The sequence below is a fragment of the Coptis chinensis genome, chromosome 7 (assembly GCF_015680905.1).
Source record: "Coptis chinensis isolate HL-2020 chromosome 7, ASM1568090v1, whole genome shotgun sequence".
In the NCBI taxonomy this organism is placed as follows: Eukaryota; Viridiplantae; Streptophyta; class Magnoliopsida; order Ranunculales; family Ranunculaceae; genus Coptis; species Coptis chinensis.
In genome coordinates this window covers 76,940,945-77,003,950 of record NC_141462.1, presented here as the reverse complement: position 1 = coordinate 77,003,950, position 63,006 = coordinate 76,940,945, and the positions used below count along the sequence as shown (strand labels likewise).

General features: G+C 35.8%; 3 protein-coding genes and 2 long non-coding RNA genes across 7 annotated transcripts; 1 reads left to right on the top strand and 4 right to left on the bottom strand.

Annotated features, from left to right (window-relative positions):
• Positions 1 to 7,765: 7,765 nt before the first annotated feature.
• LOC147489010 (uncharacterized) lies at positions 7,766 to 11,502 on the bottom strand. The gene is made up of 3 exons (XM_086571421.1): positions 10,359 to 11,502; positions 8,825 to 8,996; positions 7,766 to 8,517 (listed from the first exon to the last, which is right to left on the bottom strand). The coding sequence occupies exons 1-3, from the start codon at positions 11,193 to 11,195 to the stop codon at positions 7,997 to 7,999; spliced, it is 1,530 nt and encodes a 509-aa protein (XP_086427547.1). The 5' UTR covers positions 11,196 to 11,502; the 3' UTR covers positions 7,766 to 7,996.
• Positions 11,503 to 28,940: 17,438 nt separating this feature from the next.
• LOC147489009 (uncharacterized) lies at positions 28,941 to 29,521 on the top strand. The gene is made up of 2 exons (XR_015201590.1): positions 28,941 to 29,231; positions 29,299 to 29,521. It is a non-coding gene; the product is annotated as an uncharacterized LOC147489009 (long non-coding RNA).
• A 3,559-nt stretch (positions 29,522 to 33,080) lies between these two features.
• LOC147489008 (uncharacterized) lies at positions 33,081 to 43,548 on the bottom strand. 3 transcript variants are annotated; one of them, XM_086570897.1, is made up of 14 exons: positions 43,234 to 43,548; positions 42,996 to 43,088; positions 38,822 to 38,964; positions 38,591 to 38,725; positions 38,427 to 38,489; positions 38,233 to 38,353; positions 36,445 to 36,779; positions 36,151 to 36,351; positions 35,979 to 36,071; positions 35,776 to 35,884; positions 35,362 to 35,688; positions 35,235 to 35,276; positions 34,860 to 35,115; positions 33,081 to 33,452 (listed from the first exon to the last, which is right to left on the bottom strand). In XM_086570897.1, the coding sequence occupies exons 3-10, from the start codon at positions 38,957 to 38,959 to the stop codon at positions 35,819 to 35,821; spliced, it is 1,152 nt and encodes a 383-aa protein (XP_086427023.1). In that variant the 5' UTR covers positions 38,960 to 38,964; positions 42,996 to 43,088; positions 43,234 to 43,548; the 3' UTR covers positions 33,081 to 33,452; positions 34,860 to 35,115; positions 35,235 to 35,276; positions 35,362 to 35,688; positions 35,776 to 35,818. The 3 variants fall into 3 exon arrangements, with proteins under 3 accessions (XP_086427023.1, XP_086427025.1, XP_086427024.1); XM_086570899.1 differs by having other exon boundaries at positions 34,860 to 35,102; XM_086570898.1 differs by lacking the exons at positions 42,996 to 43,088; positions 43,234 to 43,548 and adding an exon at positions 40,472 to 40,649.
• Positions 43,549 to 56,994: 13,446 nt separating this feature from the next.
• On the bottom strand, positions 56,995 to 58,077 carry LOC147489007 (uncharacterized). The gene has a single exon (XM_086574545.1). The coding sequence runs from the start codon at positions 58,075 to 58,077 to the stop codon at positions 56,995 to 56,997; it is 1,083 nt and encodes a 360-aa protein (XP_086430671.1).
• Positions 58,078 to 60,889: 2,812 nt separating this feature from the next.
• Positions 60,890 to 61,437, bottom strand: LOC147489006 (uncharacterized). Its single transcript, XR_015200747.1, has 2 exons — positions 61,332 to 61,437; positions 60,890 to 61,127 (listed from the first exon to the last, which is right to left on the bottom strand). It is a non-coding gene; the product is annotated as an uncharacterized LOC147489006 (long non-coding RNA).
• Between the last annotated feature and the right edge of the window lie 1,569 nt (positions 61,438 to 63,006).

Sequence of the window (63,006 nt, the reverse complement as noted above, 5' to 3'; positions counted from 1 at the left end):
TGATGTTTTGAAAGTTGAATTTGTTTGTGTTTAGGATATGAATTTGATGTTTTGAAAGTGGAATTTGTTTGTGTTTTGGATATGAAAGTGTTGCAAAAACAAAATGAAATTCTAAACTTTTTTGTCCAAACGACCTAGCCATGTCGTCCCCTTAAGTTCCCAAACGACCCAGCTATGTCGTCCCATTGAAAGCCCAAATGACCTACTTAGACCGTTCCATGGAGAAATCAGAGAGCTCTATCTTAAACAACACCCCCACACTGTTTGGTTTAAAGTTCAAACGACTTGTTCAGATCGTTTGGGATCTCAAACGACTTATTCAGACTACTTAATTAGTTTGAAGCCTAAATGACTTAACCATGTTGTTTGGGGTAAAATCAAATCAAATCAAATCAAATCAAATTATATTTGTTCCAAATTACATCAAAATATCATATTGACAACATTGAACAACTTAATTGATCACTTGATTGTCGCCCGAATCAACTTAGTCGATCACTTAATTTCCAAATAACATCTAAATCAAATCAAATCAAATCAAATTACACTTATTCCAAATACATCAAAATATCATATCGACAACATTGAACAACTTAGTCGATCACTTGATTGTCGCCCGAATCAACTTAGTCGATCACTCGATTTCCAAATAACATCAAAATCAAATCAAATCAAATCAAATCAAATTACACTTGTTCCAAATTACATCAAAATGAAATCAAATTACACTTGTTCCAAATTACATCAAAATAACATGTAAAATATTACTTACAAATAACATCAAAATCAAATCAAATTACACTTGTTCCAAATTACATCAAAATATCATATCAACAATATTGAACAACTTAGTCGATAACATGTATTGTTAGGTCTTCAATGGGATCATTTTCCCATATTAGATTGGGAATGTTCAATGTCATAAACTGCAATTGCCTTGCTGTGAATGTCAAATTCCAACTTTCAGCAATATCATATCGAGCTCTAAGCCATTGGCGCATTACTGGAGGAACCGGACAATCTTCAACAAGTTCAAGATTGACAAAATGATTTCCACCAATATGTGCGCTACCCAACACTTTTTTCACTCTCTCAGGATTTGCTTGGGTTCTTAGCGGCATTATAAAGAAGCACTGATAAGGTACTAAATGCAGGAGGACAATATTAAATCTTGAAGCAAATAGGTATCCAGCAAAGGGCATGCTCATCTACTTATCTAAGGGTACGTAACTTTCTTCATATGGGATTGTTTTCTTCACATAAACAACCTCATTTTGACTGTACAAAGTACAATAAAGGGGAGGTGGTCAATAAGCTCTTGGTACAACTCCTTGCTCATCTGCGGCCAATCTTCTTGACTTTTTCCTAATGCAATACAGAAAACTATATAACAGCAGTTGTCATTGCCAACAAGGTCATTGACTCTAACAATGTATTTGTGCATTTCTTTAGGAATATCCAACCTGTAATCCTTAGGACCCCTCGTCTTTCCAAAGTCTACCCCATCTTTCACATTTCATGGTGTGGTTGTTTTTGGAGAAGCCTTATTTCTTGGTGTGCTTGTTTTTTGTGTTTTTGGATAAGTCTTTTTTCTTGGTGTAGTGTGGGTGCTTTGTGTTGGTGTTTTTGGAGAAGGCTTCTTTCTTGGTGTGGTGTGGGTGTTTTGTGTGGGCATAGTGTTTTGTTGTGATGAGACCCACGTACTCTTCATGGTCATGTTGAGAATGTTCAAAACGAGATGGATCTCACTTTTAAGAGTTCTCATCTCCAGTTGGTAGCTTTCTCTCGCAGCTACCTTTCGGCCGACCTTTAGTTTTTGCTTCCTCACGATGTGGTACTAGCCATGTACTTTCTGGTACGACAATCTCCATAAGCTTCCTAATCATAACCCTCTGCTCTTTTTCAGAAACCATTGAAAACCTTTTCATGAACAAGTCTATCGAAGGTCTATCATCAGGACCAACACCCACTGACATATTGGGAGAAGCAGACTATTTTCCAAAAAAGGTCGATAGCAACCAAAGGAATGGACCGCTCTTCCTTTTCAAACTCAATTAATTCATGAGCACATGGAAGTCCATGGCTCGTGCGCAAATAGCACCAACACCTGATCTCTCCATCTTTAACCTGTTTTATGCGGGTATTTATTTCTTCAAATAGCAAGTCCAAACATTTGCGTGAGACAAGGCCTCTGAGTTCACGAAACAAAGGAATCTGGTGGTGGTGCTGAGTTACAATCATACTATTCTCGAAGGTAGCTCTAATCTCGGACATCTGGATCTCTAGAATTGGGTGGATTAAGCTAACCATACTCAAAAAATCAAGACAGTTTGCATTTCCTAGTACACGCTTCACCTGAGCATGAGACCCTTCAACTCTATTGGTCGTTGTACTCCCAAAGTGAATGTGTTGGTCAATCCAACACCATACGAATCGATCCCTGTGAGGAAACCAAGTACGTCTCTCACAAATAACTAACAAAATTGGAGTACTCAACCCTATAATATTTTTCCATAGCATCTCATCTACACTAGAAAATAACATTTGTCTTCGATTTGACTACAGTGTTCCAAGAGAACTGGGCCTTCTCTATAAGTTCTGTGCTTGGAAAAATATTGTAACATTTTGAAAGGACGCACATAGCGATATGTCATCTACATAGATGTTTGTGTGCGTTAGGGAAAACTTTATCAGCGGCACTCATCAGGGCTAAGTCCCTATCAAACACGATCACGGATGGGCTTTTGTCACCAAGCAAGCCACTAAATTGACGCAGGGGCCACTCATAGTCGACTGTTATTTCAGACTGAAGCAGCACCTAACACACGGTGAAAGACTTCCACATTGAACTCATCCCAATTAACAAACTGTACAAAAGGCCACGGATACCTGTTAGTTTTGTAGGTAGCATCTAACATGAAAATTGTTGAAAACTCCAAGCCAACTTAACACCTTCTGGATGGGCCTATAACAACCCTGTTATCTCCTCGGTGTTCTCATCCTCTCTCAACTCCTCAAAATAATATTCTTTTACTAACAACTCACGCAATCTCTGCAATTGTGTGAGACCATTCATATCCAATCTCATCACCTTCTGCCTTGTAGTATAGACTTGGGATATACTAGATATGTTTTCTTGATACCTATTCTTGATGGAATCCAAAATTTGTTTAGGCTTTATTCTACATTTACTCATCTCTACCAAGTACTTGAACTCTGGAACGGTCAAACGAGTAGCAAATGTATGTCCTTCAAGGGTCTTTGCCAATACATGGTTGTGAATACCATTTCTAACTTCTATTTTCCAACTATTGACAATGCCGTGTTGGAAAATACCTTTTAACTTAAATGGACATCTCGATTTCTTGCTTCCCGACTTTCTCTTATTAGCCCTCCCTTCGCCTTTCTTCTTGTGTAACCGATACACACCCGAGCACTTCCAAGCCAAATTCAATCTTGCTACTCGGTTTCCCTTAGCATACTCAGACTTTTCAATTACTACAACCACATTAATTTGTTTTCCTCTAGCAATTGCCCAACCAATTGCCTCACTACGTGTATGAAAGAGCTAAACACATAAAAAACAACTATTAATTATGAATACACAAATAAAATTACATTTAGAAAATTTTAAAAAAAAATGAAATCAATGCTTACTCCATCATACCTCTTCCGTAGTAAATATTTATGTTGTCATTTAAAATCCGTTAACAATACACGTCATTCAAGTTTGCAGAGAATCGGTTCTCGGATCGAGGCAAAAGATCCTACATATATAATAAAACAAGAGTCTAAAACAATTTGTGTAATGAGGGATTTCAAAGTCACCAAAAAAAATGAACTTCTCACTAATTTAGTCCAAACAACCAAGCCACATCGGCCAATAGGGTCCCTAAACGACCTAGCCATGTCTTTCCATATAAGGTCCAAACGACCCAGCAATGTCGTCTACTAGAGTCCCTAAACGACCCAGCTATGTTGTTTGGGCTCAAGTTCTAAATGTTGTTGATTGATTCATCAATTCATTCATTCAAGTGTTTTGCATTCATTCATTCAATCAAGTGTTTTGCATTCATTCTAATCAATACTCTCTTGTAAATTCATTCATTCATTCAATCAATCAATCAAGTATTTTGTATTCATTCTAATCAAGTGTTACCTCATTATTTAGGTTTGGTTATCTTTGTCGTCGACGATTTCTCAGCATCTCATTTGCTCGACTAGTCGCATCTTCTATTTTTCAACTTCTTCACCTTCAACATTTTTTGCCACTTCTTCACTTTCTATTGGTTGTTCTTCGCCTTCAACATTTCTTCTATTTTCTCCTTTTCTAATTTGTTGTTGCACCTCAAGCATTACCTCAAATGCTTCTTCTTCATCTTCGTGTTCCATTTAGGATTTTGATTGAGTATGAAAATAATAAGGAGTAAATGAGAAACTTGAGTATTTGATTAAGTATGAAAAAAGGAGTAAAGAGTAAATGAGAAACTTGAGTATTATATGTAAAGATATTTGAAATTTTGGTATATTTCGAATAATTGAGTGAAATATGTTTGTAAACCCTAAACCCCAAGCTAATATATTATTCACAATTGAAAAAAAAATGGAAAATAGCAAGTTTAGATATAAAACAAATTATTATTTTAGATTTGGATAATTGAGTGAAATATACTTGAAATTAAATTTTTTTTATGTCAGTACGAAATTTGTAAACCCTAAACCTCCAAACTAATTTATAATCCACAATTGAAAAAAGAAAATGGAAAATAACAAGTTTAGATATAAAACAAATTATTATGTCGAATAATTTAGTAAAATATGTTGGTACGAAATTTGTAAACCCCAAACCCTAAACTAGTTTATGATTTACAATTTGAAAAAATAAAATAAAAATAATAAGTTTAGATATAAAACAAATTATTATTTCGAATAATTTAGTGAGATATGTTGGTACGAAATTTGTAAACCCTAAACCCTAAACCCCAAACTAGTTTATGATTCACAATTGAAAAAAAAAATGAAAAATAACAAGCTAGTTTAGATATAAAACAAATTATTATTTTAGATTTTGACATGTTTGATTACATTATTTTAGATTTTGGCATATTTGATTACATGTTTTAACTTGGTTATATAAATACTATGTCATAACAGATAAAGAGTATATGTAATTATGTTGGTGCAACTAATTGTGTTGTTTCTAACCCAATTTTTTAAATCGGATTTCAATTTTGTTAATTCAATTGGGATGTGTTGATCATTGATCATTACTAATTCAATTTTGCAGATCATTGTTTAAATAAATTATTGTACAATTATGATAAATTAATGATTTGTATTATAAGAAAAGTGTTCGGTGTTTATGTATAAGAAAAGTGCAATTGGTGTTTATGTAATCAATTTTCATTGGTTAATCGAGCTAATCATTGGTTAAGCAGGAATTTTCTTGGTTTAGAACTTCTCAATTATTTTAGTCCAAACGACTCCCCCATGTCGCCCTATAGAAGCCCCAAACGACCTAGCAATTGTGCTTGCATCTAATACCAAACGACATGATCAAACCGTTCCATAGAAGAACCCAAGAGCTCTGTCTCAAACGACATGAACATGCCGTTACACTCAAACGATATGGGGGTACCGTTTGAGTGTACACTCAAACGATATGGGGCTACCATTTGGGTGTACACTCAAATGGCACCATCAGACCGTTCCATGGAGAAACAGAGAGCCAATTCTTAAACGACTTGGGAGGATCACGTGCATGTACAATGGAACAACATGGTGGTATCGTTTGAGTGTACACTCAAACAATATGGGAGACCGTTTGAGTGTTCACTCAAATGACCCGCAGTTTCGTTATGGTGAGACCGATTGAATTGGTCGTTGGGCATGAACTTTGATGGTAAATTTGTAATATGATAAATTTGTAATACTTTTTTTTTTTGGGGTTGCCCAATCCAATTTGATGAGTGCCCAATTAAACTACCTTATCTAAGCGCGGTCACGTGGCTTATGTGTTCAGCGTGACTAAAAAAGTTTCAATGTCACATTGGTGGAATAGAAGAGACAAATGGTGATTAGGTACGAAACTCACATTGGTGGAATAGAAGAGACAAATGGTGATTAGGTACGAAACTCACTATATTTAACTGAGTTTTTATTGTGTCGTTTAGGTAACAGAGTTTTGGTAGTTTGATTGTTCGTCGTGATAGTCTGATGCAACTATGCAAGTACTGAACCGTCTTGTATTGAGTTTGTGGGAGTAGTCCAGCCTGTCCAACGCTCAATGGGCCTGACATGTCAAATTGGATTTACATCCAAAAGTTTTGGACACTTCCTTCATTTCTAATTTTCTACTGTACTTAAAAGTTAAGAAATGTTCTGGGATTTCCTGAGTGAAATACGGAATGAATTCATTTGTTTTTCAAGTTAAGATGTATTCAAGAAAAGCGGGAATATTGTGTAACATTTCTTAATTATTGCTTCAGAGTTCAGATGGCTTTGCTCTGGTTTCCTGCTTCCTATGTTTTTTTTGTCGCTGAACATTTGTGTTCGAACTAACACTATTCCATTACAGTTATCATTTGATATGTTGATCTTACAAACGATAAGATAATGGAAAATATGGAATCCTCATGTTCTTTGACTTCTTTCCCTGATCCTGAGCACATTGACTGATTGACACTTATGTTCTAAGTACTAGGGGTGTCTCTTTTTGCCGAATTTCCGATTTTTCCGAAATCCGACCCGAAATTGGTCTGGCTTTGGGTGTAGTTTTCATGGGCCGATTTTCCGATTTTCCGATTTCCGAAAATTCGAAAAAAATTGGATCGGATTTTGATATAATTCTAAAATCCGATCCGATCCAAAAATTCGAAAATTCCTATTATTGCCAATTTATTCGGAAAATATATACTTATCTCACTATCCACTAAATCTCGACCGCTCATTCATTTTCTAGTTTTTACTTCCAAAACAAAACAAAACATAATTTGTGTTTTGAATTGAAAATTACACCGTCTTTATGATATGAAAAAATGTCATTGAAGTCATACAATGATTTGATATATTATGTAAAGTCTTTCTTGAGTTGGTTATTTATACGCAGACACTTCAGATTTCCACATAATGGAAAATATGGAACATTACAAATCTCAACATAATGTTTGCTTTGGTGGTCAGAGTTCTTTTTTTTTCGCTTTTCCTTGTTTGAATGAAAAAATGGGTTTTCAAGAAACAAGCATTGTTGTTGGTACATTGGTGTTGTGGACATGATTTTCTCTCCTACAATGAACATTTCTATATTCCAAAAAATAATTGAAAGAAATAGATCTTTGAAAATTTACCAAGTATTCCGAAATTTCGAAGTTATTCAAAATTCCGGAATTGAAATATATTTTGAATCCGAAAAAAAAAATTGGATCGGATTTGGCTATTATTATGTTCAGTTTTCTGGTTAATCCGATCCGATCCGATCCGAAGTCACCCCTAGTTCTAACACTAGAAGAAGGGCTTGCAAATAATGTACGTGCAAAATGGGAATAGAAAAAAATTTAAGTATTAATAGTTTTCTGTTATTGGTCCACTTTTAAGACTAACTCGAGTTTCTGATTCAGTTGTCCATCTACTACGCGTCCACACTCCACAGTCTCCACATATAATTCAACTAAAAAATTCTGTTAACACAGTTGGATAGTAGAAATAAACTCTTGAATGCTTGGTAGAGTCCAATGCCAGCTAAATTTTCATTGTAAAGTATTGCAGGTTGTAAGAAGCAGCATGGGTTTCCTTTCATTAATGAAGTGATAAGATATGTTTTTCTCCAAGTTCAATGACAAGAGAATTACATATATGATACATATACATCGTATGCCACTTGCTAATCTAAGCAGGATATGTTATTGCTTTTGATGGTTAGCAATTAGCAACCCCCTAAATACTGCTGGTAAACCGAAATAACTAAATTAAGAACGATAGATTTTCAAAATTTTCGTAGTTACAGGTCACTAGAATGACTGAGTTCGACCGAGAGCTCTTCTACAAGAAAACCAAAGATGGCAAGCTCAATTGCAATGGCCGTCTCTTCCAAATATTCACGATTTCTCTGCAGTTCACTGTCCTCCCCTCTAAAATCCATTTCAACAATCATGTTGATGGTGCTACGCTCTGCATTTTTCAATAAGCACACTCTCTTGAGGAGTTTATTTGGCACTGAAACCTTGCCACTGGACTTAGGTGCTACTGCCCTTTCCTCAGCCATGAGGTCTATAACTAGTTTCTTCATGTCTAAAGGAACTTTTCTGAAGTTAGAACAGTTTGCCCAGCTGGAAACTTCTCTAGAAAAAAAATCATCTTGTGTCAGAGAATCACCATCCTTGTTATCATCTTCATCATCATCATCATCGAACTCTTCTTCTTCATCTTCATCTTCAGCTATTCTTTTCTCAAGCTCAAGAGGATCCAACTCTGCCAATTTCTCAAATCTACGGAGCCTTTGCAGTAACTTTTGTTTCGCTTCTGTAAAACCCAAAAGGCGAAAGGAAAATGCAACTTATTAAAGAATACACATATTTTTTCACATATGGCCGGCTAAGGCTAAATGGTGGCACCCAACTAACCTTACTCATTTATAATATGGTTTCAAAGCTAGAAGCACGACTATCATAGATGTAACCAAGAAAAACAATGAGTACAAAGAATACAATTCTGCATGGGTGAAAATATGCATGGCAGAAATTTATCTTGCTGGGATATAGTCATGACTCGAACATAAGTGGCAGTGACCATGAAAAATTAAAATAATGTATATTGTGTTAGCACATACTCTGTACAAATGCAAAGCTCTGTTCAAGATCATTCCCAACTTCATCTTCATCTTGTCCTTCAACATCATCTTCTGGTTGAAACTCCAAGACAGATACAGGACTGTAATGCTCCTTCTCTTCCTTTTGCTCTTTTCCGTCGGAAGCTAAATTGCAACCTTCACTCTTTATTACCTGGTAAGGATCGTTGTATTAGTTTCATTCTAGAACGAAATTAAATTTAATTATGGCATTAGCGTTGGTCACTAGTCCTGTCTATATTTCACCTAAACTAGAGCGAAGTTTCCTGTCTAAAGACCGAGTTCGTATTAAGAGAATAAGAGTCCATCTCCCGATAGGATCTTTCATTATTAAGAAACATATCATTTCACGTCAATTCGATACTGCCCAACATTATAAATTTGCAATTAAAAAACCTTTTTAAACAAGCACAAATTGGGCACGCGCGTCTTCTCTAATCGTCTTTTAACAAGCACAAACATACCAAGTTTCCTATTAGGCTCTAAAGTGCAGATGGAGAAGGCGTGTCCAACTTGTACTTGTTTACAAAAGTATTCATGCAAACTGATAATTTCTTATATGTGAATTGTTGACTATTATTCAGCATTGCAGTATCCATCACCAGACAAGAAATGGAAAGAATAGCAAAAATGGTGTCTTTTTCTTCTAACAGGACAGTCATAAAAACAAAGACCATTTTGTTTTTATCTAAAGAATAATTAATAATCTCAACAGAAGTTTAATAAGGCTTCATATATGGGAATCTAATCAACACGGTTATGTGAAAACAAAACGCTGATGCCGCAAACACGCTATCTGAATGACTAAACTGCCCTCCCATTTAAATATGCTTAAAATTTATTAAAATGGGGACATATGTCATTTGCATCAATACTAGAACATTGACAAGAAACAGATTGAAGGATCTGCCGACATTATTCAACAACCAAAATTCGACTCAGTTGGATCAGAGTCTGTTTTGCATTGGATTCTCTTCAGTTTGGTCTTTGGCATTATGTTAGAATGCTAATTTCCGTGCCCCCAAAAATGTATTAATTCCATGCTTAGACTGCATTTGGCAATGCAAAACATGTAAAGTGTTTTTTCCTTAAAATGTATACTCTAAATCAAATTACAAATCCCCACCAGTAGACGAGATCGTGCAAGTTTCTAGGACAGCAATTTCAAACATCTATGGTCTTAAAAATGGAGAGTGCTTATATCTCTACTCATATATAGCTTAAGTTCACATTTAAGGAAAGAGCACTTTGCCAATTTCAGCAATGTCAACTGCAGCACATAGAAATAGCTAGTGTAAATGCATATTTTGACATAAACCTTTTTTTTTGGTAACTATATTTTGACATAAACCTAAACCAGTAAATTCCAGTAGAACACTTTTTTGCTACAGTATAGTTAGCTTAAAATGTCTTTCAAACTGCTCCACTGAAAATGCTCTAAAATGCCCAATATTAAAATTGTGTCACAAGGACTAAAAGAGATCAAGTTGAACAGAACAAAAGTAGAAAAGCATACCTGAATGTTCCGGTGTTTGGGCGATGTAGCCGGAGAAATTAATTTCGGTGACCGGCAACAAGGACTAGGCTCATTTTGTAAAGCAAATCGAAAAGGACTTCCTTTCTCACAAAAATTGAATTCATCATTATTGTTTTCTTGTTCAACAATGAATTCTGTTTCATCAGAAGAACTAGTTGCTGAAGTATCCAAATCAAGAGATTTCTCTTCATTACTTTCAGTCCAAGCACTACTACTAACTCTACTACTACTGTTATTACAATAACAATTCTGCCCAACATCAGAAACACTCTTTTCTTCCAACTTAAAACTTGTTTTTTTCTCTAACTTTTCTTCTTCTCTTTCTTCACTCACAATTCCACAAACATCATCATTTGAGTCCCATCTCAATATATCCCTCACAGAAACTTTAATCTCACAGCCCCTTTTAATCTCATCATTCTTTTTTTTACCAACTAATCTCTTTAAAACCTTTCCAAACAACCCAAGCTTCAAATTCTTAGTCTTTTTCGACTTAATCTCTGTTTGGTTCTGTATCCTTAACGCAGCTTCAAGTAACAAAGCAGCTGTTTTAGCAGGGATTTGAACAAAAAGGGTATTTGAATTTCTACATGGAGTTTTAATAGGTGACTTCAAAGGAGAGTTATGATGGAAGGAGAAAAGGCAAGCATTTCTAGAGAAGTGAGTTAAGTTTTCTGTAATGGGTTTTTTGAGCTGTTTTTGTGTTTTGAGTAGTGGTTTCTTGTTGAGCTGTAAACGTTTTTCGTTTATGTAGTTTTGTAGTATGAATGGTTCTTGATCTTCTGTTAATAACTGTTTTAGATGCTTTGAAGACATTATGCAGAGGTGTTCAAAGGTGATCAAGAAGTTGGCATGAAAGAAAACAAAAAAGAGAGGAAAGATAGAAGGAATGAAGGAGGAGACTGGAGTTTGGTTTTTGAAATTTGTGTTTTGGAGTTTCGAGACTTGTCACTTGAACAGTTGAACTACGCAAGGGAAATGAGGGGGAGCTGGTTTTCACAAGATACGTGAGACTGCTTTTGTGTCGCTTCGCTGGAACTCTACACAAAAGGAAATATAAGAAATGCACGAGTGTCTGTAAAGTAACCTTTTATGGGGCATGATGATCATTATGAAGAGAGTTAGTACTTAGAAGCAAGCAACACTTGAAATTAAGGGGTGCAACTCTTTACTGGTCATTTACCCACAGCTATAATAAACCTACCCACAAAAATATTTGTATTTTCTGTAAAGAAAATCCAGCTCAAAGATCCTTTATTTTTTCAAGAAAACTAGTAAAATTATTTGCCAAGAATCAATTTATACATTAAAACATACAGAACCTTTAATGGCTTTCGCCCGCAAAATAATTTTACATTTTTTTTTTTGGTAAAGAAAATAATTTTACATTCTTTAGGAGCACTTCTAATCATCTATTTTGATTCAAGTAATTGGGCTGAGAGCCTAATTTTCTAAAAAATATCGTCCTAAGTCTATTTGAATTTTAATTTCGCCCTAAGTCCAAAAATACAGACTAACGTTAGCTTTACATATGTAAAATACTATATAGATTTATTACATTTTCATTTGAAAATTCAAATTTTTAAAATTACAAATAACACTGTATAGTTATTTCAAGAGCGTTGCTTATAACTTTTACAAAATAGATCGATTTTAATTACCATGTAAGGAGACGTTATGATGGAAAATACAATAATCAGATTGCCATATATTGGAGATTGGACATTGGAGGATAACATAATATTCAAATTTGTGTTCTTGTCACATGATCATTCTCAATAATTCAGTTGTTGTTCATTTGGAGATAAAATAAGAGCTTTAATATAGTAAGTTGAGCCAAGAAAGTCATGATTTTTGTATAAGAAATTTGAATTGAGTATATAGTTAGTTCATATTTGAGGCAAAAACTTGTTGTTATCTTTGAGGTTTAATTTTAAATTCCAATACTTATCAGTATTGATTTCTAAATATATGGTACTAGACAAATTAGATTATTTCGTAAGTTGTGTTCCTTAGTTATATATTCTTGCCCCCCCCCTGAATTTTAAGAATTTTCTTGGTAACTACTTAATTTTAAGATTGAAATCATGCAATGGCAGTACGTACAGATGTTTAATTATTTACACGGTGCTCAAATCTTATGAGAACTGTTAATGTAGGCCATAACCCATGCAATAATAGAATTCCTTAATGTACATTACATTATCTTCTATATAGAAATGTTCATGTAGGGCCATAATAAAAAGTCCAAAATTACTACAAATAAATCTATCCTATTCCTCCCTTGTAAGATAGTTCATAACTTCATATAGTACGTAGTCAACCAAGGCTGTGTTTGTTTCAAAGAATCATACATCCAAAAATTCCCTAAAAATATTTAGTATGTGTTGATCACTCTAAATAAAGTAAAATGAATTTCCACTTACGTAATAATAGTGCTCATTTTGTGATGAGGTAGCCGATAGTTAGAAGAAAATAATAATGATCTATTATTCTGTATCTATGTACATGTTTATAATTAGTTTATAATTTTCTATAAAAATTAAAGTCGCCCACACCTCTCCAAAAGAAATTTTTATTTGATCACAACTATATATTTCCACATTATGCACTATCATCTATACTGTTCACTATATTTTGGTTCAAAATTCAAATTTGGCTTCCTCTATTTCACAATATTTTACAACATTACGAAAGTGGAAAAATGTACTTGGCTCAGTTGGCTGGACATGGCATAAGCGTTCGTATTTGATAAAATACAATTCTGCAATTGCTACTTTTTACTTTTACTTTTAAATTCATAACAATAGTGCTATACTGATCGAACCACCATTTTAACCACTATGGGACCTTTTTGCAAATATAATGATAATTTGTGGACCATGATATAAAGAAAGAAGCAAAGAATTCCGCAAAAAGTGCTTTTTCAAATGTTATTTTGATAATGGATCACACACAAAATTAAAGTGATCGGACATGATGATTTCTTTACCAAAAAAAATTTCTTAATGAGCTCATCAAAATTACCTAAGATTGTCATGTTTTACACTTTTACATCATATGATTATACCACCAGTCTACTATTTCTGTACAAAAGTTTTTAACTTTCCTATAGTTGTGAAATCATTTTACCAGTGAAAAGCTAGGTTAATTCCTTTTGAGAATAACCACGGCTATATCGCTAAATGCCTATATTGTACTTGCGAAACCAATCTTTGGCATATAGATTGAGCTTAAGTACTCAACTCTAGTTATGGCATCTCCAATGGGGTGTAAACCGGATAGAGTGGAGATTTTACACTTCAAATGTCAAAAAACTTTTTTCAATGGAGGTGTTATACCGTAGATAATAGAGTATTAGTTGATAGAGAGGGTAGAAAAAATTCTCCCGCTATCGACTAATAAAAATCGAACACTTTCGAGCAGGGCGTCGAGTAAAACAAAAATTGGACGTCACTTAGAGTGTCGTCCCTGTTTATTTATAAAGTCACAATTTAAAAAATTTAAACTCGAACGGACATCACTTCAAGTGACGTCCGAGTTTAAAATTGAACTTTTTTACATTTTTCCATTCGAAACAATAAAGAGTGGATATTTATGGGCTTTACAATAATTTATAATTGGAGTAGTAAAATCCTAATGGCACTTAGGTGGTGCTTATGTGGAGGTGTAATTTTACACCGTCTATAAAGGCATCTCTAATGGAGGGTGTAAATTGTTTAAAGTGTAAAATTTACACTTTAACTGTCAAAAACATGTTTCCAATTGGGAGTGTAAATCCCAGGTGATAAGGGCATTTTCAATGGGGGTGTAAAATTACACCTCCACATAGACGCCACCTAAGTGCTATTAGGATTTTATTACTCTAATTGTAAATTATTATAGAGTCCATAAATATACATTTTCTATTGTTCCCAATAGAAAAGTGTAAAAAAGTTCAATTTTAAACTCGGACGTCACTTCTCTTTAAATTAAAGTGGGACGTGACGTCCGAGTTTAAAATTTTCAAATTGTGACTTTAGAAATAGATACGGACAACACTCCAAGTGACGTCCGAATTTGTTTTTACTCAGACATCTGTTCGAGTGTCGCCCGGGTTTTTTATTAGCTGATAGCGAGAGGAGGAATTCCCCACCCTCTCTATCAACTAATACTCTATTATCTACGGTATAACACTCCCATTAGAAAGAGTTTTTTAACATTTGGAGTGTAAAATTTTCACTCTATACGGTTTACACCCCCCATTGAAGATGCCCTAAGCTAATAGTTAATAGAGGGGGTGGGAAATTTCTCATCCAGTTATTAGTTAATAAATATTTCGGGCGTCACTTGAAGTAACGCCCCAATTAAAAAGAAATTCGGACGTCACTTAAACTCACGTCTGTTTTATTTTTTTTAGAATTGTAACGTTTGCGACGGGTAAAGACCGTCATTTATTAGTTGGCTCAGTTTTAATAAACTACGGACATTACTCAAAGTGACATGTTTTTTTTGGTTAAACCCCTTGCGACGGACTTTGATCGTCGATTTTTCTCAGTTTTTTAATTTTACAAACTTTTAAACTTTGTTGCATTGGATACCATTTTAGATGTGGAAACTTTTAACGTGTAAGAGGGGACATAAAATCCTAATATCACTTATATAGAAGTGTATATATACACTTTCCATTGGAGATGCCCTTAGCAATTGAGTGCACAAGCTTCAAACGAGATTCCGTTTGTCACTTAACCACGATATGCTCAACAGAACTACGTACACGATACGGCAACTTTTTTAACGTGTCCAAGCGTTGACGAATTTAACTTTCGAGAGTGCAAACCGAAATATTTTCTCACATAAGCTAGTCAATTTCTCGCGATAATTGTGACCGAATCGGTGGCACATGAGCCGAAATAATTCTTCTGAAAAAGACGGAAGAGCAAAACCGCGCGTGGCAATAATATCGGGTCCCGACAAGCGATAAAATCAAAGATCTCAAACAGAATCTTCAGGGATCTTTTCAGCCGTCAGATCTGAAATTAAACTCAGGGACCCAGGTAACTGTTTCGTGTTTTATCACTTTATGCTGACACTTTGCTTCCATGGTGCAGTTAGTACTTTTACTATCCTTAAATCACATCAACTTTAATTCAAACAAGTCTGATGCCTTCTTAGTAATTCCGAATACGGCAAAAAAATAATGGTATGGGAATAAATCAATAATTATTCGACGACTCAAAAAAATAGTATGGTCAAATATTTGATAAAAAATTCACGATACAATAATTATGTGGTGTTTAATTAGTACGCGTTTTAAATATTTTGTTGCAAAATTTTGAAAATAAAAAATTTGTGATATTATATTTGTAAATATTAATAATAATTATCATTCTCTACATCATAACAAATACATTCAAACAGTTTAGCTATGAAAACATTGAAACCAATTGAATGATCCACATATATACATTCATATATTTGCTCTTGGATTGAAATTACAGTTCAAATTTCAAAATACACACATCGTAGCATAACAATTTAAATATTGTTCAAAAAGTATAAAGTAAATAAAGTTTTTGGATTAATTTATTATTAAGAATGTAAGAGTTGGGGACTTAAAGTATATAAAAATAACAAAAATGCAACCGAATTTTCATTCTTTTTTTTTAATGCCAACAACCAACGATTTTTTTAACCGGATTTTTAAAAAATCCGCCAAAAACCGTATTATACTTTTCAAGACAAAAAATCGCAAATTATTATAAATTTTTGAAACATTCAGAAATTTTAAACGTATAACCCTTCAAAGATTCGATTCACAAATAATTTAGCGAATTGCTAACAATGGTATGATGCAGGTGTTACATCTATGGCTCCTTCCTTGTTAGTAAATTTGCAAATAATTTACTTTTTAAACACAAATTATTAAAGTATAATTGAAATCGAATAAAACGGCAATAGTTTGGGAATAATTAGGGTATGAAACGTTCTAAACGGGTAAAATTCAGATTCGGGAATAATTTTCCCCAAAAATTTGGATTTTTTCAAAAATAAATAAATAATTGTTTTTAATAAAATTTTCTATTTGTGAGGAAGAGATGTGTGCTTCAAAATTTTTTTTTTGACTTTTTTCATTGTTAAGATGTTTTATTTTAGGAAAAACACTTAATATAAGTAATTTTATATTGTTTTGATTGATATTTTGTGAGATAGAAGTGGTTAATATATACGAATATTTACCGAATTTTTATCAGAGAATATCGAATTATTTACGAACTACTATATAGACGAATATTTATCATACTACGAATGTTTGACCGAATTTTTCCCTAATTTTTTTAAAATTGAAACCGAATTATACCCAATTGATTCACGTCCAGAATAAATTTCGTTTCCTAACTTACTAACTAGCCTCTGACTTAAACACATGCATCTGAAATTTAATGATCAACAATTTAATGATAAATAGAAAGGCAAAACAATCATAAAAAATATCATGGCAAAACAATCATTAAATAAAAAACAGTGTGGGACAAAATTGTCACAAAAAATTTTAGCAGTTAAAATCGGTTTTTGAAAGTAATCGGTCGAAGAGCGATATGCGATTAATCGGTGAATCGGTGATTAATCCCCGATTTAATCGGTTATATATTAATATATAATTATACCTTTAAAAAAAATTAAAAAAAAAAAATCCACAATATAAGCATATATATATAGCACAAAGCCACAAAGTATGGCAAATACGTAATTAAGAAACAACAAACAGTTAAAACATGAAATATGGAGACTAAAAGTCTAAAAGACAAAGATTAAGGCACGTGTGAACCCATTTCCCTTTTTCGGATAAACAACCCATTTCCACTTTGTTTTCAACCCATTTACTCCTCGTCTCCTTCTTTGTGTTGGAGCTAACTCTGTCCATGGCTAAAGTTCTAGGAGGAGATGTAGGATGCACTGATGCAGCTTTTTACCTTGCACGCAACTCTTCATCAATTAGTCGTCTTTTTACCTTGCACACAACTCTTCATCAGCTAGTTGTCTCCAGCAAAGCGTACATCTCATCAGGTTTACCGTTCATCAACTAGAATTTCACCCAAATCAGCCCCTTGATTCGGTCATATCCTCAAAGTTTTATGCTTTCCTCCATCGTCAGTTCTAGAACTTGTTGGTTCCGATAATATCGGCCGCGTTTTCTTCTTATTTACCCAAGAAAATCGGTGTTCTCGGTCGATATGACCGAAAAAATCGTTGACTGAGTAATAACTCAAAAATCGGGAAAAAACTTATCGCTCTAACCCCGATACGCGATTAATCACCGATTAATCAGAGATTTAATCCGATATTAACTGCTTAGCAAAAAATAGACCAAGAAGCCACATATAAAAAAATATTATAGTATTATTATTTCAGTACTGTAGGTGGAACCGGAAATTTTAAATTAGGTAGTTATTAAGATATGGTAAATGCGTCTGTGATACTGACACCTGTACTATTGTAATAAATCAAATCAATGTATCCGAGTGAGCAAAAGTTACCCAACAATGAAAAGAGAGATAGCTTTTTGAGTTTTGGTACAATTGTCGTGGATGGATTTGGGGTTGGACCATTGTCCTTGACCAGCTTAACCACAGAAACTAAGGAATTCAAATTCCGTGTGTATACTGATATGTCATTATCCATTTGGTTTGACTAATACAGCTTTGTAATTGAGTGATTGGCTTTCTTCAGTGACTTCCATGTTGCTACAGTATAATTTCTTAAATCAGAATTTTACCTGTTGTCATTTAGCTAGGCGTGAGTTTTAGGGACGCTAGGTTGTTCACCTTTCCAGAAAGTGTAATTGAAAATTGGATGAGGTTACGTTTTTCTCTCTCGGCTGCAACAATGGTGGTTCAGGATTGCCGGCAGGGAATTGGGTCGGGTTTGACCCGAATCCGAATAGTTTGAGTTCGGGTCGATTTTCATATCCGTTTATTTATTCAGGTCGGATTCGGATTCAGTTCGGATATATATTTTGGGATTTTTTTTTGCATTTTTAGTGTTATCCAATCGGGCTGATCGGGTTCGGTTCGGGTCGGATTTGGATATAAGATTTCGATTTTATTCGGATTCGGGTTCGAGTTCGAGTTCGAATATGGTCAAACTAATTGGGTTCTGATTCGAATATAGCCATATCCGACCCGAACCCAATCCGTTCTCTGCCCTAACTAACATACACTACAAATATTTTTTTGGGAGAATTATATACACCATTGTAACTAGTATTTTTTTTTTCAACGGAAAAGTTGGGTGTGCTGCAACACACCCCCGCCCCCCTAGATTTGCCCCTGGCTGCAACACAATTATGGGAGGTGATATTTACACCCAACTAATTAGATTGGCACCCTAACATATTGACAAATTTCCAGGTCTTAGCACCCCTCTATTAAGCAATCGTATAAGTTGACGTACACCGCCTCTACACCATTACCCTCCATTTTCATGGCAACAAGCTCCCGCAAGTCTCACAATAGTGTGTTACCATGGGTTTTAGACTTTTAGGATATCACGGTATTTGTATGTTGTGGGTTTTGAGATATTATGGTATCCATATGTTGTGGGTGTTTAAAATTTGAGGTGAAAAACAAAATATTGCATGACAAAGCTCTGCCGTGCGTGGAATGTGAGAACTCATGGCACTTTTCACCGTCGTGGGACTATTATGTATAGTGGTCCTTATTATTTGGAAAAGTTGCTTAAAATGAGTCGCTTGAATTTCTCTGTTACTCCTACAATCCTACAAAAGATTTGAATGACGCGCATGTCAACAATTGCATGAGTATCGTGGCATCCTCTATCTCACTGCCTTATGATGATCTCTTAGGGTTATATACAGTGACTGTTAGTTATCCTGTGTGAAAGAAGAGTTGTCTTGACACCAATTGGGCCGGGAGCATGCAACACAATGCAAGTACTATCTTGTTTGTATTGCCACACAAGCTTAAAACACATCATCACCTAGCAAGACTAAATCTTCACCATCTGTTTTAATGGTTAAGATCTTATCTCACAACAAACTGAAGATCTAATCTTAAGCATAAAAAAAATAAAAATAAAAAAAATAAAAAACAAATTATAATCTAATGGCCATATTTTCATTATAGCTTCATCCTCTCCCTATCCACCGCCATCACCACCGACACGTCAAAAATGTGGTCTTAAACTTAAAATCAATGTACTTCTCATTCAAATATAGTTCTCTCTCATTTGAACATTTCACTAAATAAAATTTCTCAAAGATCAATGAATAAAACACCTTATTATATGTTTTACTAAATACCCATTTAGGAACACATTTTTCAATACAATCAGGTTCATATTCTCATTCTCTCAATTCGGTTTCCATACGTACTTCTCATTCGATTTCCATATGAACATCTCTAGTGTGATTCTTCATATTGCAAATCACCATCTCCAATCTGTGAACAAGGAAAGCAAGATGCTAGGACGGACCATTCTATTATGATTGATTTCATAAAGATCGACCTCCATTTATACGCCTATACTCTTTGAAGAAACAGACTTTGACTTTCTTTCCTAGTTAGCCGACACTAAAGGAATGATATATATGATTTGGAAGCATGGCAGGAGCAAAATATGAGTTAGTAACAACAACAAGATCTTATATCTACTGAAGGGTTTGTGGGCAACCATTGGCCTTAAAATACGACCTTGTCTTTTAGAATAATAGGTTTGCACAAATCATTGAAGATAATAATTGATAAGCACCCAAAACTGTATAATAAACCCCTTAATAGTATTTTGTTTCGGTCAATTATGTGTTTAATAAAGTGAAGTAATTGTAGTTTTCATGTTTTTGCAGGTTTTAACACTTAACTGGCAAAATTTCAGCAAAATCGGCATTTTAGCGTGAAACTATGTTGCTTGGAGATAAACCCCATTCCACTTGATCCAAGAAGAGCCCATTCAAAGTCAAATAGTCCAAAGAAAAAAAAGTGAATCAAGAAGAAAAGCCCAAAAGCCCAAAACCGTTAGGGTTTTGGCCCACAAGTGATTCCTTAATGATCAAGTAAAGTAGTTAGGGGTATTTTTGTAAACATCATACATATAAAAGATATGTAGAGATTCTCCACTCACGTCCCATCCTTATATTTTAGATCTAGGGTTAGAATTTGGGGCTAGTCACCACTAATAAAGCTTTTATCTTATCTAATTTTCATGTCTTTATAAATTCTTAGTGTAAGAGTAGTTCCAATGAGAATTGGCTAACTCCTCTTCTTGGGGAGGGTTTAATGAAGCCAATTAGAGGAGAAAACTCCATTTTAATGGAAGTAGCTCTAGTGTAAGGTTTTCACAAGTTTCTTCTGTATGTTAAGCTCCAAAATAGCTAATGTAGAGAAGGAACTAAAGATTAAGAGGATCATTTAGAGATAAATATCTCACCTTTTTCCTTTCATACTAGTTGAGTATAATACAGAGATAAAAAGTCTCTTCTAGGAATCAAAAGTTACATATTTTTAAATGGAGGATTCAACTTTAATGGTGAAGTTGAAGCCTTCCCATCTCTCTCCCTCTTAAAGTTTCAATTTTCCAACTTGTTCAAAAGAAAAGACACCCACCTCTCATAAAATCAATGAATCAATAACCCAAATCTTGTTTTATGTTTTATTTTGTTTTTTGTTATTTTGTTTTTTTTTTTTCCCCAGTTTTCTCAATGGTTCCTTGCGTGTGTTATCCTTTTTTCTTTGGAAAGTATTTTATGTTTTCTCGATGAATTGAATATGATTTTCTCTTTTACGGTGTACCTCTGTGTTTTGTTTTCTTGGTTGGGTGTTGTTAATGGAGGTGTTTAGGAAGATAGAGAAGAGAAAAGGGAGAGAATTGTTGTCATGTGTTTTAGGCGTGCATGAATTTCAGCTTATGTGGCAAAATCACTAACTTTTCAGTGCCACATACTCAAATGAACAGACACCTGTTTCACTTTGATGCCATAGTCTCAAAATGCAACAAAACTAAAAGTACAAGGTATTGCAGTGCATAGAAAATTGTATAGTAGCCAAAATACAAAAAAAATGTATAATATACTATGCTATTAAGTATATTATGCCTATTAAGTGCCCAAAAAAATAAATAGTAGTGGAAATTTGTAGCAGCAACCCACCTTGATTCAAAATTCTAGATCCATCCGCCCCCTGCTTCAATCGACAGATGCCTTGATTATTTATACAGAATAAGTTTGTGGACATGCAACTGTTTGTTGTCCACAAGACCTCAGTTGCTGATTGGTGGAGTGGCTGCCTGAAAAAACTGTTTTACTGCCCAAAAAAATTGTTAAACTACCCGAAAATGGATTTGATCAATAGAAATGTGATGTTTGTGGACAAATTCAAATTTGGACTCTTATTTATAATCGGTACGAAGGAAAACATGCATGCATGATGTTGTCCGGTTCTATATGTGGGGCAGCTGCCTAATATTCCGATAGTATGTAATATAAGATAAATACAAGTTGAACTAAGTTAATCCAGGTCGTATACTCTTACTTGATTATCGGAAAAAAAAAAATACTCTTACTTGATGAACAAGGCTGGAGAATGTAAAAGAGACAAAGTAACTTTGCATGCGTTTACCTTTCTCAAGAAACCTTAGTAGACAACAAAAACTAACCAAACACCAAGATAGACATAGAGTCTGCACTATTCATTTCCATGTCTTTTTGTTCTTTTGTTCCCTTCTATCTCTATATTTTCTGATAAAGTCTTGGCTTCACATTCATTTGTCTTTACAGTCTTTAGTCTTGTTTCCAACTTAATAAGGAATCTTTGGTAATAGAAATTTGGATTAATTTGTCTAAACCCCCCATATTTATCACAAGTTTATATCCTCTTTTTGTAAACATCATGATTTACTCTTCACGCCTTCACGCCATCTGACTTCCATCCCAGTTCTATTGATATTCTACCTAATACCAGAATTACTCATGGATTTCAAGTATAAATAGGAAAACACCAACATTTAACAATAGCTCTTTTTTAGAGATAATTTTGGTATTATGTGGAATACCAACAGAACTAAGATGGAAGTCAGACGGTGTGTGGGGGAGAGATGTAAATCATAATGTTTACAAATGTGTGTGTGTGTGTGTTGGGGAGGGGGAGGTGTTATTATAAGATATTGAAAAAAGTGCGGAGTTTAAACAAATTAATCCTATAAATTTACATTGTTGTCTCAACTTAAATTGAATCTAAGTGAATTTGATAAACATGCCACACGTGGAAGATAATGGAATCAAACACTTTGTTTAAATTGGTTATATTTTATAGTGTGCATGATCATTTGGGCGCCTTTGTGCTCTTGTAATTGTGTTGCCAGTTCAAAAGTTTATAGTAAGTTAAGATACACTAGAAAACATTATTGGGTTCCTTAGTATAATGACTATATTTGCACTTTGGTGTCCCATCTTACAAATGTAGAAACAATTAATAAGTTGATATGTAGTAAATAGTTAGGTGTTGATTGAGATAATCTTCATATTCAATTAATTTTTTGGCGTGCTCTTATTGAAATTGAATACTACTTTTTTTTTGAAAATTTGTTTGTCACAAAAAGAAATAGAAAGAGTCATAAGAGCCCATGAAAAGGAATCGTAAAACAGATTATAAGAAAAAAGAAATGAATGGTGAAACAGATAATATTGCTAATTTAGTTGGTCCACGTGGTGCTTTATGTCCAATTTTTGGCTTAAAGAAATGTTTCTAGCTCAAGCACTCGATATTATTTTTCCACATTAGGCCCGAATGTGTATTAATTACTCAAAATTGTTACCTATACGGCTATACATGAAAAAGAATCGTAAAACATACTAAGTGATACCAAATTTCATGAATGCCCTATACTTCTTGAGCAAGAGATAAGTCCAATGCGTGCCCAAGTAATTTAGGCCCTCCATACTTCATAAATTATCCAAGAGACAGAACGCAACCATCAAAAGAAGTCACAGTACAAAACTACTTCTAGTAAATAAGATAACTATTTTGTGCCTCGCCTGTCTAGCTTTTCCTTCCATCATGTATAGACGTGTAGTAGAGTGCAAGTAAAGCTTTGGTTTACTAGCCTCTTTGGGCTCCATTTCACATCTTCGCAGATAAACTGGTTGTATGAGGCTTAAATAGTTAAATCCTGGGGTATTTTGGTTTTGGTTCTATTTATAATAGTGATATTAGGTTTTGATACATTTATAGTTGGAAATTAAACTTTAGTCCAACTTTTGATAGTCAAACTCGTTAATTGTCTTGTATTTTGCTTTTGGGGACAAAACTAAAAAGGACAAAATTCCGAAATAATGAACCAAAAAACCCACCCGCATTTCAAAAACACTCTTAAGGACAATAGTTGACTTTTGTCCGAAAAAGACAATAATCCACTTATGCCGCGTGTGTCGTGCATATACCACCTTAGTATGCTATCTTAGTATGCACAAAACATCAATGCATACCAAGCATCACAAAGAAAATGTTATGCAAGTGTCATTTAACCTCTTGGAATCACGAGGTATGCACAAACGTCGATGAATACCAAACATCACAAAGAAAATGGTATGCACAGTGTCGTACTACTTCTTCTTGGTATCGAGAGATATGCATAGGATCGGTCGCATACCAAACATCACAAAGAAAATGGTATTTCGATTGCATACTACTACTTGGTATGTGAGATATGCACAAACATCGATTAAAACCAAACATCGCCGCGAGGAATTTGATTGTGGAAATGTATGTTGGCCAAATGGATGAAATTGTTAGTTGCAACTTTCAAGTGCCAGCGATGTATGTTTTGTTGGATAATGAATTTAAGTTGAAAACAAGTACTTTTTAATGAATGTTACAATCTTTGGTTTACATTATATATTTTTCTTTTAATGAATTTAATTCATGCAATTGAATATAGTATAAGTATTAATTGTGCATTAACCAAGTTTACATCTTTGTGGTTTTGTACAAAACAAACAAACAAAAATCTTGCATACCATGTCGATTAATAGGATACATTGTTTTACGAATTAACCGGTAATGTTTCAACCACACTACTTGTCTCTCCTTATGGATTTGCTTCAATGCAACTTGAGATGGTTGTGTGTATGTATTGTGGTAGTGACAATTAGTTTTTGTTGATGAACTACCATCACCAAAAGGCAAAAGCTGTCGATTGCACACCCAAAAGAGGGTATGCACCAAAGTCCGTACATACCCCTTCAAGTGTGGACGATACCCTCTCACATACAAAAATAATGTGGACCGAGGAGATGAAATTCCGGGATAGATCGTAAACAAAAAAAATGGAACCAACAAACTAAAATAAACTTTTATTGAATTCAAATATCCAATAGAGAATCATGTATGTTTACTTGAATGTATGTGCAACTTCCTCTATGTTTCTTGACATTGGAAAAAATAATTGCAACATCGAATGCCTCACCCTTTCTCCCTCATTCCACGCCCCTCATTCTTTTTGAGTGCGCATTCTTTTCCCGGTTGCAAGTCTTGCGATTGTGGTGGTCCGTCGAATGACATTTTCAACCAACCACATCATTAAAAAAAATGGTATGCACAGTTGTTAGTGCATACTCAAAAAGTTAGATCCATAATGAATCGAACAAAAAAAACATCGAATCAAATCAAAATAAACATATATTAATAAAATAGTTAACAAAAACAAACAGTAAAAAAACCTTCTAATTCAACAAACAAATAAAATGAATCAAAACAAACATCGAATCGAATCAATTTCAATTTGAATAATAAAGTTGAGACAAACCTTCAAATCGAATCAAATGAAATATAGAATCTCTAGATTCAGCTTTAATCTTCAATCGAAAACGATTGATCTTGTGTTTCCTTTTTGCTTCGCTCGATGGTTTTTCCAATTTTTTTGTTTCTAGTTCAAATGAATGATGACTTATATACTACGAAACATAGAAGGGTATAATTGGATATTAAAAAAAAAGTCAAGTCAACATGGACTTGTCCTTTTGAATGATTAAAAACCAAAAACCAGTTTTATTAGTGATTATGACGTCTAACTTGTCCTAACCAATGATTTGTAAATCCGGCTGGTTTTATCAGTGATAAAAACTGGAATTAGGGCCTTTTGGCTTATTTCTTATTTGCTTAATACCTAGAATACCTTTACACGTGCGTCTCACATGTTTGATTAATTTTAAGACCAAAGTCTAATATCGCTACTATAAATATGACCAAAGCCTAAATATCCCTAATTTTAGACAAAAATTCTCCTCGCTTTTATGAAAAACTTTGCATTAGGCATGTTTTTAGGCCCAACCTATTTCAAAGCTTATAATTTTTTTAGAGAGAGAGAGTGAGAGAACTGAGATGTGCTGGTGGAGTATATGAGTAAAAACTAAACGAGTGGGAAGTATAAGAAAAGAACGTGTCGTAGAGAGCTACTAATTTGAGCACAAAGTGTTTAAAGAAAGGTCTCAATGACTAGTAGTAAATCCTTAAGTGTGAGTTGATCACAAGGTTGAGATTACCCCAAAAAAGAAATAGAAAATAACATATATGCGATGGTTGAGATTATGAAAGAGGGTCATGTTGGTGGTTAGCGCAAGAGAACTAACACTACTACTGCAAAGGAAGTTGAGGGTTAAAAAGAGAAAAGAGAGGTAGAATTAAAAGAATTATTAGACGATGATAAGAAAGGGGAAGAAGGAAATAAGCTATTTGTTGAAATCAAGGGACTTCCTCATCAACAAGTTCCTCAGCCTCCAGATTTTTCAACTGAGGAATTATAGCAAATGTGAATCATTTTTTATTTTATTTTTGTTTGGGTGTTGTAAGATAAGATTATTATATATATAACATAGTGTGCTACTGCTATGAGCCTATGCTTATTTGCATCATGGATTTCATGGCCTCAACACAAGGCAAAACAAAGCACACCTACATACTACAGCCCACGGAGGCCAATTTTTCACATTAATGCAGCTTTGGTGCCTGCTAATACAGCATTAATACGTACTTCGAAAGAATTTGGCTCAGCTCATCACCAGTGGCAATTAGCTAGTCCTGACTTCAGAATCGCTAATAAATTTTAATACTGTAGCATGTTCATGGTATGGAATTTGGATATGGTCTTCAATTGGTCTTGCTGATTGCATGAAGCAAAAAAGACAGAGATACACGCGCGAGTCTAATTAAAAGCAGACCAGCAGTGATTCGAAGACCACCGTAGCCAGTACCATAGGGTATCATAATCAAAATTTGCGGGCGTTGGGCATCTTTAAAAAAATGGTGGATCATTATGTGTTTCAAACAACAACAATCAATAATGTAAGGTTTGTGTTATATTTGAATTTTGTGAATTGAACTAATGTAGCTGATCAACTAGCTAAAAATAAGAGTCGGGATGTTCTTGTAACGAACCGAAGTTTTCTGTATATGGTATTCTCTAGGATGTATTAGAAAACTCTTACTCCTACAATTCACAATTCAATGATGATTTTATGCCTGCTCAAGAAGGCAAATGCGATAATAATTTTTCAATTCAAGTTCTATATGATTATAGTATATTGTTACTAGAAAAGACATATTTACTGTTACTTAATACATTTAGGCTAAGTCCAATAGTTTGGCGCACCCTAACACCAAACCACAATAGCATAGTGTATACAGGTAACAGGATAGTGTTTAATTATAGACTCAATGGTTTTTGGCTTAATTTGAAACAGTAACCTATCCTAGCTGCCATTGGTAATAGCGGGTATGAAAAACAATTATTTTTTTTGGTGGCCGCCACTTACAAAGGCGTGTGGAGTTTTAGCATTAAATGCCCTACCTATTTTACCCTTCTCCCAATTCTCTTTCCTTAGCATTAAATGCCCTACTTAGCCTTATAAAATAATATGGATAAAAAAGTAATTAGACAAACTTAATTTTTTAAAATCAAATTTGGTCAACACATTTTCTAGCCGCTTCCCATAGTGGCGTGTGTGAAATGCTTTCTCTTCTACCCGCCATTCATACTGCCGTGCAGAGCATACACTATCTTGCTAAAATTGGCGGTATAGATAGATAAAATAATAGCGATAGCGTTGGCGGCATAGTGTATTGACGCACCATTGGAACTCAATTTTCTTCATATTTAGTGCGATGGCACACCATTGGACTTAGCCTTATATGAGTTTCAACTTTGCTGTTCTTATCAGAATTAATCCCTTTTGTCTATCTGAAATTAGAGATATTTAGACTTTGGTTCTATTTATAGTAGCGATATTAGGTTTTGGTCCTAAAATTAATCAAACGTGTGAGACGCACGTGTAAAGGTATTCTAGGTATTAAGCAAAATACAAGACAGTCAATGAGTTTGACTACCAAAAGTTGAATTAAAATCTAATTTCCAACTATAAATGTATCAAAGTCTAATATCACTACTATAAATAGGACCAAAACCTAAATACCCTTTAAATCATAGGGTTAACCAATATTACCCCCACTAGATGAGCCAATTAGACTTAGGGTCTCCCCTAAATAAAAAAAAAAAAAGTCAAAGTGGGTTGACCGAATTTTTTTTGTGTGTATTTAGGAGAGAGACCCTAATTTCCCATCTAGTAGGGGGGTAACACTAGTTCACCCTAAATCATATTGCATGGTATCATTGAAGTCACAATAATCACAATAAAGGGCAAAGACATAGGAAGATGAAGATCGAATGAATGATGTAACATTATGTGTGAATCTTTCTTTGTCTTTTTGCTTTTAAACCTTGTCAATTCTTCTCTGTTTTTGGTTACAAACTACATACTCGTCGTCAAAAAGACCATTCCCTTGATATATATTCTCGTCATTAGGTACTCCATGAGTCCATGGGACTATGACTTGCTAGCTTGTCACCTTTTTTGACACTATCCAAGTATTCAAGTATTTAAGACAGTGATCTCCTTGTCATGGTGATGGAAGTTGGAAAGCAACATGTTCACTGTAAAACGTTCAACACACGCAAAATTCAATCAATATGATTCAATAAGTTGAACTGACTAGTGTCTAAATACAAAAATGGATAGAACTAACACACATGGTCTACCACAAAAAAAAAAGTCCGAAGTGGACTCTGGCCGACTGCTTGCAATAAAATAACGAGTCTCTCTCTTCTTTCTCCTTTTTCTCTCTTAACTAGCCAATCACAGCCGACTTCGGAAGTGATTTTTTGTGCTGGTCCATGTGTTGTAGTTGCCCTCTACAAAAATTGGGTGATATGATGATTGTCATGATACCTTTCGTTTTGATCTCGATCAAAGTTTGATTCTCAAACTGAGTCATTGCACTCTCATATTGCCAAGCTCTGAGCCTCTGAACTCTAAAGCATAAAAGATTAGTGAATTTTGTACACAGAAGTAGTAGGTACATGGTCTGGTCAGCAGAAATGCGGTACATACTAGTTATCCATAGGCATGCGTATGGGCTAATTAATGGACCAGAGGTGTAATAAGGGTCCAAATATAACAGTCTTTCTGGGCCTTTAAACTTGTTGGATGAAGTACACACTTGCGAGTTGATACACGATAACGAGAAAACTAGTCGACTTTGTCGGTTTTGTACCCAAAAGAATAAAAATTAAAAAACTTGTTATGACGACGTTCGATCGGATTTCAGGCATGAAATAATTGGTAAGGACCTTTGGTTAGTACAAAAATAGAATTGGCTTCTTCCCCAAGGTTGATTAATTTTGGGCTTTCTCAACGCACATTGTTTATGGCTCATATTACTTGCAACCCGTTTGCCAATGGCTCAGTTGTTGAAAGTATTTCAAGTTCAGTGATAACTATTTCAACACTCATTTTTACCTTCAAAATCGGTTAGTCAAATGATTTTGATTATGTTGAGTTTTAGATAAGTCAATGAATGGCTCAATTGAATTGCAGAAACAATTCAGATATTCAAGCATCAAGAAGATTCCAGATGTCCAAGTCCGCAGACCTGTTAGCTGGTTCAGTTGAGAGAAACAGAATTAGTTAGGAATTGGTTAGTTTATTATAACTGTTTTATGCTCGTGCTTTCAGCATGATTAGACAAGAATGTTTATTTGTCTATAAATACTAGTTGTAATCAGAGATGTTATAATAAATCTTTATCTTTGAATCTCAATTAATTCTATCACCTCATTTCTCTATTTTATATTATGTAATATGGTATTAGAGGTAAAGCTTTAAGACTATCAATCATTCATTAAAATGGAAATCAAGCTTCTTCAACGAGTTAGTTATCGTCTCAAAACTCTTTAATGAGATTATCAACTCATTTCATTCAATAATTCAAGTTACTGTCACTCTTCTTCAATTTACATATCTTCTAGTTCAATTTCTTCTTCGATTTCTTGCAACTTCATCTATAATTCTTTTCCATTTCTAGATCAATTATCCTTTTCCAGACCATTCATCTTGAATTCATTCTTATATTAATAAAACGAAATGAAAATGTCTCACAAACTGATTCTCATAGAATATTTCACACTTTGTTCCTATTAAACTCACGAAAGAGAATTTTCTGTTATGGAAATCTTTGTTTCTACTTGTTTTTTGTAGTAACAATTTACTAGAGTTCGTTGATGGTACAAATGAATGTCCATCAAGGTATTTGATTGCTGAGAATGGAGTTATTACAAACGGTATTAATCCTAATAAGTATACATTGTGAGTTAAACAAGATCAAACACTGCTTGCATTTGGCTTATTAATGCCACAATCAGTGAATCTCCTATGCCTTATGTCATTGGTGACGTGTTTCAACATCAAGAGAACTTTAGCAAGTTCTTGAAAGAAGATTTCTTACAACGACAAGGTCACATGTGATTCAACTCAAAAAACAAGCTACAAAATCTAAAGAAAGGAACATTAATTGTCTCTGAATTTCTACAAAGGATGAAAAAGATTTCAGATTCTTTAGGATCTCCAGGGAATATTGTGAGTGATTCAGATCTTTTTCAATACATCATAAATTAAAGGTTTACCTTATGAATATAAGTCTTTTTAATACTTCTGTGAGAGTTCGTGGTGATGATATAACTTTTAAAGAAGTTCATGCTTTATTGTTAATATAAGCGAGGAATTTAACAATGATAAAAGAAAACAATTCAATGCTCTCAAACACTTCTCAATCTTTCGCCACATCAAAACAACAAAACAACTACAACAGTTTATCAAAAGAACTATGGAAGATCATCAAAATATACGAGGGTCACAAAATTTCTATAGAGGAAGTGGAAGAGGAGGATCACAATGCAGAGGATTCAATCCACAAAGAGGACATGCAGTCTTTAAACTCTGGTTCAGTTCCTTCTCATAATACGAATGATCAAAATTCATCAACAAGACCTCAATTGTGGAAAGTATGTGGTTAGATTGTAATAGATTTTAGGGTTAGTTAGACTTACCCCCATTTCCAAAAATATTAGGGTCAAACCCACCCCCCCCCACAATTTTCACGCGCCATCCAAGTCAACAGGTCTTGACTGTTATCTCGAAAGTCAACTGTAGTGAAAAGACCACACTACTCTTAGCCACGAGTAATGACGCAAATAACCCCTTGAGTTTGAGTTATCACACCAAGTCAAATAAGACACGTGTCACGATCTCTGACGAAAATATCAACGGTCAGAATTGATCCAAAGAAAAAGACACCCACTACCCCTGATCTTTTAATTACTTATTTGCCACCAGACTATTTACCATGGTTTGAACTGTAAAACACTTGTCGCCATCATGTGAAAGTAATCCAACGGTCATCATCAGTTACTAAAGAAATTACTTCTCAGCCATAATAGATAGACACGTGGAGTCATCCAGTGCATTCTATCCAACGAATCGAAGCTAAAGTAAAACTAGCCGTTGAAGGTCTAAGAATACAGACTACTATAAAAAACAAACTTCATCTTCTCTCTAAACCCATCAAATTGAAGATGGGTGGCGATCACAAGTCAAACTCCAATTGCATTCCGATTTACAAGGTACTTAATATTGTCTTACTGTTGCTTTCGAAAGGTAAGACATTAGACCTTTTTGGTTTATCGTGAATTTGAACTTTGGGGGGCTATTACTAATTAATGTTATAACAGTGGGGTGGTATGTCTAAAATATGTTTATAATGTTTCAGGATTGTTCATGCTTATTGTGTGGCCAAAAGACACATAAAACAGCTCAATGCCCTTGGATGCATGTAATTTGTAAGAATTGCAACAACGAATGCGACTTGCTTGAAGACAATAAAAAAAAAAAGTTTATCAAATGTCAGAAATGTGAATTGGCGCAATGGCTAGATGATTTAATGGGAAATTCAGGTGACAAACCCAACAATCTTGGTAGTCCGGTTGCAGTCAAGAAAGGCATTGGATGCTTTGTATGTAAAGCAGAGGACCATTGGTCATATACTTGTCCTTGGAAGCGGTCTCCGTGCAAGATTTGTACTATTAGGGACGTGAGGACTTCAACTAAACTAAGAAGCAAGGGCAAGAAGTTTCTGAACACTACAAGAATACTGAGCATTTGCCACAACCATAGACCGTGGCTAAAGACTTTTTGCCATGATTATAAGCTGTTGGAAGACCGTTGCCAATGCACCTGTGGCTAACCTTTTGCCACGGCCCATAGCCGTGGCTACTACTCATTTTTAGCCCATGGTTTGGAACCGTTCCAAGGGCCGTGGCAAATAATGTTGTTGCTACAGCTATGAACCGTGGCTAAGGCTTAGATGAACCGTGGGCAATTGCGTTTGTGGTATGTTATGTAAAGTTTTGCCACAATTATAGGTCGTGGCAGATGTTTTGAGCTGTTTTAAAAAAAAATTGTTTCTGCGCCTTTATATCACACCTGCTATTCATTTAAGCTCTACAATTCAAATCAAATCAACAAGAATCATAATTCACAACTTAACATTTCATACACAATATGTACTTTGCATAAAAAATCATATATCCGAACTTACATTATAGAACAAACATAGTAGTCTTTCATAAATTAGAAATAATATAAAGAATTCCCAAAAGAATTGAAAATATTGCCGTATAGCGCCTAAACTCGGTAGACTATATTATTAGCCATCTAAACATCGCCTCAAGTGCTTCAGATCAAATTATGCATATTCCGGTTCGCTCGCTTGTACCGCGTCATGTATATAGGCTTTTAAGATATAGCTACAACCGTATAGAAACAATCATATAAAAGCAATTATTATAACTTGAACTATACACCTTCTCACAAAAAATTGTGTGATATAGCAAAGATCAAATTAAAGGAGAAGCACTTAACATTGTGTGTTGAAAACGTAGAACAAATGTTCTAAATAATCCTTGCCAAAGTCTGCATCGTAACGTCGTTGACTCCAACTTCTTTGCTTCATTTACATTTCGAACAACTTACACAACAACAAAAGATAGCAACGATAGCTTCCAAAGAAAGCTATGAAAGATATATAATAGCGTTGTGGTGCAAGCTATTGAAGCTCCTGCTATCTTTGCTGCCAAGTCAAACATAGCATCCCTTACAAGCTATGGTCTTTGAATCACTTATAGCCTAAAGTGCAAGCCATTAATAAGATGACTTCACTGCACGCTATCACTGACTTGTTATTTGGTTTTTTTTTTGTCCCGCAGTGGCTTATGAATTACCCTGTTCACTACAAATATTGGAATTCAAATATTTGCAAAGACAACTTAAACTCAAATTCTAATTGTATTAATCACTAAAACCATAATATATGGTTATACACTCATATGTATATATCCTACAATCATAACAACAACAATAACAACAACAAAAATCTGACTTTCAAATGCTTTTCGGTGCTTGAAAAACAATGTTTAACAATATCTGCAACTATGTTCCTTGACACAATACTTCACTTTTCCACGAACCTCCACAGTGGTCAACTTAAAATTTCAGCAAGCAACAAGTTCCATAGAGGTCAGCCTACAGTTCCAGCAAGTCACAAATCACCGAAGTGGGTCAACCTAACACGTCAGCAAGCAACAAGCTCCACAGAGGTCAGCCTATAGTTCTAGCACATATCACCACAATTGGTCAACCTGCATTCCAAACAAGAAACAGAGCTCTTAAGCAAATACCTATTGCACTAATTGAAAGTCCTCTTGGTTATATGCTTCATATTCTTAAACCATATAAATTCAAGATCAAACCATTATCTACACTAATTTAATGACGATCAAAATTATCTACACTTTGTTTTGGTCGTGATGGCGTAATCGTGATACACAAGGGCAATTTAGTGAGTTCCCAAATCCCATACTCTGCTCGAAAGGTTAAATACGTGAAGGGTTAGTAAGATAGACGACATCAAACATATCTCAACAACCACCCCCCTCATTCAGCTAGTTGAGTAACATTTAGAACTGATATAAGGGAACTTTCACCACTGATGTCCTTGATTTGGGTGCGAATCTAAAGTTCTTACTTAATATCCAATCTCAATAGTTTGAGTACTAACCTTATTCAGATATAGCATTAGATATAGCAAAATGAATGCAAAATAAATCAATCATGTTATTAACAGAAAAAGACAAGCAGTTTATTCATTTGTGTGATGGTCATGCTTCTTAGGCAGTTAAAGACGGAAAGAAAAGAAAATTTTAATTATTTCCAGTCGTCAGATGGCTTGTTTATATATTTATTTCCTTATTTCACAGTTTTGGACTTATCAACCCACACAATTAAGTTTATCGAACCAACATATGACCTTGGAATAAAATGAGGGACCATATGTTAACTAGCCATGCTGGATATCGAATTAGTGGTTTTTGTTCTTATGTCGCATGCTTTGGATGTAAATTTCTTACTTTAACAAGATTCACATGCTCTATAAGTGTATTCAAAAGACCAAGAAGCAAACAGAATTACAGTAGGCTATTATACTCTTCAAAGTAACTGAAAAAAGGGTGATGCATAATATCGAAGAAAATCTTGATATTCCTAAACTCAACAGCTAGTATTGCTCACACCAGATTAGATGGATAATATGTTGGGTTAGGAACGAGATCCATCTTTACTGATCAAAGCTTAATCACTAGTCCTGTTTATGTAAGAATGCGATCACACGTAAATTAGTAAACATGTGATTCTCGTAAAAGAGGTTAACAGACCCATGTGGACCTAGACTCTGTTGGTTAAAGAATAAAACTGTAGCCATCAATTATTTGATGATTCACTAAAGAAGGCTAAGAGAATCCATAGGTCCAATGGCTTGTGACCAGGCCATGAAAATAGAATTTTCGTCAGACAAAATAACCACAAAACCCAACTGAAAGCAAACAAAAACATTGTTGTTTAGAACTACAACCTATAGAACTACAGCCTATAGCAGACAAAGTCTCAGATGACCAAAATAATTTCTGGTGAGAAGAGCCAGTTCAGTGATGATGATCGTCATCGTCATCGTCATTGTCATGTCCAAAAAAAAAGAAAGAAATGAAGCATACCCATTTTAATAATATGATCACTGGGCCATGCTATCGATCTTGTCACAGCCTGCTCCATCGTTCGTAATCCATTGGATGCTTTCCAAACTTTTGCACTAGGTTCAAGCGCATTAGTTACCCAAACCTTGCAAGCACCTGGCCCAAGTTTGACACCGCTGCAGATTGCATTCGGATCATCTGTTAGCCATGTTCCTTCAGCAACTATATCCTCTTTATCCATCCTGAACAACTTGCACTCAATACCTTCAAAAGATGGCTATCATAAAACAAGAGCAAGAAAAAAATACAATTATACACAAAAAGTTCGTATAAGTAGACAATCAAACCAGTTTCAAATATAAATCAAACTTAACTACATCAGTGAAGGTTGTATACCTGGGGTGGAGATTTATTAGCATGGACAAATGATGAAATGCCCTGTTTTAATTGTAAATCAGTAATAATGTGACAAATATCTAAAACCGAGAAACATAACTGGAACCAAACTACTTTACACACTTGCCTGACTTTGCATAAGCTGAGTCATTACTTGTTGCATGTTTTTCATTTGTTCTTGCATTTCCCTCTTTTCAATTATATGGTGTTGCATGTCCTGTCTCAAAGTTTCCATGCTAGCAACCTTCTCGTTTAAAACAGAAACTACTTCTTGTAGTTGGGCCACTGTTTCGTTGTTTTGAGCAATAAGTCCTAACATCGATGGACATACACCAAACCCATATCCTCTCACTCGGCCACGACGTTCAGGTCCAAACAGCTGAGAAATAGCATCGTCTTGGAGAGATAAGGAAGATGACTCTGCTTGGGTTTCTCTAAATTCTTGTATCTTTTCCTGAACATCCATATTTGGCTTACCATCAATAACTAAATAAATGAAACAATAGAAAAATTCAAGTATATTTACACGGTATTATTTTACCACTTTCGCAGCAACTGCATCATTGGCGGGTTCACCATTCTTCTTAGTATGTGCTTTCTCCCACACACATCTCTCTCAATACAGAGGATGGGTTGGAACTCTCTTCTTTCTACATATAATTTTAAACAAGTTAAACAGTGAACTAGACATGTTAAGCTAACTATTCTCTTAGAAATGACATAATCATAATTGAATGATCTTACCATTTCAGCCTCCAATCTAGCATATCCCTTTCGACTACATGTGTGTGGAAGATTCTGTTTTGCTCTCATCTTCTTGAACTTCATACTTATCGCCTAGGGAAAAAAACAGTACTCCCTCTTAAGTTTTAAAATATTATGAACAAAACTATTAAGAACAATAAACTATACATACTTGAAATTCTTTGGAGAGCCTTTTTCTCACAAAACTTTTCCACCATTCGAGCTTAATATTCTTAGGCCTTTTTTCCATTCTTTCCTCTTCATTTGCACATGATGCTATTATCCTTGAGAATCTGGACTTTGACGATCTCCACAAGTAGCCCAACTCTCTCATGGTAATATGTCTTGCACTTTCAGGAACGACAAACTTTTGCTACAAAACAAAATAAAAAAAGTACAAGAATTTTTAAGCGATAATAACCATGTAACATTAAACAAAATTTAGCAATATTGCATTAAATAATACCTTTGTTACTGTCCACAATGAATCTTTCGTTTCATTTGAAACTTTCTTCCAATTGTCAATATTTATATCAACCATCAGCCGTACTTGAGCTCCCAAGAAAGACACAAGCTTCTTAGACTCTTCATGTATAGGTTGACCCCTTTCGTTGTATGTGACTTTCAACCGTTTGCTTTTTTCAGTTGGTATGACATTGCATACATCAGGCCCCCTTTTGGTTGAATTCTTTGTTAATCCTTTTGTAGATGGGTTCAGCCCGCTCTCGAAAGAGTCACCTTGGTGAGTCTCATCATTTAATCGATGATTAGAAATTCTTTCAGTTGGTCTAATATTCTGGTCTGCATCAAAATAGTATGAAAAACTTAACATGAAGTAGAGTGGCATCTTGCAAGTTGCAAACCATTCTACAGAAAGACATTTTTCACAAAATATCAACCACAAATAAAGTAGGCAAGTAGAACGTATCTTTGATAACTTGATATTTCACCAGTATTCGCTTTTTGAAAGTTATTAGTCCCTATTTAATTGATTTTGACTAGCAGTTTCCATTGAACTGTGAGACCTTCAACTTTACCAAATCTAAGTTTCTATTTTATTTGTTAAAAAAATCTGAAAATGCCTCATCTATAGCACCAAAGCCACCAGCCTTTCTTTCTAGACTATTAGCCATTAAGCCCCAACATTATAAAATAAACCAGAAACCCAAGAGGCCAATAGCTGCCCAAGAGGCCAAAACTAGCACAGTAGCACATAGCTTTCAAAGTTTGAAGTCTTTTTATGGGTAAAAGGGCAACTGAGCACGAGGCTACCAACGGAAACCTTCCCTAAGTTTACCTTCCCAGCTACCTTAAACTCCCAAAAATTGACAGCCCTGTTTGAATAAAAGTTCACAGAAAAAAAAAAAACAAAAATAATAAAATAAAATTCCAAATGCTACAAGTACAACATTGAATTTATTAAAAACCTTATACTAGAAATAAACTAGCAATTAACTACAAGAATCCATGAAATTCAAAGTACAACAAATCAGATTTTCAAGCACTTTTTATCTATCAATGCTGACCTGCTAAAACAAAGTTTGTTGCTTTTTCTTCAATAATGGAAATTGAGTTAAAATTAAATTTCCAAGAGTAGGTCACTTTATCAGGTAAAATGCAGATACTGAAATGTGAGCACTAAACAGTGAAGAATAATCTAGCTGCTAATAGCCTAGACTTTTGGAATTAGTGATTTGTGTTTCAGTCAAAGCAAAATATTGATTAATATGATAGTATGTGTATGAGTTCATTATTTCCAATTTGTGACAGAAATTCTCCTGTTTTCACTAGGGGATCAAATGTGTAGAACCTGGTGATCTTATGAGACTATATTTTTAGTATGTATTCATCCATATTAACCCATATGATGGATGCTAAACTTTTGTTCATATGGCAAGCTGAGGAGAAAGGACTAGTAAATGTAAACATTTCTGTATACAGAGTAACAAACTTTTTATATCTCTATGGACAGAGCAGTTTGAATTTTGTGCTTCTTTTAATCTTATTAGAGATATAGATGTGCAATAAACATACTGTCCACTAGTAAAAATAATTCACTTAGGCAATGAGAACCTGATGTAAAGACTATTTCTTTAGGTGAAGCTTTAACTAATGAAGCAACCTGATTTCTAGCTATCTCAATAGCAGAATCTGATTCCCAACCATAAAGATGTGTTCTTGAGTGTGGATTACCATAAAGTGATATATTATAAGGTAACATACAATCTAGTACACGTGCGAGGATTTATTATACCTGAAATAAAGACATCATTGCGAGGATTTGAAATGTGTACACCACCGTCTGAATGTCCAAACAGTGCAGCAAGAATTGCATCTCTCTCTTTCTTAACTCTTTTACTTGCACTCTTTGAACTCTATAAAATATAAGCCAGACTTAGATCACCAAATATGTTCTTCCTAATTCAGGTTTACATTAAAAATGCTTACCTCTGCTTCTGCCTCATTGGGTTGTGACAATATACTATGAGAACCAAGACATGCTACTCCTTTCTGCAATAGAAAAAAAAAACACAAACAACACATTGAATTAACCTTATCTTCAAAAGCAATTTCAGTAAATTAGATTTAACAAGTACGGAACATAACCTTACCTTTTCATGCTTTCTCTTCATGTCTGCAAGTGTTTCATGATTTTCCCCATTATCAACACCCTTACCTCGTTGTTTCATCTTCATGTACATCTCCTCCCCTTTATCAGCAAGAATTTGCTTAAAATCAGCTCTCTCCTTCAAAAAACACACACAATATAATGTAATTAATTAATTCCATCTTCAAAAACAAAACTATATATCACATTGACAAGTACCCTCACATAAACTTACCTTCTCACGCTTTTTTCCCCTGCTTGACAGTGGTTCAGGGTCTCTATCATCAATATTCTTACCTTTCTTCATTTTCTTCTTGTTCTCTTCCTCCTCATTGCCATGAACCCCATTGCGATACAGCCGAGATTTACACATGATGTCTAATATGTGACCAGGGCAGAGAAGTCATTATATAAAGTTCAATCAACAACCTTTAATATATATAATACATACACAAAGTGACACAAATTTCATCGAACAAAGTATAAATTCATCAAACATACTTGTCAATAATACAAAATAGCATATAAGAAATTCCAACAAAAAGTCGAGACATAATATTCTTTTACATTTCTGAACAAAACTAAATCGACCACCAATTACATGCATATACTATTATACCCATACGCCTTCACAATCCTTTCTCACATAAGTCTCATCATCATCATTATTGACATTCCAGTTACGGCTAGAAACATCTTGTGCTTGTGGGAAAATGTCAACAATGTTCTCATGCATCACCAACTCAATGAAACCTTTCGGCGGAACCTTCAATAGGACATACCAGGCAGATAAATCACTTTCCCTAGAGTAAAAGACTTTGTTAGCTTGTGATGCTAGTATGAAAGGCTCTTTCTGTTGGCTTTGTCCTTGGTGAAGGTTAACCAAGGTGAACCCATCGTCAACTTTAACACCACTGGTAACATTTGCCCAATAACAATTAAACACAGGAATTCGAAAAATATGATAATCAAGCAAAATAATGTCTTTTATATAACCATAATACGGAACCGTCTCAAAAACTTGGTTTGTATCCTTTGAACTAGATCGGCACAATGTTTTCGAATTGATGCAAACGCCGCTATCTTGAGTAGATTTCTCTCCCTCTTTGGTATGGAAGCGTTGTCCCTTGATGATATAACACGAGCATGACATTGCTTGATTGCGAGGACCATAAGCAAGCCACTTCAATAAGTTGGATATCTTGGTTTTCTTCTCTTCATCTATGACCTTTTGCCTCAGCCAACTAGAAAAACTTGCTACATGTCTTGCCCACAACAAGCTTTCATTCTTTGAGAGACGTGGCTCTAAATGCTTAAGTTCATCTAAGTGCAATCTGGTCAATTCAAAAATAATCATGCACGTGTTTGATGTTAAAAATTAAATAATAGAAAAGATTTAGTTATACATACTTTACATATGGTTCCACTACAGCCATGTTAAATAGCACATAACGATGTGCACTCTCAAGCATCTCGTGCATTAATGAAACCGGTCTCTCCTTAGAAGTAGGCCCTTCAAGTATCGTTTCATTATACTCTTCATGTCGAGATTCTCTTACATCCATTTCAGCTACTTTCTTCATATGCTCACTACAAAACCTCATAGCTTCATCTGCAACATAGTTTTTACGCTATGCAACCTTCGGGGCGTCTTGGATTCCTAACGTAACCTTTAAGCATCTTCATGTACCTAAAGAAATATGTAAGATGTAACTTATAATGTTAATTTTTTATTATTCTGACAAAATTGATATGAGTAAAGGCAAGTAATTACCTCTCAAATGCAAACATCCAACGAAGATGAACTGGCCCACCCACTCGTGCTTCCCGTGCTAAGTGAATAGTCAAGTGCACCATTATATCAAAGAAGGAAGGAGGAAAGAACCTTTCTAACATGCACAAAGTTTCAGCAATTTCATCGTCAAGGGCTTCCATCTCTTCTCTATGTATGACTCTTTGACATAACTTGTTGAAAAAAGCACAAAATCGAAATATTGCGTCTCTTGGACCTCTTGGAAGAAGCCCTCTCAAAGATACAGGCAACAATTGTTGCATTAGAACATGGCAATCATGAGACTTGAGACCAATTATCTTGCCTTCCACCATCTTAACGATCTTTTTCCAATGTTTGAGCTATAACCATCCGCAACTTTAAGTCCGTCAATCTCTTTTAACATGATATTTTTGTCCTTCTTTGATAAAGTATGAGGTGCAAAGAGAAGAAAGGTTCTTTTACCATTATCTTTTGGATGCAATGCACACCTAATTCCCATTACTTGTAAATCTTGGTGAGAATGAAGTCCATCTTTAGATTTTTCTTTCACATTCAATAATGTCCCGACAATGCTTTCACACACGTTTTTTTCCATATGCATCACATCCAAGTTGTGTAACAAAACTAGATGCTGAAAAACAGAATGAAGAACTATTTTATCACACTGCAAAATGAAAATCTATTACAAACTTAGGAAAAAAAAACATATGGTATATACAACTCTAAGATAGTTATTACCTCCCAATACGGCAAGTCGAAGAAAATTGATCTCTTCTTCCACATGTGCCCACACTTCTTCTTTCTTTTCATTCCTATCTTGACTTTCCCAAAATCATTTTGAATGTTCTCAACCTCTGCAAAAACTTTAGTGCCAGCCAATATACTTGGCTTTTCTCCAAGTTCTTTCTTCCCGTTAAACCAACTCTTTTTCTGCCGATAAGGATGGTTACTGGGAAGAAATTTCCTACTGCCCATGTATGCAAACTTTTTACTAAAAGGCAACCAGCATGAATAGGTTTCATTGGCACACACAGGACATGCTTTTTTCCCTTTAATCAGTACATCCAAATTAAATTTCCAAGAGCTGGAAAATCACTTATAGTCCACATCAAAACTGCCTTCAAACTAAAAAAGCTTTTGGTGAATGCATCATAAACTTGAACCCCTTTATTCCACAACTCAAGCAAGTCATCTATAAGTGGTTGTAAGTACACGTCTATTTCATCCCCCGGCTGCTTATCCCCTGGTATTAATAATGCCAACATCATGTATTCCTTTTTCATGCATAACCACGGTGGTAAGTTGTATATCACTAGCATTACTGGCCAAATACTATACTTAGAACTTAGACCACGGTAAGGATTCATTCCATCAGCAGCCAAAGCAAGTCTAAGATTTCGGGGATCATTTGAGAAAGAAGGCCAGTTTTTATTGATTTTGTCCCACGCAAAGGAATCCACCGGATGGCGCATGTAGCCATCTTTACTTTTATTATTAAAATGCCACCTCAAAAGTTCAGCCTTCTCAACCGACCCAAACATCCTCTTAAACCTTGGAATTATAGGAAAATACCTCAACACCTTTTTCGGAACTTTCTTATAAACCTTATCAGTCCTGTCATCTACTTTCCATCGAGAAGAATCACATTTTGGACATGTATTTGCAAGCTCTAGATCACCCCTAAAAAGAACACAATCATTCACACAAGCATGGATTTTCCTCTCCTCTAAATCAAACTCCTTTAGTAACCTTTTCACCGAATATAGAGAATCTGGTAGTGTATTGTTATTTGGAAGCATTTCACACAATATGTCCAATAGCCTATTAAAACTCTTGTTAGACCAGCCACTGATAGCTTTAAGTTTGTATAAAACCACTGCTGCTGATAATCTCGTGTACGTTGTACAACCAAGATATAAAGGTGATTCAACATTTTCCATGTAATTCTTAAACTCATCATTGGTTTGATCATCATCAATTACTGATTTCCTCTCATTCTCCATATAAGCAGCTCTACACAAGTTATATGTTTCTGACATTTCAAAATTTGGTATGACTTTATTTGGTTTCTCCCCATGACAGACGAAAGTATCATATGTCATATCCATCCCTTTAATTATTAGGTGATCCCATACAGTTTCACAACTCTGACGCCTTTAGGTTCTTACACTGTTTGCAAGGGCATAAGATATTATCTAGGTCTTCTCCAGTTTTCAAAGCATTCCCTCTAGCGAACAATATAAACTCTCGAACCCCAGCTTTATACTCATTGGTGTTTCTACAAGTAACAAACAGGAATCAACAACCTAACTACTTAAGAAGTGAGAAGGTACTGACGCAAAGTGTTGTTTTACCTGTCATATGACATCCACTCCTTGTCCATCTTCTCACGTCACTCTCTCTCTCTCTATTCAATTTTCAAAGTCAAACAAACAAAAGTTTGAAGTTCAAACAACTAACAATTCTACCAATATCAATGAATCCATGCAATACTAAGCATATAGTTAAACTGTTTCAAACATGCTTTCACTACTCTTGTTTGAACTAGCAATATTAGTATCAAAATAATAAAATGAAATCAATAACCAAATGAAATCAATAATGAAATGAAATAAATATGAAATATGTATATTACCTACACAGCAGAAAATCAATCAACACAAACAGCTCGAAATCTCCTCGAATTTAATGAAGAAACAGATCGATCTGCCTCGAAATTCAATTTGATCTACATAAAAATGTAAGAAGTTAGTAATGATCAAATCTGAAATCCCTAATTATCAATTTATCACCATTGAAATCCCAAATAATCAAATCTGAAATCCCTAATTATCAATTAATAATCAAATCTGAAATCCCTAATTTTCACTCGCCTCATTTTCGCTTGGCTTCTGAGAAATGAGTTTTCTCTTTCCAGTTTTTTTGAGACAAAATAGAAATGGATTTTCTCGATTTTATGTGAGGAGTAAAGAGTGAAAAATAGGAAAAAGAAAATAGCGACACTTGATTTTATGGGTTTGATTTTATGGGTTTTCTCGATTTTCTGGTCTCAAGAGTTTGGAAACCCGGGGAGTGATTTGTGCTTGTGATTTCATTTTTTGGTTTCACTTATGCACGCCATTTTTTTATTTGGGAAGAGTTGAAATAGCGGGCAGGTTACGTATGCGCCATCGCTTTTAATTGCGAGCAGATTAGGTTCGCTACTATTGCTGGTTGAAATAGCGTGCCCATGAGGTAGGCTATCCTGTGGTCGCTATTGCTGCTACTTTTTGTTGTAGTGATTGCTCAAAACTTTGGTGTTCAGTTGCTGAAAATTGTATTTGTAAAGCGGTAACCAGTTATTAAAACTCAATTTTGGTATCCCTAATTTGAGAAAATTGCTCAAAATTTCGGTGTTCAGTTGCTGAAAATTGTAATAGTAAAGCGGTAATCAGTTACCAAAATTAAAACTCAATTTCGGTATTTAGTTGCTAATTTGATAAATGGTATCTAGTTGCTGAAAATTGCTCAAAATTTTAGTGTTCAGTTGCTGAAAATTGTATTTGTAAAGCGGTAACCAGTTACCAAAATTAAAACTCAATGGTTTAACTCAGTTAATGGTCTTGGTGTGATGAGGGTTTTACCTTTTTTTGCATAAAGTTTGGACCATCTATTGATGTTTTGGAGTAATCTATGTCCCATGGTTTATGCTTATTTGGTCTTACATGAGTTTGTAAGTTACTACGTCTTGATCTTGTGATGTTAATTCCGGTAGTATGGCTCTGGTTGAAAATGTAGATTTCAGCATTTCCATAATTTAACGTCGGTTTTCTTCCTTATAACTTTAACACTTATTTTATGCACTCTTGCCATAAAATACAAGCATTAAGTGGTGTGAATAGTAAAGTGGTATCTAGTTGCTGACAATTGCTCAAAATGTTAGCGTTTAGTTGCCGAAAAATGTTGGTATCTAGTTGCTGAAAATTGTAATAGTAACGGTAACCAGTTACCGAAATTAAAACTCAATTTCGGTATCCAGTTGCTACTTTAATAAATGGTATCTAGTTGCGGAAAATTGCTCAAACTTTTGGTATTCAGTTGCTGAAAATTGTATTTATAAAGTAGTAACCAATTACCGAAATTAACATAAGATTGAGAAGATTACAACATTCTACATTCTACGATTTCTCTTTTTTTTTCCCCTTCCCTTTCACAATAACTTTTGTCCCAAACCCATGACATATGTTGTCAACTTCCACTTCCAATTCCAATGTAAGCATTTAATGTGCTTAAATTAGACTTAAATTCAACAAAAAAGAAATAGTTAGATATATACCCAACTTAAAGAATAATTGAAGTGGAGAAGATAAGTCAAACAAATTACCTTGCAAGTTTGTGGATTGGGTGAGTTTTCATGCTCACCACCTCCCATGGTTTTGAGTTTTTGTAAGTTTCTATATTAGAAATGGAGAAGAAATGTTTAAAGAGAAGGAGGTTTGAGGGTGGGGAAAGAAAGAGAGTGAAAAAGGGCTAAAATTTGGGTTTGAATTTCAGTTAGAATTTGAGGGGGAAGCAAAAAAGTTGAAAATGAGTTTTGAGTTTGATTTTGAGAGGGAAATTCAAATCAACCTAAAAAGAGAATAAATTGATTTCGAAATTTCATAAAAACAATTAAGCAAAATATTGAAATAGTATTGAATTATTGAATAATTGGTTGAAATATCAAAATTGTTTTGAAATATTGAAATAATTGGTCGAAATGAAAACTCAATTTCGAATGTCGAGATATCGAAATAATTGAAATATTGAAATATCGAGATGTCTAACCTTAAACCCTAAACCCTAAATTGAGAATATCGAGGAATCTCAAATTTTGATACCATTACAAATTATATATATATATATATATAATGGTATCAAAATTTGAGATTCCTCGATATTCACAATTTAGGGTTTAGGGTAATAAAATAGGTGTTTTATTAGATAATGAATATTAACTTCCAAATGTACTAGATGTTAGATACTAGATTCAAAATATAGTTAGACCTGTATTGGTTTTTTTTTTTTTTCAAATATAGTTATTGTTAGAATTGTATTGGCTAAACCCTAAACATATGTACAGTTGCTACATACCAATTCTGAAATCATAAATAATAACCAAAATGTTTTATTATGGAATAGAAAATAGGTTTGAATTATATCATTTAATCAGACTTTAATTTGTTGGTAAAAATTTAGATGTTAAATCGATTCAAATAAAGTCTAGTTAGAACAGTACTGTTTCAAACCCTAAATCCTAAACATAAGTAAAGTTGCTACTAATTCTGAAATAAAAAATTACAACCCAAACGTTTTATTATAAATTGGGAAAATGGTTAATTTAAATAATTATATTGTCTAATACAATTTTAATATGTTGGTAAAAATTTAGATATTAGATTCAAAGTGTAGTTAGAACTAGGGGTGCAAACGGATAGGTTCGGATTCGGATATGCCTGTATCCGAATCCGAAAATTTATACCAATATCCGAATCCGAATCCGATGGATATTAAAAAATTTATCAGAATCCGATTTCGGATATCAAATAATATCTGATCCGAAAATTAATATTAATTAAAATTTTATTTGCTTTAAATAATTCATTTTACCACTATAAAAACAATTATATATATTTTATCATTTATTATTATTATTTTGTTATTATAGTTTTATATTATTATATAATATTTTATACAATAATAATTAATTATATATAATAACTATTAATTTTTTAAATCGGATCGGATATTTCCGGATGCGGATATAGCAGTATCCGAATCCGTATCCGTATCCGAAACCAGTTCGGACAAAAAAAATTATCCGAATCCGAATCTGATATCCAAATTTTTTGGATAATATCCGATTTTTTTAATACAAATTTGAATCGGATTTGAATATTTGGATATCCACTTAGGGTGCAAACGGATAGGTTCGGATTCGGATATGTCTGTATCCGAATCCGAATCTAACGGATATTAAAAAAATTATCTGAATCCAATTTTGGATATCTGAATCGAATATCAGATAATATCCGATTCGAAAATTAATATTAATTAAAATTTTATTTTCTTTGAATAATTCATTTTACCACTATAAAAACTATTATAAATATATATATTTGTCATTTATTATTATTATTTTGTTATTATAGTTTTATATTATTAGTTTATAATTTTATATAATATTTTATACAATAATAAATAAATAAATTATATATAATAACTATTAATTTTTTAAATCGGATCAGATATTTTTGGATGTGGATATAGCAGTTTCCGAATCTGTATCATTCGAAACCAGTTCGGGCAAAAAAAATTATTTGAATCTGAATCCGATATCCGAAATTTTTGGATAATATCCGATTTTTCGAATACAAATTTGAATCGGATTCGAATATTTGGATATCCACTTGCACCTCTAGTTCTCTAACTAGGTGTGAAAACGGATAGGTTCAGATTCGGATATGTCTATATCCGAATCCGAATCTGCCAGATATTAAAAAATTTATCCGAATCCAATTTTGGATATCTGAATCGAATATCAGATAATATCCGATCCAAAAATTAATATTAATTAAAATTTTATTTGTTTTGAATAATTCATTTTACTACTATAAAAACTATTATAAATATATATATTTGTCATTTATTATTATTATTTTGTTATTATAGTTTTTATATTATTAGTTTATGATATAAAAACTAATAATATAAAAACTAATATAAAATAATTATATAAAATAATTATTAGTTTATTGTCATAAACTAATATTATTATATATTATATATTAGTTTATTATTAGTTTATTGTCATAAATAATATTATTAGTTTATTGTCATAAAATAATATTATTATATATTAGTTTATTATTTTGTTATTATAGTTTTTATATTATTAGTTTATGACAATAAACTAATAATTATTTTATAAATAATTTATTATGACAATAATAAATTAATTAATTAATTATATATACTAACTATTCATTTTTTAAATCGGATCGGATATTTTCGGATGCATATATGGCAGTATCCGAATCTGTAACCAAAACCAATTTGGACATAGAAAATTATTCGATATCCGAAATTTTCAAATATGAATTTGAATCGGATTTGAATATGTGGATATCCACTTGCACTCCTAGTTATAGCTGTACTAATTCAAACCCTAAACCCTAGACAAAAGTATAGTTGCTACAAATTCTGAAATAAAAAATTATAACATAAACATTTTATTATAGATTGGAGAATGGGTTTAAATTATATTATATAATCCAATTTTAATATGTTGGTAAAAATTTAGATGTTAGATTCAAAGTCTAGTTAGAACTGTATTTATTCAAACCCTAAACCCTATAGACATGTACAATTGCTAACAATTCGAAAATAAAAATTTATAACCTAAATGTTTTCTACTTGTTGGAACTAAGTTATCACCTAAAACAACTACAAATAAGTTAAAATATGTTAATTATTAATCAAATTATTATTAAAATTATTATCTAATAGATGATGAAACATTTAAATATTGGAACTTGACATCACAGCAACAAGATACCGAATGGTTTAAGAATTTTCGGTGTCTATTTGTTGTATCTTTACTTGGTAAATGGTAACCCCGACACTGTAATTTATGATTATGTTTTAGCAACCCGTTACTGTGGTTTATGATATTTTACGACAATGTGTTACCGTTCTTCAAAATAGCACATACATCAAGATTACACAAAATTTATTTTCAAATCTAAGATTCAAACTATCGTAATTCATTTAGTTTCAATTCAATTAGGCAATTTCAATTACATTAATCCCCATTTTATTTATTTTCATGTTCAATTGATTCTTCTAACATCATATAATCTTCAATTTATTCGACATTGAGATGTGGGCATTTGTATTGCGATAAATCATTCATTTGATAGTTGGATAATGATACATACTTCATTTGAGAGTTAAAATATAGAGGTATTGAGAGTTGAGAAGTAGAGGAAAATTGAGTTAAGTTGAGTAAAAAAAAATTGAATTGGATGTAGATAATTAGAGAAGGAGAGTGTATTTTGATAGTGTATAGAGTTACATAGTGCAAACTAGTTAGTTAAAGACAATAGGAGGTTACCACTATTTGATATTAGGTTATTACAACATATTCATAGGTTAGAGGTGGGTTTGAACGAAGATCCAGTCTTGTAGGGGTTTAAACTAGGGCTGTCAATTGGCCGGGACAAGCCCGAAGCCCGATTGAATCCGAACTGATAAGATAAGAACTTAAACTTTAAATTTAGCCCGATAAGATTATTGGGCCAGGTCTGGACATACCTATGTCCGATCCGATAATGGCCCGGCCCGAAATTTATAATAGTTTATGTGTTTTAATATTTAATATTATTAATATATCCATTATATTTATTGAAAGTTGACATAGAAAATTGGAAACATTATGGTTAGTATTGTGCCTGCCCCACAACGGCCCGTTGACAGCCCTAGTTTAAACCTGAATTATTAGGTTATGCCAATAGAAGTAAACCGCATTTTGGGTTCTTGGGGTTCCTGATATCATCTCTAAATCCAAATACCCAATGATTCCTTATTTTCTTCTGTTAAGAAGAATCTCAGTAAGGAATTACCTTAGCTGTTGCTTTACTCCTCTTAATTGTACTGTTGTCCCTTTGCATGGGATAAGTATTAACGTTTCCTCTGTGAAAAGTGTCTCAAGTTGTAAAAACATGCGGAATTGCGGAGCTGGTGTGGTTTTCATACCTCCGAATTGAGTGCAGTAGTCTCGCAGTCACCTGGTGGGAGTACGACCGCTGTTACTGACATACATTCAAATGCAGTAACTTAGTAACTATGTTGCAGACAATTACATCCGTAGGACTTGTTTGGGCTTGGTATATTGGGCTTCAGGGACGTTTGATTGTCGTCCTTTCCTTTCCGGGAACGGTCTATTTTCATGTCCTTATGTCCTTGATGTTTTCGTTGTCAAATCCGAGTCCAAAGGAGAAATGAGAAGAGAAAACCATTCTTTTTTCAATATTGACTATTGATACTAGTCACTAGGGATGTCCATCCTGCCCGAAACCCAAAAAAAAACCCCCCCCACCCACCGAACCTGACAAAAACCAAACCGGAATATATAGGTAGAGCTGTAGAGTTGGTAACACTCTAAATCCGGACCGACCTAAGTCCGATATGATAATTTATCCATAAACCTCTTAAAATAAAAGGGTTTATGTATACTCAAAAAATTACAATCACTCTCTTTTTCTCGACCTCTTTTCTCCTCCCTCTCTCCTCTTTTTATACTCTCTCTTTTTCCTAACTCCCTCTCTCATCAGGCTCGTTCATTTCCACTCCATCCCTCGCCTTCTAGCTCTCCACCTGTCCCACTCCCTATATGGCAGTTCTCGACAGTTCTCGGCAGTTAAGTTACCGCGGACTTGATTCGCTGCATCAGGTTTTCTCTTCACAATACTGCGGTCAGGTTTTGTACCTCTGACTCCACATGTCATCAATAGGTCCTATACAGATGCCCCTCTCGGTCCCGTTGACATTCCGCGATATCATTTATGGTCCGCGGACTGTACACGGTTCCGAGAATCATCCCAAATCTCCTCCTCCAAATATTCCATCTCTGGCATGCACCCCCCTTGCATGTGCGCCCTCATCCACGTGGCCAAAGAGCACGTGTAGGAAAGCTGTCTTTTTTTAGCAAGCATATCGAACCTGCCTTTTCGATTTTTGAGGACCCACATGTCTTTTTACTCTGGTCCTTTTTTCTGCTGATATTACGCTTTTACCCCTGCCGCTTAGTATCCCGCTCAAACATCTCTCTTCCTTCAAAACCCCTCTTTTGCATCTAAACTCTCTCACTTCTCTCACTTTTCTCACTCTGCTCCTTCTTTCTGTTTCTTCGTTTCCGGTGGATTTTTGGCCGTTCAAGGTTCGAGTTTTCTTCACCGTTCTTCATTTTCGTTGCTCTTTGCTGCTTGTACCTTAGGTTTGTCTTCATCCTCTTTGCTCCTGTCCTTTGTTCCTGATTACGCTTATTCGTGTAACTGTTCCTCCATTTCCCTTCGTTGGAGCTCTCCAACTTATCGGATTCTATTATGTCGGAATCCGAATCTGTGAGTACCTCAGGCACTCACTCCGGGGGATCCGCGTCTTCCACCTCCAAATCTAGCGGTCATACCGCGGAACAATCTGAATCCACGGCTTCTGATACTTCTAGCCCTGCCGCGGAACCTTCCACTTCAGGAAGGAAAGCCACTCTTCCTCCCTCGCCTTCATATCGCTGTAGACCCAACTTATATGCCATTAAAACTGCTTACGGCATCCCCGCCGACGTGATCCTTGAGCATGTGCCTGGCGTTACCCATTTCCCCCATCTAGTCACACCGCGGTCCGGTTGTCTCGTCGCTACCGTAGGTCAGATAGCCGCTGGTTTGTGGTTTCCCTTAACTCCTCTAGATGTCGCGGTATGTAACCACTTCAACATCCCCCCATGCCAAGGCATTGGTAACTTTTGGCGCATCTTATACGCCGCGAATTTCTACAACAAAACCAATTCCCCCAAAATCCAACTCTGCGATATAATAGCTCATTACTATATAAGGAAAAGTACCAAATTTGGTAGCGTAGGATACCAATCCTTTTGTACCCGTCCACAGAAAAAGTCCTTTGTCCTCCACATTACTACTTCTGACAAAGTATGGCATTATTATCCGTTATATGTGTCCGGTAGTTTTCTATCCGCGGATCTTTCCTCTGACGTTTCTCTAAGGCATCTCAGTTTCCTTTCTAGTGGTACGTAACATCTTTTGGTTCGCAGTGCCTTTTCCTAACTAGCTTTTAACTCCTCTTTCTTCTGTGACACAAGTTGGAGCCCTGATTCGCGATCTAAAATTTACACCGGCGTCTCATCAGCAATTTTCCAAAGGCTCCGTGATTTAGGAAGTGCCCAGTGTGAAGTTCTTGGTATAGATACATACAAGGGCAACCCTCTTCTCCTTGATCCTTCATTGAAAATAATAGGTAACTATCAATGTCCGCTCTACCGACCAGCACCACCCAAAGAAAGACTTCCCAAATCCTCCCCTTGCCCTAAAAGAAAAGCCTTCAAGTCCTTCAAGTACACCAACAAGATATCTCACTCCAAAGCCGTTGCCCAACGAGCTGCCGCTCAATCTCATACCGCTACACCTAATACCGCCCCCTCTTCCTACTCTACCGTGGCGGATTGGGAAGACGACTTTACTCAACCCTCGTCCGCGGTATCTGACGCTGCCATGGCCACAAATAAGCTCAAACTTTGGGAAAGTGACTCGGACGGTGAGGAGGCCCCCGAAGCTGCAGCCAAGAGTCCTCTAGCCAAAAAGGCTAGAACCGCCGCTCCTGCCTTCACTGAACCCGCATCTGTATCGCTACGACCAACTGGTCCTCCACGACGTCTTGGTAAAGAACCCTACCCATCTGGGTCTTTGCCATCCGGGGCCATTGACATATGGCGCCCTCAATTCAGGGCCAAGGAACGGGATGTAACAACTCGTGACTCGGCCCTAGAAAACACCGCGGCCTCTCTTTTTCTTCACCGCATCTTCCGAAAAGACCAAGCATATGGAGATTCTCGTCGTTTGCTTTTCGCAGGCTTCCATCTACCACGGCTGGGAAAAGGTATAAATTTTCCCTTGCAAAATAACTTTTCATTTGTACTGTTTAGTAACCAATCCTTCTTTCCAGTTGAGTTTGGACATTGGCTACGTGGTCTGCGGCCTAACCAACACACTGGAATCGCTGGAGACCGTGAAGCATGAGATCGAAGGCCCTGATGGCTGGAAGGCTAAGTACGCCGCTTTGGAGAAAGATCGTGACGATCTTCGTATAATAGCCGTGAAGAACCAAAAGGCGCTCCAGCTGGCTGAAGAAAAACATCGCGACTATGTGTCCGGTGTTGCCTCCAAACTCGAGGGCCAAAAAGCGGCGGGTAAGATTGCAATTCAAGCCATTGTAGACAAGGCTGTGGCAGAGGCTGCTGATCGATTTCGTAGTCTAGCCGAGAAGAAGATAAGCCATGAACTTAAACAGCAGCTAGAAGCTCTCACTGCGTCTGGCCGTCTTCTTCCCGTTCCCCCTCCAGCCGCGGATATGCCAGCCCCTGTTCCCCTGCCCGCTCCCCGTCCGGACCCTTCTCTCGCTGATGCTGCTACTCAAGGGATGACTCTACCCACAGCCGGGGTGGTTGCCTCTCCAATTGATTTGGATAACGATCCTCCTTCCTCTGGTGAAGGGGATTTGGCGTCCACTCCGAAAGATGCAACTGAAGGGAAGCAGTAACACATTTGGCTTCATCTCTTTGTCTAATCTAAACTTGTGTTTTTGTGGTTGTTGTAATCCTTCTACTATGACTAATTGCCTATTTTGTATTATATACTTCGCCTGTATTTCTGGGTACACCCAGCAGGCTTTTAATATCAGTCGTTAGCAAATCTATTTCCCTTGAATGTACTTTTTACTTCTTTATCGTTGGTGTTCTCTTTTGTTTTATCTAAGTTTGCTGCATAATTAATTTGGATATTCAGTCTGCAAAGGCTCCTCTTCCGCTGTCTTTAATAAGCCGTGGAGTCCAATGGGGCATCTCATTTTGCCCCAAGTTTTATTCATACGTTGCGTCCACGAAGGACTCGTCTTTGATTGGAGTGAAGCCTGGTGAGGGCAGCTCATTTTGCCCCCAGTTTGATTCGGACATTTCGTCCGCGAAGGGCTCATCCCCCCTGCTGTCTTTGAACGGCTGTGAAGCCTGATAGGGGCAGCTCATTTTGCCCCCAGTTTGATTCGGATATTTCGTCCGCGAAGGGCTTCCCCTCGTCTTTGAACGGTGGAAGAAGCTGATAGGGCAGCTCATTTTGCCCCCAGTTTGATTCGGACGTTTTGTCCGCGAAGGGCTCGTCCCCCCCGCTCTCTTTGAATGGCTGTGAAGCCTAATGGGGGCAGCTCATTTTGCCCCCCTGTTGATTCGGACGTTTAGTCCACGAAGGGCTCATCCCCCCCGCTGTCTTTGAACGGCTGTGAAGCCTGATGGGGGCAGCTCATTTTGCCCCCCTGTTGATTCGGACGTTTCGTCCGCGAAGGGCTCATCCCCCACGCTGTCCTTGATTAGCCTCTATTCATGCTATTGCGCCAGGAATGCATTCTTTGTTTCATTGACTTAGAATTCCTCACACAACAACATATATACATTAAACAAAATATTCTTGTCCCACTGAAAGCTACACACTACTTCTTTCATGGAATTTTTTCAGCATTCTTATATTCCATTGTTTCTCAATCGTTACCCCTGCTGGTGTCTCTATTTTGTAAGTGCCTGAAGTTCCCTTCGCTGTCACGACATACGGTCATTCCCAGTTGGGTCCTAGTTTGCCGTCATTCTCCTTTTTAGTGACTGGAGTAACCTTTCGCAGCACCAAGTCCCCAATCATGAATCCCCGCGGCTTTACTCATTTATCATACTGTCTCTGTAGCCTTCTATGATACTCCTCCATCATTATCGCGGTATTCTCTTTTTCCTCAATTATATCCAACTCAGTGGCTAATATATTTTCATTAAGACCCATTTCCACAGCTCTAGTTCTTGTCGTTTTCTCTATCATTTCCACCGGTATGACAGCCTCTACTCCATATGCCATTGCGAATGGTGATTCATTCGTCGAAGTCCGCGGTGTAGTACGATAAGCCCATAAAACATGATTCAATTCATCAGCCCACGCCCTTTTCGGTCTTCCATTTTCTCTTTAAATTGTCCATGATGATTTTTGTTTGATGCCTCGGCTTGACCATTCCCCTCCGGATTGTATGGCGAAACCCTTGTTTCACTTTGTAGGCTTGAAGGAATTGGCGCACCTTCCCCGATGAAATTGTGTTCCATTATATGCAATGATTGTATGGGGCAAACCGAATCTGCATATTATGTTCTCCCCCGAGGAACTTCTTCACATTCTCTTCTTTGACTTGTCAGTAGTGCCACTCCCTCCACCCACTTGGTGAAATAATAAGTGGCGGCCAACATAAATCTTCTCTTGCGCTTGCCATGGGCAAAGGCCCCACTATATCCAATTACCCACATGGCTAACGGCCACGGACTAAACATATTATGCAAAGCGCGCTGCGGGGAATGGATTAGTTATTGTGCAAACCTTTGGCATTTCTCACAAGTTGTTGCATACTCTGCATCCTTCTTCATATGAGGCCAAAAATATCCCTGCGATATCAATCTATGGGTTGTGGTTCGACCCGCTGAGTGACTTCCACAATCACCTTCATGTACCTCGGCCAACACTTCTTGCACCTGCTGTGGCCCTATGCATCTCAATAGTGGTCCGCTGAAAACTCTTCCCCGTACAAATCTCCATCTAACGGAACATATCTCCGACCGACCTGCTCCATCTTTCGTCTCTCCTTGGTATTTTCTATCTCTGCTCCCATAAGAAAAGTTTTAATAGGCGTCATCCATCCTGCCTCATTTTCAATGGTGAGACACACACCCTCAGTTTCTGATGTACTAGGCCTGCTCAAAACTCTTACTTCAATAGAACAACCCTCTGTTCCTGGAAGCACAGCGGCCACAAATGCTAACGCGTCAGCATGTCTATTTTCACCGCGGCCCAAATGGGCAAACTGAATCCTTTTGAACTTGTTGGCTTTTTATCGTAGAACCTCTAAATATCGTGCCATCCTTGGACAACGCGCCACAAACCCCCCATTTATCTGACAAATAACCAAGTTAGAGTCAGAGAACACCGATAGCTCGGTTACTCCCAGATCCTGGGCCAAATTTAAACCTGCTATCACTGCTTCATATTCAGACTCATTATTGGAAGCCGCGAATCCCAGTTTCATTGATAACTCCAACCTTGTGTTGTCAGGAGTCACCAAAACCACGCCAATCCCATTTCCGGTATCTGTAGCTGATCCATCTGCGAATACTCTCCATCCATTGCGCATATCCCAAGGGTCCAAGGGATCACGTCTAGATTCTTCCTCCTGATCCATGACCATTTCTTCTCCCCAAGTGGGATCCTCGGCCAGAAATTCTGCTAGGAACTCCGCCATGGCTTGCGCTTTTTCCGCTGTTCTAATCTGATATTGGATTTCGTAACAACCAAGCATCACTGCCCATTTCAGCATTCTTCCTGACTTTTCTGCCTTCAACGCTTGCTTGAGGGGCAGATTTGTTATCACTACCACTGAGTGTGCCTCGAAATAGGGTTTCAATTTTAATGCAGAGAAAATCAACGCTAAGGCATACTTCTCAATTCTATCAGATCGGCGTCTCGGTGGCTAGCATGGTTTTACTCAAAAGTAAACCGGCTTCTCTATCTTTTCTACAACACGCACGAGATTAAACTTATCGCGTGCTCAAAACCCCCAAATAAAGATATAATCTCTCTCTTCCTCCGGCGCGATAAGCGGGGGCTTTCTCTAAATAAACCTTCAACTCCTGAAAGGCTTCCTCACACTCAGTGGTCCATCGAAAATCTGGCATTTTTCTCAACAAGCGATACAACGGTCTGCATTTGTCCGATGATTTAGATATAAATTTGTTCAATGCTGCGACTCTTCCTGCCAACCGTTGCACTTCTTTTACACTTTGAGGGGACGGCATCTCCATTAGGGATCTAATCTGCTCGGGATTGGCCTCTATTCCACGATACGTGACTATGTAACCCAAGAACTTCCCCGAAGATACCCCGAATGTGCATTTCTCTGGGTTCAGTTTCAGACTATGCTTCCGGAGTATGTGAAAGGTTTCTTGGAGACCCTTCAAATGTTCCTCTTCCGACATGCTTTTTTCCACCATATCATCAATATATATTTCCATGCCCTTCCTAATCTTGTTTTCGAACATTTTTTCCCCCAACCGCTGAAATGTAGCCCCCGCATTCTTCAAACCAAAAGGCATTCTTGTATAACAATAAGTACCTCCTTCCACCACGAATGTAGTCTTTTCTTGATCTGGGTCGAACATCGCGACCTGGTTATATCCCATGGAAGCATCCATGAAAGAGAATATTTTGAAACCAGCGGTTCTATCTACTAACTCATCCACTCGCGGCATAGGATAACAGTCTTTAGGGCACTCTTTATTTACGTCTGTAAAGTTAACACACATTCGGACCTTGCCGTTCTTTTTTGGAACCGCGACCACGTTGGACAGCCACTCCATACATTCTACATCCCTGATTATCCCCGCATCCCTAAGCCGTATAACTTCCTCGCGAATCCCTTCCGCGTATTTGGGTCTTACGCTTCTCATCTTCTGTCTTACAGGCTTCGCACCTTCCTTCATATGCAAGTGATGGCAAGCAAACTCTGGATCTATCCCTGTGATATCTTCAATCGCCCATACAAATATGTCAGCATTCTCGGTTAATAATTGTGCCAGTTTGATTTTCCATTCCTTTGGCAAGTCCGACCCGACCGAAGTAAACTTCTCTTCCTCTCCCACCCCCAGGTTCACGATCTCAATCTCATCCAAAGTTTTTGGTCTCTGAGGAGACTCGCATCCTTCAGTTAAGTCCGCCTCCTGTAATTGCTACGCTTCTCCCTTATCATTCGTCGTTTTTTCACCCCCTATTCCACGAACCATACTTTTCACCGTCACTTGGTGTATATTCTGAGTGACGACCTGATCCCCCCTTATTTCGTACCCCCTTCGCGGGGAAGTGGATCACCTGATAATAGGTCGACGGAATAGCCTTCATTTCATGAATCCATCTTCTCCCTAGAATGGCATTATATTGGGACCCAATATCTACCACCATAAACCTGGTGAACACCGTCGTCGAACCTGCTATTACTGGCAACGTTACCTCCCCCATAGGCTTTGTCATGCTACCATTGAAGCCATACAAATTAGTCTGAGAAACCTTCAACTGATCCCTATCTATGTTCATCTCTTTCATGGCCCCTATAAACAACATGTCTACTGAACTTCCGCAGTCTATCAACACTCGCTTCACTAGATAATTACCCATTGCTATGGTAATCACCAAAGCATCCTCATGCGGCGAAATCACTAATTCCAAGTCTTTCGGAGTGAACATTATGTTTCCTTCGGCAATCGCGGTTCCTGAAACTAACCGCCTCATGCTTGCCACCTCATTTACCTGTTGTAAGCTCGCTGTCCTTCTCATCTTGTCACGGTGGGCATTCCTCCCGAGTGTCTCTCCACTGTAAATGACATTTATTGTTCCCAAGATCCTAGCGGGAGCATGTCCTCTCTCCGCATGATGAACCTCCGCGACATACTCTCTAAGCATCCCCTTCTCAATCATTCTTTCCACCAGCCACTTCAAAGCATAACATTCGTTAGTGGCGTGGTTTCTAATCTGATGATATGCACAAAAAGGTTTCCCCTCAATCTCTCCAGGTGTATTCTGCGGTCCTTCATAATGCTGCAACCCCTTGATAAGTGGCAAGATTTCCTCTAATGGCCTATTAAGAGGTGTTTGTTCTATCTCACGGTACGACTTTCTTTCGCGAATATCTCTCCTGTTCGATCTCCCGCTCGCTCGGGTCCACGCCTTTCCCTCTCGCTTGGATCCCCATTCTCTCTCTTCTCTCTTTTCCCTATCTCTTCTATCATCTTTATCCACCGCCTGCACTGCCTTCCCCGATCTCTTTTGTTCCCTCACATTTCTTTGCATTATGTCCTCGTACCGAATATATTTTTCTACCTTTGGGTACAAAGCGTGTAGAGTGGTGATTTCGATTTTGGACACCGATTCGTGAACCCTACTCCCCTGCTTCAAGCTTTGAAAAATGCAATGACCGCTGTATGCTCCTCCAGATTCTCCACCCTCAGGGTCTCTTCTTTGAATCTGCACAAAAACTCCCTTAATGACTCCGCTGACCTCTGTTTGATGTTAAATAATGCCGCGATATCCACTACCCTCCGCTTCTGGTGGATGAAATGGTCCACGAAGGCACGCTCTAGCTCTTCAAATCTACTGATGCTCCGCGAAGATAAGCGGTAATACCAATCCAAGGCACCCCCCTTAAGGCTTGCAGGGAACATCATGCAATGCAGTCCATCATACTTATTTTCCTGCCACAATGGCATCTGTTGTCTAAAATGATGCAAATGATCAGTTGGGTCGCCCTTCCCATTATACCTTTCAAATCTTGGTTGACTGAATCTCTTAGGTACCTCTGAATTCCAGATCGAATCCGCCAGTGGATTCTTATTGAGGTTAGCAACCTCCTTTTGAGCGGCACTTTGGTTCACTTTTTCAACCGCACGGTTCATTTCTCTATCTTTCTCGATCATGGCCTGTACTACTTCCAGCGTGATGCCCTCTACTGTATCTACTCCCCGAGACTGGTATACCTCATTTTCCCCTTCCATCTCACTGCCCCGACGATCCCCATGTTCCATGTCATCTTGTGCGGTGTCTCTTTCCTTTCTCAACTCATCGTTCTCGTTTCTTAACCTGACTATTTCTTCTTGCATAAGTCTGGTGGCGTCTGCCGCCACATCAGATATGTCTTCCTCTCCACCCACCTCTCTTTCTTCACTCACTTCTTCCTCTACTACCTCTCGAATAATTTCTTTTCTAGGTCTTCCTACTCCCTTTTTTGTTATGGTGGCCATTTTATCTCGCTCTTCCCCACAGACGGTGCCAAAATGTATATTCAAAAAATTACAATCACTCTCTTTTTCTCGACCTCTTTTCTCCTCCCTCTCTCCTCTTTTTATACTCTCTCTTTTTCCTAACTCCCTCTCTCATCAGGCTCGTTCATTTCCACTCCATCCCTCGCCTTCTAGCTCTCCACCTGTCCCACTCCCTATATGGCAGTTCTCGGCAGTTAGGTTACCGCGGACTTGATCCGCTGCATCAGGTTTTCTCTTCACAATACTGCGTACGACCCTTTTGTACCTCTGACTCCACATGTCATCAATAGGTCCTATACAGTTTAAAAGCCCGAAACCGAACCCCAAATCTAGTTTTAATTGCCTACTACTAATTTTGTGGAAAAGAATGAATTAGATAAATATTTTGATTATAATCTCATTCATATTTATAATGATGAGTTATTTAATGTATTGGATTATTGAAAGACTTGTGTCGGGACTTCCAATTTTTTCGACAATTGTACGTGATCTAATGTGTGTCCATATGTCTATATAGTTCATTCTGAGTCCATTTATTTTTAGAGCATGTGAAAGAATTATGTCTGACTACATATGACAATTACTTCCAAATTCATTAAAAACTTTGGTTTGTTTGAAGAATTGGTGGATAGACGAAGAACAAATTATATATATATAATTACGGGCTAACTACGTCGACATACATAAATGACATACGCAATCCCACCTACCTACATAATGAATTAAAAGCTGATTTTATGGTGATCTCCACAAAAAATCAGTTCCTTTGAACATGTCTAACCCTACCAAAAATTGAGTTCAAATTATAAATTTATCTGACGGTCCAAAATTTTAACACATCCGATTAAACTGATTTTTTGTAGAGATACTATCCATGGTAGGGAGATAATATCTACCAAAAATCAGCCCTTAGAGTAATGTGCAAATCCTCTTTTGGATTGCGTATGTCAATTATGTATGTCGACGTAACCAGCCCGATAGTTATTTTTTACGTAATATATATATATATATATATATTACATAAAAAGTAACTAATTAAGTTAACTTAAAATCAGTACGTACGTAAAATTTCACCTACAAAATGAATTCAAACCTAATTTTTTGTGGTTATGAAGTACTCATCATAATTATTATCTTCCCAAAATTTCAGTTTATTTGGGAATCTCTAACATAGATAAAAATTGTTGTCATCTTTAAAAAGAAATCTAACAATCCATAAATCACTACAATAGAAAGGCTCATTTGCAGTGCCATACCCCGTCACTAAATGTGTGAAAAAGCGTCGCAATTGATCAATTACAACGCCAAACTAGGCGTCACAAAGGCGTTGCAAAAAAGTGCGTCACAAAAGCTCAATTGTGACGCGCCAAGTGGCGTTGCAAAAACTTAAAAGCTTTTGCAACACCCCATTAGCATTGGTACTACATTTTTCCATGGCTACTTCTATTTTCAAAAATAAATAAATCTCCAAACTATTTCAAACTATTTGCCACGCATGGCGGCGTAACAACTTGGATTTTCCAACAATGTGACCATCGCAAAAGGTGTGCTTATAGCTATGCCGATTAGTGTTGCAAAAGATCGAGCTATTAGCTACAATTTTAGCGTTGCAAAAGATTGAGCTTTAGCTACCCTTTTTTTGTTGTTGCAAAAGCTAAAATTTTAGCAGCTACCTACTGTGCGCTAGTTCTTGAAATTTTAGTAAATAAATCGTCCTCCCTTTCTCGCCACAACTTTTGCATAGCAAATAGTGTAGTGATTCCTTTTAAGTTTTGGACTCTTGCCAAATACAATTTATGTTGACAACAATAACAGTCATATATATAAACAATTCACAATAATCATATCAAAACAAATTTTATTAATAAAAAATCATCCATTAACCATTACAAAAGTAATTCAAGCATATCCACAAAGTTCTTTTCCAATACATCGGCTCGATAATCTACACAACGATCCAGTTAATTTAAACAAATTTCTCAAAACTTGATTTTAGCAAAATATACAAACACCCAAAGTCTGCCGATTTGAACAGCAACCCAAGTTCTCTTCATAAATCTACCAATATCCAATCAACAAACTCTGGTACAACGAATTAAAAAAAGACATAAGTAAACTTATATATCCAAGAAAACAAATCTAAAATGCATTTAAGTAAGCAATGCATGTCAAAATCAGGTAAGCACCATTACATTTGCAAAGATCAGGAAAACTTGGAACAAAGACAAAAAAAGTCAGCATAAGATTTAATGTTGAGAAAACTTATAAATAAATATAATTAAGAACCTGAAACATATTGCAATGGGGAGAATCTCTGGTGATATAGGAATTAGCAAGAAGCTCCTCTGTTGCATAATACAACCACGACACAATGAGATCAAAATTACAATGCCTACAATTAAAAATATATGATCGAGAAATCATTGGGGACATCTTTTTGCTTTTGATGAGTAATAACTTAGCGGAATGCACACAAACAACTATAATCTAGCCAAGCATTAGATTTAAGATTAGTTGCACATTATGGCTGCTAATTCAGACAACTAACAAAAAATTAGTCACTCAGTACAATACATAATACAAAGTATGAAGTAAATTTTCAAAGCTTACCTAGCAAGAAAAAAGGAACTAGATTTCCAAACCAAGATATGTCCCACAATAGTTATCACTTGTGCTCTTCTCCAACTTGTTTACAACAAAAACATTTTGACTTCCAAATTAAAGAAATAACCTTATCCATGACTACAAATGCTAAGCACATAAATCTGCCATGGTCCAAGTATTTCACTCATTTATCCAAAATCTACAAAAACCAACTACATAAAGCATAATTAACAAATTTCTTAGTTAAACCTAGGTCATCTCATTTGGAAAATTCATATATGACATACCAACTTTCTGCACTCATCAAAAAATTTCAACTACTTTTTACAGGGATTAATATTTTTTTTCCCTTCACTAATAGGTTTTCTGTGTCTCAGTTCAGGATTTCATAAATAGTTCCTTCACTCCTAGTCCATAACAATGTATCATGATATTCAATAAACCAATTAACTCCAAATATCCTTCCTCTGAGGCATGGCGGAAAGTGATTAAGGGGGGTCAACCTAGTTTTCAAAGACACCTATAAACCCCCAATTTGGAGCACTGTAGACTTGTACTCCAATATATTCTCATAGTTTGCAATTTAAACCTTAATCATTTCCTTGAAAAACTTTTAGTCTCATACCAATTTTAAAAAAAAAACGAATTAACAAATATAAATATCATAACAGACATAAGAGAAACAAGAAAATTATTACAAGTTGATAAGACGACTGTTTAGAGCTTTGCATTCTTCAATAACTTCGTCCTCATCTAGAAGCTCTTCCAAAGTGAATTCTTCCTTATCCAAAATTGCCTCCACTTATAAAATGGATATGATAACAAAGAATAAAAAAATAAAGCTTCAACTTGTTACATAACAATCAATACATCAACAAACATTAATTTATGTCTACAAGATTGTAACATAAACACCAGCTAACTAGAAATGGGTTTCTATTTCATTCAAAGTGAAAAAGAGATAGTAATTACATGGAAAGCCTATTTTGCGAAAAATCAAGAAAAGCGATAACAATCGTTGGTTACAACTATTAATTACAATTTGTGTATGAAGAATTCAATTCGAATAATAAATATTCAATTAATTAGAATAAACCAAACAAACGAGTAAAAGAATAGAATATTACAGGTGAGGCAGTGAGGGAGGACGTGTGCCAAAACATCTTGGAAAGGTAAAATGAGCAACATCACCTTCAAATCTCTCTCTCTCTGAGTGAATAAACCTTCAAATTTTTTTTGACCGTGCCGGAGGAGAGGAGGAAGAAGATTTTTTTTTGGTATGAATATGAGTTGGTGGCAGTAAAGAAAATAAGGGGGTGGGAGGGGTTTTCCAATTTTTAGGGTTGGAATCCAATAA

What these genes read in the sequence shown, in the direction of transcription:
- LOC147489010 (XM_086571421.1), bottom strand. Translation starts at nt 11,195, where the DNA reads ATGTCTTCAAAGCATCTAAAACAGTTATTAACAGAAGATCAAGAACCA. An exon ending in CCAAACACCGGAACATTCAG is followed by an intron (nt 8,997 to 10,358) that starts GTATGCTTTTCT and finishes GATCCTTACCAG; the next exon opens with GTAATAAAGAGTGAAGGTTG. An exon ending in GAGCTTTGCATTTGTACAGA is followed by an intron (nt 8,518 to 8,824) that starts GTATGTGCTAAC and finishes TGGGTTTTACAG; the next exon opens with AAGCGAAACAAAAGTTACTG.
- LOC147489008 (XM_086570897.1), bottom strand. Translation starts at nt 38,959, where the DNA reads ATGTGTAAATCTCGGCTGTATCGCAATGGGGTTCATGGCAATGAGGAG. An exon ending in CATTGTGGACAGTAACAAAG is followed by an intron (nt 36,352 to 36,444) that starts GTATTATTTAAT and finishes TTTGTTTTGTAG; the next exon opens with CAAAAGTTTGTCGTTCCTGA. An exon ending in GGCTCTCCAAAGAATTTCAA is followed by an intron (nt 36,072 to 36,150) that starts GTATGTATAGTT and finishes TTTTTTCCCTAG; the next exon opens with GCGATAAGTATGAAGTTCAA.
- LOC147489007 (XM_086574545.1), bottom strand. Translation starts at nt 58,077, where the DNA reads ATGCAAAGAAATGTGAGGGAACAAAAGAGATCGGGGAAGGCAGTGCAG.